This window comes from Erythranthe guttata, chromosome 4, assembly GCF_056151865.1.
Source record: "Erythranthe guttata isolate IM_541 chromosome 4, IM_541, whole genome shotgun sequence".
Classification (NCBI taxonomy): domain Eukaryota; kingdom Viridiplantae; phylum Streptophyta; class Magnoliopsida; order Lamiales; family Phrymaceae; genus Erythranthe; species Erythranthe guttata.
This window is the reverse complement of record NC_142536.1, coordinates 10,087,287-10,159,375: the sequence shown is the minus strand read 5'-3', so window position 1 is coordinate 10,159,375 and position 72,089 is coordinate 10,087,287. Positions and strand designations below refer to the sequence as shown.

General features: G+C 35.1%; 4 protein-coding genes across 5 annotated transcripts in view; 2 read left to right on the top strand and 2 right to left on the bottom strand.

The window, feature by feature from the left end:
* Positions 1-44,518: 44,518 nt before the first annotated feature.
* On the bottom strand, positions 44,519-47,136 carry LOC105954898 (alpha-1,3-arabinosyltransferase XAT2). The gene is made up of 3 exons (XM_088817492.1): positions 46,857-47,136; positions 46,672-46,743; positions 44,519-45,636 (listed from the first exon to the last, which is right to left on the bottom strand). The coding sequence occupies exons 1-3, from the start codon at positions 47,020-47,022 to the stop codon at positions 44,519-44,521; spliced, it is 1,356 nt and encodes a 451-aa protein (XP_088673618.1). The 5' UTR covers positions 47,023-47,136.
* A 6,469-nt stretch (positions 47,137-53,605) lies between these two features.
* On the top strand, positions 53,606-54,783 carry LOC105954897 (uncharacterized). The gene is made up of 3 exons (XM_012978581.2): positions 53,606-54,005; positions 54,129-54,261; positions 54,369-54,783. Exons 1-3 carry the CDS (start codon positions 53,606-53,608, stop codon positions 54,781-54,783), a joined length of 948 nt encoding a protein of 315 aa, XP_012834035.2.
* A 6,368-nt stretch (positions 54,784-61,151) lies between these two features.
* On the top strand, positions 61,152-61,829 carry LOC148771111 (uncharacterized). The gene has a single exon (XM_088817491.1). It carries the CDS (start codon positions 61,152-61,154, stop codon positions 61,827-61,829), a length of 678 nt encoding a protein of 225 aa, XP_088673617.1.
* Positions 61,830-66,200: 4,371 nt separating this feature from the next.
* LOC105954905 (alpha-1,3-arabinosyltransferase XAT3) overlaps positions 66,201-72,089 on the bottom strand; it is a 14,070-nt gene continuing 8,181 nt past the window's right edge. For both annotated transcript variants that reach the window (XM_088816832.1, XM_088816833.1), the window contains one exon: positions 66,201-67,632. In XM_088816832.1, coding sequence (XP_088672958.1) covers positions 66,446-67,632 — 1,187 coding nt within the window. In that variant the 3' untranslated portion in view covers positions 66,201-66,445. The remainder of the gene's footprint in view (positions 67,633-72,089) is intronic.

Sequence of the window (72,089 nt, the reverse complement as noted above, 5' to 3'; positions counted from 1 at the left end):
TCTTCTCAAACGCCCCCAGCCCTCTAAATTCAGTCAAGTTGAACGACACAGACTTCAGATCTTGGCGGCGGCGGTGGCAGCGGCGACGGAGGCGACAGCGGCGGTGGAGGACTCAACAATGGCTCTGAATCTGTATACATCCTTAATTGTCTCTTGGTGTCGCTTTTCCAGCCCAAGCTACGGCGACGGGAGATCGATCGGATCTGGCGAGAGAGAGAGAGAGAGAGAGAGAGAGAGAGAGAGAGAGAGAGAGAGAGAGGCGATAGTTGGTGGGTCTGAGATAGTTGGTGGGTCTGAGATGGTGGTTGCGAGACGTGAGGAAGAGAAAGAGAAGATTAGATGATAGGGTATTTATTGAATTGAAATTAAAGGGTAAAATTGGTATTTTAAGTTGTTGAGGGGTCTTACAAATTAAGATCAAAATTTTGGTTTTTGACTAAGGAGGAAAAAATCATTGGACCTCCTTATATATATTTTCAAAACTAGGGGGTTATCACTCATTTACCCTATTTTGTAATTTTGTTTTGGACTTTGGCTAAAGTTAATGCATACTGCTTGTGGAAATGAATTTTATATAATTTTTATTGTTTTGGTGAATGTTTTTTTTCTTTACTTTGGGCAATCTTAAGGTTAATGCATATTACTTGTGGAAATGATTATTTTTACCGTATGCAATTAATACTGAGATAATTAAAAAATGTTAAATCATACTATCTATAGGTTTTTATTTTTATTTCACTTTGTCATTGTAATGTAAATATACCATATTATCATTTGAATTAGATACTGGCTAAAGAGTATTTTTGGAAAGTATTTTAGAGTCCAATTATGGTTAGAATTAGCTTAATTAGAAGTTTCATTATTATAGCTTAGCTAAGAGTTTTTTTTCTTATGAAAAAAGAGTTTTTTTAGCCCTTATAAATAAGTTGGTAGTTAGACATATTTTGATGGATGAATTATGTATACAATATTGAGATTATTCTTGTTAGTTTTTCAACAACTCTTCGAACATATCGGAGAACTCCGTGCATTTACCACGACCTATCAATCAATCTTTCACAGTTGATTGTGGCGTATTCACATACCGAGATTCTTGTCTCTCTATAGGCAAAGGGTCGCGGTTCGACCCCTTTGATTCCTTTTTTTTTTGGATTTTTCGATCCTGCTTCCACATATGATATCGGGTCTCGTAACAAGTTCTTTGGGGTTCGTATCAAGAACACTCAAAAGTTAAACCATTACTACAACTAACTCCATTTGAAATCGAACTACAAGATTCAACTTCATGGCATTGGTTAGGAGCAATATAATTTCCGCGTAGCTCCTCACCATCTTCATCATTTTTAATAATGAAAGTTTACACTCGGTTAGCTCGACATGAAGTTGGATAATTGGATGGATTGTATCATCAACTGATACGATACTTATAGAACTTGTTACAAGACCCTACACCTTATGCGGATGCAAGATCTAAACATCCAAAAAACAAGGTGTCAAAGGGGTGGAACCGTGACCTGTTGCCTATAAAGAGACAAAAATCTTGGTATGTGAAGATGCCAAAATCAATTGTGAAATAGTAATTGATAAGTCGGGGTGGACGAACGAAATCCTCTGATATATTAGAAAAGTTAATAAATAATTATAGAGAATCATCTCAATATTTTCTTCAAAATGCGTCCCTATAAACATGAATCAAAATAACTAGTAAAAGAAGAGTTAACATTAAAAATAGAACCTAAAACCACAATTCGTATCCCCTCGATGTACTTCATTCCACCTCCACCAAATATCCATTGCTTATCAATACGATTTGCTAGCACAATTTGAACCACCTCAAATAGAACTTCGTCTTTGTACATCCAAATGGATAATGATACAAGCACTTGGCTGTGCACCTTGAATTCTACATCCACCTTAAGCCATTGTAGCTCGTAGGGACTAAAACTGATAGGATCATGACAAGGTCTAAGACGATGGATTGGAATAAGCGAAAGCGCATGATTTTCATGGTGTTGTTCGTGTTTAGAATGAAAACAATCAGAGAAAGTAAGGTTTTTGAAGAGTCCACTATGTGGGATTGGAAGAAAAGAAAGAGAATAATTCGTTGGACAAGCCGAATTCCATGCATTGCAAAATTCCCGTATGTTTCTGGCAGCATTACCATTCTGATCACAACTTCATCTGATGTCCTGATTCATAATGTTTTGGAAAGCCAACATTAAAGAACTACAACTTTGAGTTTTGGGCGGAAAGAGATTCAGAGTGGAACAGTGTCTACATAGAGCTTGTAGTTCGTGCACGTGGACAACCCAATGTCTGCGCGAGTTTAAAAATACACTACAACAAAAATATCTTATTAGGACACAAAAAATTGCCCTAATAGATATCATATTGAGGCATTTATACTTTTAGAGACAATTAAAATATATGTCGCGTATTTGTGTGTCGCAATAGCTCATGAGACACTTATTATATGCCCCAATAGAACTTTCTTCTCGAGATACTTTTATGTGTCCCTATAAGCTGATATTGAGGCACATACATATGCCTTCTAAAAATATCATCGGTGGTACAAGTAACCTTTTAGGGACACTTATTAAAAGTTGGAGACATTTATATATGTCTCTAAAAATCATACGAGAACACTTTTAAATGTCATTTTGACGTCTTCAGGGGACACTTGGTTTTATAATTTAATAAATTTAATTACACTTATAAGTATCTTAATTAATATAACAGATAAGAATAACTATCAATCCCAATTATCCTCTGCAACATTTACATTGAGAAATACATAGAAAAATGAATTATATACGACAGTTGAACATGAACATGATCAATCAATAATCATCAGAAATTCATCAACATTTGATCAGTAAATTCAACAAGTACTATTACAATCTTCTAAAACAAAAAAAATTAAGATCTAACCATGACTTTTGAAAATAAAACAAGAATAACTCCTTCTAAACTGCATCATGCAACAATGAAACTCATCTTTCGAAACGACCTGCATGTTACAAAGAATACAGTAATCAGGTACAAGTAAAAACATAGAACAAAAATTAAATTTGGGTTAAGAAAGAACACTTAACTGCTAAAAGCATGATGATGCTCTTGAGCTCGATAAGCAGAAAACGATAACAAGTTGTAGAAGACTAAGGGGAAACCATATAACTGATAAGGGCTAACCAACTGGTTTTCATTTACTAAAAATATCAAACAACTCAAGGAATATAATTGCTGAAATGTTATGTCAAAGCATCTCATATGATTACAAATACACTCAATATAATCAGAAGTGCAATTTAACGTACACACTCTAGATTTGTCTAAACAGCCACTTGGAGTTTGCTTTACTACAGAGAAACTTTTGAGCCCTTACCATATTTTGTAGGCCAATCTTTACACTATTTCAGACGACTAAATTTTGTTATTTATATATTTATATTACTAATTCAAACACCTCTAAATTGAAGGAATTAAAACTGAATTTAAATTACTGTAGAATAGAAAAGACATAGAGTGTACTACGAGGATTAATCCAAAGAATAACAATGAAATAGCAACAAGAATGGTGCCCTATCACCTCTATTGGAACTACTAGATCAAGCTAACATTATATCGTTTCACTAGCGTATCATTCATATGCCATATAGATACATACACCTTATGCAATCCAACAATGAAACTAGTAAATATATGATTGCAATTTGATGACCAATATCTAGTAAATACAAAGCCTATAAAGATTATTCCATAAAAAAAGGTTTGCAATGATCAATCAGATTTGCTATTGCTTTACAATCAATTCAAAATAAAGAAGTAATATACGTGTGTACAAACACTCATAATGGATGCACAATCCAGTTGTGTAAATTATCTTCTAAGAGGAGCAAAACCTGAAACTGATAGCATGATCTGATATGTATTTAGTCAAATTTCTCTTACAAATTTATGGCATTAGTGATAAAAACAATTGTCAAAAAATTTACCTAAGAAGTTGAAAATTAAAATTCATTAATCAATCAGGAGTGAAACTTATTTTTATCCCAGTATGTATTATCTCATTTTTCTTTGTACCATAGTTGTTTAGCAAATACAAAGACCAGAAGAAGCGAAAGGGCATTTGCCAATGCCACATATGAAAAGACCTTCAAGATCTTTGTGCAGAAGTCCAGAGCAATTAAAATTGAATAGTATACAACTTCCTAGTTTACAGTAAACTTAATATTTTGAATTTTTGTATCAGACAAACACAAATATGGTTTTAGTATTATAAAAGTAGGGGTTAGGGCTTGAATACAGTTGATTAGATGAGAACTTTTCATACAAATTAACAATATTAAAGAGAAGAAAGAAAGGAAATTACCTTCTTCTTATAATCGAGAATTCTTCGTTGCGTTTGTAGTGGGTTCTCAATTTGAACGTGCCCTAATGACGAAAGAGGGGAAAATAAAAACAAGTCTCAACGGGGAACTCTTCATCTTCTTCTTTGGTGTAGGACTCTTCTTTTCTTCTTCGCCGCAAAACTCTTCTTCTTCTTTGGCGGACCGGATATCTCTATTCTTCTTCGTCGAATGACTTCGATCTGCTGCGTTTGGAATAAAAATTTTGGGGCTTTTTACAGAGTTAATATTTAAAGGGTAAATTTAGTTTGGGTAAGAGAAAAAAAAAATATAAAAAATTAAATAAAGAACCGCCACACATTAATAGTCTTATATTTATCTTTGAGGCACAACAAAAACAAATGTCTCTAAATTTTAAATGCAAATGCCCCTACAAATTTAATAAATAGGATATATTATCCAATGTCCTAATAGATCAGATTTGAGACATATATAAAAAAATGTCCCTAACAAAGTATCGTAATATCCATATTTTGTTGTAGTGATATGATCATGAAATCGACTTGAAGTTTTATAGACTTATATTTTATTAAATTATGTTTTATTAGGGTTTACATTATTTTGATATTTTAGAGTCCTTTTATGGTTAGAATTAGCTTAATTCGATGTTTCGTTATTATCGTTTACATATAAGTCCTCTTTCTTCTGAAAAAAAAGTCTTTTAGCATTTATTAATAGGTTGCTAGTTTGGAATTTTATGGACAAATTTGAATAAAATATTGAACATATTGGAGGATTCCATGCATTCTTTAAGAATTTTTCGAACATATTGGAGGATTCCATGCGTTCACCCCGACTTATCAATCAATCTTTGACAATTGATTGTGGCGGCTTCATATGCTAAGGTTTTTGTCTCTCTATAGGCCACCGGTCGCGGTTCCACCCCTTTGATTCCTTGTTTTTTTTGTATATTTTGATATTCCTTCCGCATAAGGTATCGGGTCTAATACCAAGTTCTACGGTGTTTGTGTCGAGAACACTCCAAAGTTAAAACATTAGTACAACTAACTCCATATTAAATATAGGGTTAACTGACTTTGGACGTTTTTGTATTTTACCCTCTGAACGGAAAAAAGTTGCACGAGCATACTTGAACTCCATTTTTCTTAGCACCGATGTCCAAAATGTCCATTTTTGGCCAAAATTGACCGGAATTCAAATCACGTGCCTAACACGTGAATATAGCTGGGGTAAATTAGTATTTTCCTTTTATACTCAATTTTCTTCATATTTTTTTTAATAAATATAAATAAATCTTAAAAAGAAAAAAGAAGAAGTTTCTTCTTCCCGTCACCATCATCCCCAACCAAACTTTTTTCCTCACCACCAGCCCCAACCAAACTACTATTCATCCACTTCAGCCCTCAACCGCCGCTTGTCGCCTCTGCTTCACCTCCCTCCGCCGCTTTTCTTTCGTAAGTCCACCGCTTGCCCAACTCTGCTTCGCCGCCCTCCGCCGCCTGCCGCCTCTGCTTCACTGCACATCGAATTAAGGACTATAACTCGGAAGCACATCACACCAAAATTAAAAATCAAATTAATCAATCTTTTTTTCCCGGAAAAAGTACCAAATTGAGGACTGTATAGTTGATTAAGATTTGATTCCAAACTCAAATTCCTCGGCGGAATCAAACTCTGATTCAAAGTAGAAAAAAATGTTCTGGAGCTGAAATTGATGCACCGCCGCCGAAGGTTTCAATGGTGGAGGGTGTAGAAAAGATGAAACACATAATGAAGAAGATGAATTGTGTCTTGTATTTCATCAATGAGTGCTTGTACATTTATGTACACCCAAGAGAGACAATAAGATGAAGAAACTAATTACACCTAATCAAATCCCTAATTAAATCACTAATTAAGACTTGATTGAATCTAATCAAATCACTAATCAAATCACTAATTAAGACTTGATTGAATCTAATCAAATCACCTAATTAAGGCTAAACTATATAAAAAATGAATATATATGATATTCCTCTAACACCCCCCGTCAAGTTGGAAGTGGTATTGATATATCAAAAACACCCAATTTGCGAACTAATCGTCGATAAGCTTCACAACCAAGTGGTTTCGTAAAAATATCTGCCAGTTGATCACTTGAACGTACGTATGAGGGAGCAATGAGAACTGCCTGAATTTTTTCTTGAACAGAATGACAATCAATCTCAATGTGCTTGGTGCGTTCATGAAAGACAGGATTTTCTGCAATGTGTATAGCAGCTTGGCTATCACAATGAATTGGAATTGGTTGAGAGTGGTTGAAACCGAGTTCCGTTAGAACATATTTTAACCACTGTAACTCACACGTAAGTGCAGCGAGAGAACGATATTCGGCTTCGGCAGAAGAACGAGAAACGGTTGGTTGTTTCTTAGTTTTCCAAGAAATAGGACTAGAACCTAACATGGTGAAATAACCAGTGGTAGACTGACGAGTGGTAGGACAACCAGCCCAATCGGAGTCGGCATATCCTACTAGAGTGAGAGAACTAGATGCAGAAAGGAATAAACCTTTACCAACAGTACCTTTAAGATAACGAAGGATTCGATTGGCAGCATCAAGATGAGTATAATGCGGATTTTGCATGAATTGACTAAGAGTATTTACCGCATATTGAATTTCAAGTCGTGTTACAGTGAGATATAACAGACGCCCTATGAGACGTCGATAGATTGATGGATCGGGAAGAGGAGTCCCATCATGTGGATGTAAACGAAGATGTGGTTCCATTGGAAAATCAGACGGACGAGAACCAGTCATCCCAGAATCAGATAAGATGTCTAGAGTATACTTGCGTTGACATAAAAAAATGCCTTGTTTAGAACGAGATACTTCAATACCCAAAAAGTATCGAAGATTACCAAGATCTTTTATGGAAAAAAATTGGCAAGAAATGTTTTGATATCGGAAATAGCATCATCATTATTTCCTGTAATGATAATATCATCAGCGTAGACGAGTATAAAAATGGACGTTTTATTACGAATATATGTAAAAAGACTGTAGTTTGAAATTGATTGATGAAAGCCTCGACTAATAAGAGTGGTTGAGAATTTGGAGATTCATTTACGAGATGCTTGTTTAAGACCATAGATTGATTTATTTAATTTACATAAAAGAGTCTCCCCTTTGTGAGAGAAGCCAGGGGGAAGTTTCATATAGACCTCTTCATTAAGATCTCCTTCAAGAAATGCATTGTTAACATAAAAGTTGGTGGATGGACCAACTCTTAATGGCAGCAATTGAGAGTAGGAGACATACAGTAACTAGTTTTGCCACAGGTGCGAAGGTATCATGATAATCAATTCCTTCAATTTGATTGTAACCTTTGGCAACTAGACGAGCTTTAAATCGATCAATTGAACCATCTGACCGATATTTAATTTTGAAGACCCATTTACAACCAATGGGTGATTAGCCGAGTGGAATTTGACATAAGGACCACGTGTTATTTCCTTGGTCATTGCATCACGCCATTCAATTGATTTTATGGCTTGAGAATATGATCGCGGCTCTTGATTCTTAATGACATTTGTGAGAAAGGCTCGATGGGAATGACTTTAATTACGGAAAGAAATGTAATTTGCTAGTGGAAAATCAGTGGATAGTGAAATATGATTACAAATATAATCATTGAGACGCTTTGGTTGGTGACGGATGAGTTGAGGGTAATTACGAACAATTGTTGTAGAAGGTGAATCAGAATATGGTGTGCCATCGGAAATAGATGGAGAATTAGTTGAACCATCAAGTTGAGAAGGTGAGGAAGGAGATACGGAAATAGGGGGAGAATTGATTGAATCATCAAGTTGAGAGGGTAAGGAAGGACTTGGTGGCGAGTCATCCAAACTCGTAGTTTCATTATGATGAATAGAATCACCCGAAGGGGGGTCGATGAGTGGTGTAGGGTAGTCAAAAGTCCCATTATCATTGATCGGAGTAATTGAAATTGGATCTTGTAAAGATGAATTTGCAAGATCATGATATGGGAAAATTGACTCATGAAATATGACATCGCGTGAAACGTAAATTTGACGAGTTTTGAGGTCGTATATACGATATCCCTTTTGTCCATAAGGATAACCAACAAAGATGCCAGGTTTTGCTCGTTCATCAAATTTATGTTGAATATTTATATTTTTAGCAAAACATAAACACCAAAAAACTCGAAGAGAGGAATAAGATGGAAGATGTCCAACTAAGACTTGATGAGGAGATTTATATTGAAGGACTGGAGTTGGAAGTTTGTTAATGAGAAATGCAGCGGTTAGAATACATTCACCCCAAAAAGAAAGAGGCAAGTTTGCTTGAAATCGTAAAGCTCGAGCGACATCAAGGAGATGCCGATGTTTACGTTCTACAATGCCATTTTGTTGTGGGGTCGCAACGCAACTACGTTGATGAATGATTCCATTATCATGAAACCATTTTTGAATTTGTTTGGAAAGAAATTCAGAACCATTATCTGAACGTATGGTTTGAAGTTGAGGAAGAAAAATATCCCCATTTCCGGAATTGAAACGAGAGATTTTTGTGTTAAATTGACGACAAATTAGATTAAAAAAATGGGTTATCATGTTGAAAGTTTCGGATTTGTGTTTCATTAGATAAATCCAAGTGCATCTTGAATAATCATCAACAATAGTTAAGAAGAATCGTGATCCATTTTGTGAGGGTATAGAGAAAGGACCCCAAATATCAACATGAATCAATTCAAAACAATCAGAAGAACAAGATGTACGTTGAGGAAATGAAAGACGTGCCTGTTTAGCACATGGACAAACATCACAAACAAAATCCTTATTTGGAATAATATTTTGAGAATTCTTAACAATAAAATCAAAACGAGGCCTAGACGGATGACAAAGGCGAGAATGCCATAGATCAAATTTATTACATTGCTTAATAGAAAGGGCTGAATAAGAAACCAAATTGCAATCTAGATAGAAAAGACCATTGTGAGGATTACCCCGACCAATCGTCTTCTTCGTTGATTGGTAATGAAATATACATCCAGACGAAGAAAAAATTATATCACAATTTGTGGATTTTGTAAATTGTGAAATGGATGACAAATTGAACTTAAAAGATGGAATATAAAAACATTCGTGAGAATGAAAGTACCAAAACATTTGACAGTGCATATGTGAGTCACAGGCGCGTGAGAACCATCAGACAATCTAACATATATGTTTTTACGAATAGGAAAATATGAAGAAAAAAATGAGAGAGATGTACATATATGATTAGAAGCACCGGAGTCAATAATCCAACAAAATGACGAAAATGTGTGATTTTTACCTGCTAAGTGCACTGAGGGTCCACTAGTTTCTTCTTTGGCAAGATGTGTGAGAAGCTTGTTGTATTGTTCGTGCGTGAGTGAACTAGCCATAAGAGTGGAGTTGGATGGTGGTGGCACGGATTTCTTCACATGTTTGTCGGGAAAGCCATGAAGTTGATAGCATGTAGCAAGAGTATGACCATATTTGTTGCAATGGTCGCAAAATGGACGTTGACGTTTTCCCGAAGGACGAAATGGAGGTTTAGATGCTTGAAGTGCAGCGGCATCAACAGTAGGAGTTGTGAGAATATTGATCTCTTGCTGCTTTTCTTCTTGACGAACCAAATTATAGATACGTTGAATGGAAGGAAATGGTTCCATCAAGAGAATTTGGCTGCGAATAGCGGAAAAACGATCATGTAGTCCTTGAAGAAATTCCATGGATCGATCTTGATTTGGTTGGTCAATAATGCTTTTAGCATTACCACAAATGCAAGGAGTGATATGGATAATGGAACCTAGTTCATCCCATAGAGATTTGAGTTGCGTAAAATACAATGAAACAGGCATGTGGTTTGAGGGAAGAAATGGACTGTTTCAATTGATAAATTTTTGGAGCATTTGATTGAGAAAAACGATCCTTGAGATCGGTCCAAATTTGTGCTGCAGTTTCAGCATGCAAGATACTTGGACGGATCTCAGGTGAAACAGGATTAAGGATCCAACTTCCTACCAAATCGTTACAACGTTCCCAATTAGAAATGTCAGATATCTCTGTCGAAATTGGGAGTGACCCATCAACAAAACCAAGCTTATTTTTGGCACGAAGTGCCATTGTGACTGCACGACTCCATGATCCGTTATTATCTCCTGTCAATAAAGGTGTGGCAAGGATAGTAGAAAGACTATCGGAATGATGGATTGTGTATAAATCGGTTATGATGGGTGTGGGTGATGATGAACAAGACTTTGTAGGAAGAAGGTCGTCAGTAGGCATTTTGAAGAATGAGGAGAAAAAAATCAAAGATTCACTAATACCATGTAGAAAAGATGAAACATATAATGAAGAAGATGAATTTTGTCTTGTATTTCATCAATGAGTGCTTGTACATTTATATACACACAAGAGAGAAACAATAAAAGGCAGAAACTAATTACACCTAATCAAATCACCTAATTAAGGCTAAACTATATCAAAAATGAATATATATCATATTCCTCTAACATAAGGTTTATCCCTTGCTACAGTGTCATATTTCCACCAAATTGGTGGCTTCCACCGTTGCAATCCGCCGCCGCCGCCACCCATTGATTGATTGGGCAAATAATGAACCACCGGCCGGCGGTCAAACTTTGAGATCGGAGCACCGCGAAAAACCCCAATTTATTTGCCTTTTAATGGTGAAGGGGTGGATTGAATAGCAGATTTTCGAGATCTAACTAGAAGAAATGGGGGGATGGATTGAAATTGGTTCGGTGGTGGTGGTGCGGCGTACGGACCAGAAGTTGTGGTGGGTGGTTGTCTGATTTGTGTGTGGCGGTGTGTCTGTCTTGTTGGATGAATAATGGGTATTCAATATTCTTTGGCGGTGGTTATATGCAAGCCTATTTTTTTATTAGTTCAAGCCTATATAAAGGAGTTTATTAGTTCAAGCCCGTAAATTAATCTAATTTTATTACATCAAGACCAAAGAGGACAAATATACCCTTATCTACAAATAATACTCAAATACAATAAATCTTATTTTTTATTTGTTCAAGATTAAAAACGACTGCCGCCGCCAGACCGCCGCGACGCCGACCAGCGAGACTTCCACCGCACCGGCGATGACCAACGACCCACCCACCGCACCATTACCACCACCGCACCACCACCAACAAGTAAGTCCTTTTTACTAAACTTTTGTTTGTAAATTCGAAAAGATTAATCAAGCATCGATATCCTTTTTACTAAACTTTTGTTTGTAATTCGAAAACATTAATCGAGCATCGATTCTTAATAAATATGTATGAATGAACATTAATTTATTCTTATTTCTTGTTGGGTTGCAATGCTTTGGCCGATTTTGGAAAAAAAATTGAGATTGAAATTTGTTTTTTTTTTTTCGTTGGTTTCCCAAATTGGTTTACCGTACATGAAAATCGGTGTCATAATGCCGATTTTTGTTAACCAAATCGGCGACACAACGTCGACTTTACAAGTCAAAATCGGCGTTCTAATGTCGATTATTCAGTACAAAATCGGTTTTTCGGATACTGATATTTTTCGGATTTTCTTTTTTTAAATAATACCTTGTATATTTGGTTAATTGATATTTTTTAATTATTTGAAACGAAAATATTTATCACCATTCGGTGGCGTCTACCAACTCTTTTAACCCAATCGAGTAAAGCTTTCCGTGTCTCAAATATTTATTCGTTAGATAATTAATTTGAATAATCCTCCATCAATCCCTTAGGTTGCTGCACGAAAGTATGAGAAAACGGTCTTAAAAAAACACAGATAATAAAATCGGTACTTAAAAAACCGATTTTTGTAGTACAAGTTGGCATGACAATACCGATAATACAAAAACTAATCGGTGTTTTCATGCCGATGTGTACTACAAAAATCGGTTTTTGAGTACCGATTTTTATTAAAAAAATCGGAATGTGGTTACCAACTTTAGTAACAAAATTCGGTATTTGCAGACCGATTTTTGGTATGGTCGAATTTTTTTCCCAAAAAAAAAAAACGACCCAAAAGCAAAAATAAATGGTTAAAACATATTTCATTGTGTTCTCCACCCTCGTAAACCACCATATCATTGTTTCTGGTTCCATCGTGAATGTTTGGTATGTATTTGATAATTTTGGTGTGTAGGATTTCTTGGTGGATTTGTGAAAAATAAGAAGAAGGAGGAAATTTTTAAGTCGTGAAATAAGAAAGAGGGGTTTCTAGATCTATGTATTTTATTTGGTCTTGCATAAAGGAAATAATTTTTATTTTTTTATTTTTTAATGTTTTGTGTTTTTTATTTAAATTTAAATTTCATTAAGGGTAAATTAGTATTTTTATATTGGAGGTCTTGAACTAATAAAAAAATGGGCTTGCATATAACCGCCGTCATATTCTTTTTTTTCTTTTCTTCTTTCTTTCATTTTTTCTTTTTTAATTATTTATATTTATTAAAAAGAAAATGAAGAAAATAGGTGTAAAAGGAAAATAATAATTTACCCATGCTATATTCACGTGTTAGGCACGTGATTTGAGTTTCGGTCAATTTTGGCCAAAAATTGACATTTTGGACATCGGTGCTAAGAAAAATGGAGTTCAGGTATGCCCGTGCAACTTTTTTCCATTCAGGGGTAAAGCGCAAAAACGTCCAAAGTTTAGGGAATTTTTTGAAGTTAACATATAACTGCAAGATTCACCTTCATAGATTTGACAAGGAGCAATACCATCTTCGCGTATTGCATCACGATCTTCATCAACTTGAATAATAGAAGTTTGTGCTCCGGTTTGCTGGACATTATGTTGGATACTTGGTCGGATTATATCATCATTGATATGAACCCCGTAGAACTTGTTACAAGACCTAACATGTTATACGGAAGCAAGATCGAAACATCAAAAAAAAAAAGAAATCAAAGGGGTGGAAACCTCGACCCAATGCCGATAAAGAGACAAGAACCTTGTTATAAAGACGCCACCATCAATTGTGAAATATCCATTGATAAGCTGGGGTGAATGCAATGAATCTTCCAATATGTTCGAAAAGTTCTTAAAGAACTAGAGAGAATAATCTCTATATTTTATTCAAAATACGCCCTTGTAAACATGAATCAAATTAACTAGGCAAAGAAGAGTTAACATTAGAAATAGAACCAAGCACCCTAATCATTTTCCTCTCGATGTACTTCCTTTCAGCGCCACCAAATATTCACGGCTTATCAATACAATTTGCAGGCATAATTGGAACCACCTCGCAAAGAACTTCATCTTTGTAATTCCCAATAGAGAATGTTAGAAGTACTTGGCTGTGAACCATGAATTCTACATCCACCTTCTAAAATTGTAGCTCCTAAGGTTTAGAACTGATAGATCCAGAAAATCTCCAAGATGAAGAATTGGAAGAAGCGAAATCACATCTTGATGGAGGTGTTCGTCTTTGGAATGATAACAATAAGGAAAATTAAGTTGTTTGAAGAGTCCATGGTGTGGAATTGGAAGAAAACAAAGATAAGAATTCGTTGGCCAAACCAAATTACATGCATTCGAAAATATCATCTGACGTTCTGATTCAAAATGTTGTGGAAAGCCAACGGAAAGATCTACAACGTTCATGTTTTAGGTAGGTGCAAAGAGATTCGGAGTGGAAAAGTGTCTACATCCAGCTTGAAGTTCCTACACGTGCACAAGCAAATGTCGACACGAGCTTAAAAGGATGATCGTAAAGTCGGCTTGAAGTTTTATAGTTATATTTTATTTCTATTTGATTAAATTATGTTTTAATTTAGAATTTACATTATCTTGGTATTTTAGAGTCCTTTTATGGTAAGAATTATCTTAATTAGAAGTTTCTTTTTATAGTTTAGGTACAAGTCCTCTTCCTTGCGAAAAAAAAGTTTTATTAAGCTCTTATAAATAGGTTGCCAATCTGGCTTATTTTGATGGATGAATTTTGAATAAAATATTGATATTATTCTCTCCAATTCTTTAAGAACTCTTCGAACATATCGTAGGATTCCTTACGTTCACCCCGGCATATTAATCAATCTTTCACAATTGATTATAGCGTCTTCACATACCAATGTTCTTGTCTCTCTATAGGCAATGTGTCGTGGTTCCACCCCTTTAATTCTTTATTTTTTTGGATGCGTCAATCTTGCTTCAGCATAAGGTTTCGAGTCTCGTAACAAGTTCTACGGGGTTCCTATCAAGAACACTCCAAAGTAAAACCATTAAAACAATTAATTCCATTTGAAATTGAACTGCAAGATTCACATTCATGGCATTGGCTGGGAGCAATATCGTCTTCACGTATTGCATCACCATGTTCATCAACTTCAATAATGGAAGTTTGCATTCCGGTTAGCTTGACATTAAGTTGGATGCCTGGCTGGATTGTATCATTCTCTGATAAGAACCATGTAGAACTTGTTACGATATGCAAATCCTTATGAGAAAGCATGATCTAAACATCCAAAAAACAAGGAATTAAAGAGTTGGAACCGCGACCCGTTGCTTATAAAGAGACAAGAACCTTGGTATGTGTAGATGCCACAATTAATTCTGAAAGATCGATTGATAAGTCAAGGGTGAACGCACGGAATCCTCCGATATGTTGAAACAAATCTTAAAGAACTTGAGAGAATAATCTCAATATTTTATTGAAAATGCGTCCATGTAAACATGAATTAAATTAACTAGGAAACAAAGAGTTAACATTCGAAATAGAATCGAACACCAGAATCATTTTCTTCTCAATATCCATGGCTTATAATTAAAATTTGGAAGCACAATTGGATCCACCTCACAAAGAACCTCAGTTTTATACTTCCCAGTGGATAATGATAGTGGAGAATGATAGAAGTACTTGAATGCACACCTTGAATTCTCTATCGACCATAAACCATTGTGGCTTGTAGGGTGTAGAACTGATAGGATCCTGACAAGCTCTAACATGAAGAATTAGAAGAAGCGAAAGCGCATGAATTTGATCGAGTTGTTCATGTTTGCAATGACAAAAATCAGCGAAATTAAGTTTTTTGAAGATACCATGGTGTGGAATTGGAATTAAAAAAGAGAATAATTCGTTGGTCAAGCCTAATTAGACGTGTTCCAAAATTCTGGTATGTTTTTGGCAGCGTTACCATTCTGGTCATAAATCTCTTATCCGAGGTCCGGATTCAAAATGTTGTGGAATGCCAACAAAAAGAACTAGAACTTTCATGTTTTTTATTGAGAGACATTCAGAGTGGAACAATGTCTACATAGAGCTTGAAGTTCCAGCACGTGCACAACCAAATTACGTTTTATTTAGAATTTATATTATTTTGGTATTTTAGAGTTCTATTTTGGTTAGAATTAACTTAATTAGAATTTTCCTTATTATCGTTTAGGTAGGAGTCCTATACCTTGTGAAAAAAGAGTTTTTTTATCCCTTATAAATAGGTTGCCGATTTGGCTTATTTTGATGGATGAATTTTGAATAAAATTTTCAGATTATTTTCTCTAGTTCATTAAGAACTTTTCGAACATATCGGGTGATTCCGTGCGTTCACCCCGACTTATCAATCAGCCTTTCACAATTGATTGTGGCATCTTCACATACAGAGGTTCTTGTCTCTCTATATGCAACGGGTCGCGGTTCCACCCCTTTGATTCCTTGTTTTTTTGGAAGTTTCAACGGGGTTTCCTATAAAAAACACTCGAAAGTTGAAACATTAGTACAACTAACTACATATTAAATCGAACTGCAAAATTCACCTTCTTGACATTGGCTAGGAGCAATATCATCTTCGCTTATTGCATCACCGTCTTCATGAACTTCAATAATGAAACTTTGCACTCGATTAGCTCAATATTAAGTTGGATGCTTGGTTGGATTGTATTGTTAACTGACACGAACCCGTAGAACTTGTTACGAGTCCCAATATCTTATACCGAACCAAGATCGAAAAAATCCAAAAAAAAAGAATCAAAAGGGTGAAACCGCGACCCGTTGCATAAAAGGAGAGAAGAACCTTGGTATGTGAAGACGTCACAATCAATCATGAAAGTTCGATTGATAAGTCGGGGTGAATGCACGGAATCCTCCATGTGTTCAAAAAGTTCTTCAAGAATTAGAGAGAACAATCTCACTATTTTATTCAAAATGTGTTCTTGTAAACATAATGTCAATACACTATTTTGACAGAGTCCTTTTATGGTTAGAATAAGTTTAATTTGAAGTTTTGCTATTATAGTTTGGGTGTGAGTCCTCTTCCTTATAAATGATTTTTTTAGCACTTATAAATAGGTTGCTTATTTGGCCTATTTGGCGAATTTTGACTAAAATATTGTGATTATTTTCTCTAGTTCTTTGAGAACTCTTCGAACATATCGGAGAATACCTTGCGTTTACCCCGACTTGTCAATCAATACTTCACAATTCATTGTCGCGTCTTCACATACCAAGGTTCTTGTCTCTCTATAGGCAACAGGTCGCGGTTCCACCCCTTTGATTCCCTCTTTTTTTGTAGATGTTTCGATATTCCTTCTGCATATGGTATCAGGTCTCGTAATAAGTTCTACAAGGTTCGTATCAAGAACACTCCAAAGTTAAACCAATATTACAACTAACTCCATTTGAAATCGACCTGCATGATTCACCATCATGACATTGGATAGGAGCAATATCATCTACGCGCATCACCATCTTCATCAACTTGAATAATCGAAGTTCGTGCTCCGATTAGCTCAACATTAAGTTAGATACCTTGCTGGATTGTATCATCAACTGATACGATCCTCGTAGAACTTGTTACCAAAACCTAATACCTTATGCGGAAGCAAGATCGAAACATTCAAAATATAAGGAATCAAAAGGGTGGGACAGCAATTGTTGGCTATAAAGAGACAAGAACCTTGATATGTGAACACGCCACAATAAGTTGTGAAACATGGATTGAGAAGTTGGGGTGAACGCACGTAATCATCCGATATGTACGAAAAGTTAATAAAGAATTAGAGAGAATAATCTCAATATTTTCTTCAAAATGCGTCCATGTAAATGTAAACATGGAGGTGTTTTTAACTTTGGAATGATAATGATCAGAGCAAGTAGTTTTAAGACTCCATGGTGTGGTATTGGACAAAAAGAAAGAGAAGAATTTGTTGGACAAGCTGAATTCCATGCACAACGTTACCATTAGGGTCATAACTCTCGAATATGACGTCCTCTGAAGGTGAGTTAAAATGATGTGGAAATCCAAAAGAAAGATCTACCACTTTCATGTTTTGGAAGGAGAGAGATTTGGAGTGGAACATTGTCTACATCGATTTTGAAGTTCCTCCACGTACACAGCCAAATGTCTACACGAGTTTAAAAGGATGATCGTGAAATCGACTTGAAGTTTTAGAGTTATGTTTTATTTGTACTTTATTAAAATATGTTTTTATTTAGGATTTTAATTATTTTAGTACTTTAGAGTTTTTTTAATGGTTAGAATAACTTAGTTAGAAGTTTTCTTATTATAGTTAAGGTATTAGTCATTTTCCTTGTGAAAAAAGAGTATTTTTAGTCCTTATAAATAGGTTGTCAATTTGGCTTATATTATGATGGATGAATGTTGATTAAAATATTTATATTATTCTCTCTAGTTATTGAAGAACTCTTCTGAAATATCGGAGGATTCCGTGCATTCACCCCAACTTATCAATCAATGTTTCTCAATTGATTGTGGTGTCTTCACATACCAAGATTATTGTAGGCAACAGGTCGAGGGTCCACCCATTTCATACCTTGTTTTTATTGATGTTTCGACCTTGCTACTGCATAAGGTATCGTAACAAGTTCTACGGGGTTTGTATCAAGAACATTTCAATGTTAAACCATTACTACAACAAACTCCGTTTGAAATCGACTTGCAAGATTCACCTTCATGGCATTGGTTAGGAGCAATATCATCGTCGTGTATTGCATCACCATCTTCATCATCTTCAATAATGCAAATTTACGCTCCGGTTAGCTCGACATTCAGTTGGATACTTGGCTGGATTGTATCATCAACAGATACGAATGCCATAGAACTTGTTGCGAGACCCAATAACTTATGTTGAAGCAAGATCGAAACATCCTAAAAATTAGGAATCAAAGGAGTGGAACCGTGTTGCCTATAAAGAGAAAAGAACATTGGTATGTGAAGATGCCACAGTTAATCGTGAAAGATCGATTGATAAGTCGGTGTCAAAATACGGAATCTTCCGATATGTACGAAAAAATGTTATAGAACTAGAGAGAATAATCTCACTATTTCATTGAAAATTTGTCCTTGTAAACATGAACCAAAGTAACTAGGCAAATAGGAGTTAATATTATAAATAGAACCAAACACCACAATCATTTTCCCCTCAATGTACTTCCTTTCACCTCCACGAAATATCCATGGCTTATTAATACAATTTGCAAGCACACTTGAAACCACCTCACAAAGAACTTCATCTTTGTACTTCCCAATGGAGAATGATAAAGGTATTTGGTTGTGCAGCTTAAATTCTCCATCCACCTTAAATCGTTGTAGCTCGAAGGATCTAGAACTGATAGGATCCTGACAAGCTCCAAGATGAAGAATTGGAGGAAGCGAAAGCGCATGATTTTGATGGAGGTGTTTATTCTTGGAATGACAACAGTTAGAGAAATTAAGTTTTTTTAAGAGTCCATTGTGTGGTATTGGGAGAAAAGAAATTGAAGAACTCGTTTGACAAGCTGAATTCCATGCACAATGTTACCATTCGGGTCATAACTCCCTTATCTGACGTCCTTTTCTAGTGAGTCAAAATGATGTGGCTATACAACGGAAAGATTACAACTTTCATGTTTTGGGAGGAGAGAGATTTGGAGTGGAACAGTGTCTACATCGAGCTTGAAGTTCCTGCAAGTGCACAACCAAATGTCTAGGGAGTATAAAGGATGATCGCGAAAGCGACTTGAAGTTTTAGAGTTATATTTCATTTACATTTTATTAAATTATGTTTTTATTTAGGATATATATTTTTTTTAATTCTAGAGTCCGTTTATGGTTAGAATTAGCTTATTTCGAAGTTTCTTTAGGTTGGAGTCATTTTCATTGTGAGAAAGGAGTATTTATAGCTCTTATAAATAGATTGCCAAGTTGGCTTGTTTTGATGGGCGAATTTTAAATAAAATATTGAGATTATTCTCTAGTTCTTTAAGAAGTCTTCGAACATATCGGAGGATTACGTGCGTTCACCCCGACTTATTAATCTTTCATATTTGATTGTGTCCTCTTCACATACCAAAATTCTTGTCTCTCTATAGGCAACAGGTCGCGGTTCCATCCCTTCAATTCCTTGTGTTTTGGATATTTCGATCTTACTTCCACATATGGTATTAGGTCTTGTAACAAGTTATACGAGGTTCTTATCACTTGGTATTAGAGCCAACATCCAAAACATGTTTCGCCTATCATTATTCTTTCTCATTGAGTCAGTCTCATTTGTGTCTTCATAATTTTCGTGTGTCTTTTGTCGATTCTTCTAGTATCTTTTTATCTTCTCTTCCGTTGTGTTCTTTCGAGACCATAAACCCAAAAAAAAAATAAAGAACAAAGAACAAAAAAAGAACAAATCGAATTTTTGTTCTTTCTTTATAAGTTCCTTAGAGTCTAGGTTAATGTTTGTCAGTGTCACAAAAAAAAATCAAATTTGCAGGACAAATTGAGGGGAAATATTTCTTTTTGGTGTTTTAAGATAATTGAAAAGGATCAAGCAGCATATGATTTCGGGGCAATGGAAAAAGATTTCCAGGTCTATTAACAATAGGACTTGAGGGACTCCTGGATCGAATGGAATAACTTGAACCCCAACTAAAGGAAACAAACAAAGGTCCACATGTTCGGAGTCACACATACGACATGGTGTTCACGAACCTGTTTTACCTCAACGTGATAAAAAGGTTTATGATGATGGAAGTTTTACTGTGATCACTATCACATCAAAGAAGGAGAGTATGGGACGAGGGACCGGATTGAATATATCAAGGCCAGTATATTTTTGTCAAGAAAGAGAGGCAGTAGATCAAAACTTCAGCTCAATCAAGTTGACAATACCATCTTCCCAAGGTAAGGGTGATCATGAGGTGTACATTCAATGGGAAAGAAATGTTGAGCTTATATTCGGTTGTCGTAACTATTTCGAAAAGAAAAAGGTGAAGCTCGTCGTCAAAGCATTCGTCGACTATGCAATTATTTGGTGGGACCAATTTATCTTAACCATGCGCCGTCAATTGATGATTGGTAATCCATGAAAGCAATTATGAGAAGAAGGTTTGTTCCTCCACATTATTGTAGGGAATCAAAGATACGGAACTTGCGGCAAGTTACAAAACATAGAAGAAAATAGTTTGCCGAGTTGTAAATCGCAGATGAGTTCTTCAACGAGCCAAACGAGAGAACAATTACGAAGTCCCAAAAGAGAGCAATTCAAACCGAGCTTCAACTCAAGATGAAAGGATGAGGTATGTCAATTTTACAGTCTTAAAACTTATGATACTTTGGTGTTTGGATTTTGGTCATATTTCTTCAAAGTGTTTTAACAAGCCATTCATAAAAATTTGTTGTTGGACTTATGAGGAATTGAAGAGAAAGGTTGATTCTTTACCATCACCTGAAAATGATGATACTCGTAAAGCTTTTGAGGACGAGAACACTCTAGCAAATTTGGGAACTCTTGATACGATAGTTGAGGAAGAGGTAAATGAGAGTCATGAGCTCGAGTCCAAGGGAGGAGAAAATTGCAAACCTGCGCAGCTAATTGGAGAAAAAGAAGGTTCGGATTTGAGGGCGAATCCTTTTGAAGATATGGAGGATGATATGATCAAGCCATGCATCGAAGTTACTATCGAACTCAAATTGTGCATGTTGATGAAGATGGTGATAAAATACATGAAGATGATCTTGTTCATGTCCAGTGCCATGATGATGAATCTTGAAGTTCAATTGTGGATGGAGTTGCTTGTACTAATGTGACTTTTTATACTTCGGTGGGACAGTTGAGTGCATTAACTTTAGAATATTTAGACCATATGAGGTACAATAGCTTAAGGTTGATCATGAAAGAGGGTTTATATATGCTCCTTTTGATGGTGCAATTCGAGGACGAATACTTTTAAAGAGCGGGAGTACGATTGTGAAATCGAGCTTGAAGTACATGCACGTGTACAACCAAATGTCCACGCGAGTTTAAAAGGATGGTAGTGAAATCCAATTGAAATATTAAATTTCTATTTTATTAAATTACGTTTTTATTTAGGATTTACATTATTTTGGTGTATTAGAGTCCTTTTATGGTTATAATTAGCTTAATGTTTCCTTACTATAATTTAGGTAAGAGTCATTTTCCTTCTGAAAAATAAGTCTTTTTAGCCCTTATAAATAAATAGGTTACCAATTGACTTATTTTGATGGAAGAATTTTGAATAAAATATTGAGATTAATTATTCTCTCTAGTTTTTTAATAACTCTTCGAACATATCAGATGAGTCCGTGCGTTCAGCCCGACTTATTAATCAATATTTCACAATTGATTGTGGCGTCTTAACATACCAAGGTTATTGTCTCTCTATAGGCAACGGGCCGAGGTTTCACTCGTTTGATTCTTTTTTTTTTATTTGCATGTTTGGATATTGCTTCCGCCTAAGGTATATTCAGTCTTGTCAAATCCATAAATCCAAACAAGTTCAAGGTATTTTTTATTATAGATTTGAAATCCCTCCTGCAAATCCTTCCATCCAAATGCACCTTAAGAGAGCTCAACATAGCCCTAGTCATACTTTCGATTAATCTATTTATTGTTGTCAACTAGAAGGATTTTCCCCAACACCAAGACAAACACCAAGTAAGCTTGCACAACCTTCATCCTTTGAGATATTTGACCGGTAGTTGTGTTGATCCTTGAGATATTGTACTTGTTTGACTTACAATGAAGGCGAAAAATGTTTTCACAATCCGATGCCTCGTTCATCGCATATTTGAGAGATCTACAACATGTGTAAAAGGAAAGATTTGTTGACAAAATTTTCAATATATACATCTAATGAATTATATTTGCTTACATTTTGTGGGTACAAACACTTAAAACTAATAAGAAAATAATTTCTTACTTATAGATTTTGAGGTTATATAAAATTGCATAAAACATGAAGAACTTAATTACCATTTCATAATTCTTGTGGAATAATTAATCCAATTATGAGAATACATGCTATACACAAATCCATATAGAATCTCAATCTAATATTATGATTAGCATAGGTTAAATATTTATTTCAATTAAATCACATAATTCATTTCATCGTATAATTAAAATTATTTAATCATTGAACTAAAAGGGGAATTTTAGAAATAATAAATATAAACATAAAAATATTATAATGCATATAAATTATATTTGTAATTAAGGTACGTGGCCACTACAATTTAACTCGTGAAATGCAATATATGTAAGGAAATGTGTATATTCATAATTTTATAAAAATAATCATCGATAATGCATACAATCACACTTATGAAAATGAAGGGTGTTACAATCTACTCTTTAAAATATTGTGAGCTCAAATTTTGAGAAATTTATCATCATAGGCCTTCGAAGGCAGGGCCGGCCCATAGATATTGCGGGGGAAACATTTGCTCCGTGCCCCCAATTTGAAAGGGTCCCAATAAATAAATTGTATAAGATATATATTTCAAAAATAAAATATTGTATGTTGTCGTGTAGTGCAGTACTACTACTGTAGTTCTCTAGGATTAAAAAAAAAAAAAGAAAAAAATGTTGTAGAATATAATACAAGGTGTATATAAATATATATATTAAAAGTAAATAGCTAGGCTTACGAGTTTACAAGAACATATAATTCTTGCATGATACATACACAAAGTGCATGTTATAATTAAAAGCCATCATCACTATAAGAGAAATTGAAGTGTGAGAATAATGAAAATTGAGGCTACAGTATATCAAATGTAATTGACGAAGAAAGATAATATATTTCATTAACAAAAGCCATCTATTTATACAACAAATTTTGTACTGCATACTCATCAAAACAAGATAGAAATTATCTCATGTATTGACACGTATTACTAGAAGATTAGTCATCAATACAAAACTTAGTGCGGAAGTCTACTTCTGATATATCACAACAAAAAAAAAGTTATCACCTTTAATTTTCATGGGCCCAATATTACAAAATCCTAACAATCATTACGAAAAAAGAAAAAACGAATTTTTATGTCACCTATGATAGAAACGGTGAGAGACAAACAACTTAAACAATTCAAAATCGTATCTTATTTTTTGCTTTAGTACTTATAGGGTGTTTGGCTAAGCTTATTTTAAACAGCTGATAAGCTCTTACGTCTGATAAGATGTTTTAAGAGCTGATAAGCTGTTACATCTTATTTTTAAGATTAATTTTTAGAGTGTTTGGATAATGGGCTTATTTCCTATTTTTACTCATTAAAAGATCTTAAATAAAAATGTGGGGTAGAGGTACTTATTTAAAAAGATCTTATTTGCTCTCCAACAGCTTATTTTTAAAAAAATTAAGATATTTTTCTAAAAATTTACCAAACACTTTGGAAGAGCTTATAAGCTCTAAAACATCTTATAAACACTTTGATATATTACTTTTATTTTGATAGTTTAATAAACACTTCTAAAATAAAAATATATTAATGATGGAAGAGTTCTATTAAATTTTATCTTCAACGGGAAAAAAAATCAATAATATTGTCGAGAATTTTTTTTTTCTTTTCAAAGTTTGCTTTGGGCTCTCAAATTTGTTGACCGGCCCTGCTTGAAGTCATGTTACCAAAATATGAATTTGTTACCCTCAACAATTGAATAAGTAACATTTTGATTACGAGTTGACATGTAACTAGAAAAATATCTTCCAAGTGTTTCTTCGCCAGAAAGTTAGTTTCCTATCAAAGAAAAAATATTTCTTAGTAAAATGTGAAACATGGTTCTTTAATTTTAGAAATATTTTCCCAAAAACAAAAAAAAAAAAATCAGATATGACCAAGGTTACATTTGGAGAATCATAATTGAGTCATTGAGACTTTAAATTTCCGGAAAATAATCTCGATTCTAAAATAGACGCTCGAATCTCGGATAAATAATATTTCCATGCATTTTTTAAAACATGCAAGAATCATAATGCTTTAAGGATGTGAATTCATGGGTTTCAGGAGCGCACCACCAATAATGCTCAAAATTTGACACGGTATACTCATCATCAAATTGCATTAGTATTTTAATCAGTTAACATATATTCACATAAATTTTATAAAATAAAAAAATGCAAGTTATAAATCTTAAATACACAAACATGGCTGAAATAGTAAATATTTAGCCTTCAAACTTCGAACCGAAAACTTTTCTATGTTATTTGGAAATAATGAAATCAATTTTAGTCAAAATTGGAAAACATGCACATTATTGAAGTAAAATCGTTGTCAATACTCAAATCCTTCATAGGAATAACAAACAAAATTTAATGTCTTTCATTAATAAATTTCAAAACACTGTGTTAGAACCCTAATTAGGAGTTCATATCAGAAGAGGGAAATCGAAGAAGGGAGAAGAAGGAGAAGAAAATCTTATTGAAAAAGTGGGAAAAAAGTATTTTACAACGGTAACAAATTCAGCTTTAAATAGCTGTTACAATAACTACCTAAAAGTGCTAAAAGAAAGGAAAACTAATAAAAACGTGATAGATAAAACACGTTTTATTAAGAACAGAAATACAAAATGATAAATACTATACAGAAATTACTACACAGCTTAATACAACAGCTACATATCCAATATCCCCCCCTCAAGATGGACTTGAGCAAGCATAAATGTTGAGAAAAGCCATCTTGGACAACAAATGTGAGAAAGCAGGAAGAGGCAATGCTTTGGTGAAAAGATCTGCAAGTTGATCACAGCTTTTAACAGGCATGAGCCTGAACTTCTTCTGTTTAACCTGCTGCCTAACAAAATGACAATCAATTTCTATGTGCTTAGTTCTTTCATGAAAAGTGGGATTAGAGGCAATATGAACAGCAGCCAAATTGTCACAAAAAAGCAAAGTAGATGGGGGAACAGCCTGAAAATCACATAGCAGCTGGAGAACCCAAACCAGTTCACTAGCTGTGGTAGCTAGAGCTCAGTATTCTGCCTCTACAGAAGATCTTGAAACAGTGACCTGCTTTTTGGATTTCCAAGAGATGAAAGAATCACCCAAAAAAATACAAAATCCAGTAGTAGACTTCCTTGTATCAAGACAAGATCCCCAATCAGCATCTGAAAAACCTTTGATTATAAGATCTGAAGTAGATGAATAAAATAAACCTTGACCTGGAGCTGCTTTAATATATCTTAAAAGATGATGAACAGCTTGCATATGTGAAGTACGAGGAGCAGAAACAAATTGACTAAGTTTATGAACAGTATAAGCAATGTCTGGCCTAGTAATGGTAAGATACAGCAGCCTGCCAATGAGCCTTCTATAAGCTGAAGAATCTGCCAGTAAATCACCATTTTCAGAAGCAAGTTTCAATTTAGGATCCATGGGTAAGGTAACTGGCTTACAATCTGTATATTTAGTATCAGCAAGAAGAGTGAGAGCATACTGCCTCTGAGAAATAAAAATACCAGAATGAGACCTAGCAATTTCAATACCCAAAAAATATTTCATAGGACCAAGATCTTTGAGCTTAAACTTAGAACTCAAAACTTGCTTGAAACCTGAAATATTTGCAGAACTAGGACCAGCAATGACCATGTCATCAACATAAAGTAACAAGACAATAAAAGAAGAGCCAGAACCTCTAGTAAACAGAGAATAATCATTTTGAGATTGAACAAAACCAAGAGCCAAAATAACCTCAGTAAACTTAGCATTCCATTGCCTGGAAGCTTGCTTAAGCCCATACAAAGACTTATGTAACTTACAGACTAAAGAAGAAGAAGAACCTGGAGATGTAGAAGTCTGAGAATACCCCAAAGGCAAATCCATATAAACTTCTTCATGCAAATCTCCATTGAGGAAAGCATTATTAACATCCAGTTGATGCAGTTCCCAACCATGAACAGCAGCTAAAGCAAGCAAAACCTTAACAGAAACAAGCTTAACAACAGGTGAAAAAGTATCAATATAATCCACACCTTCTAGTTGAGTAAAACCTCGAGCTACCAACCTAGCTTTATACCTGTCAATAGAACCATCTTTCTTTCTCTTGAGCTTATATACCCATTTACAATTTATAGTATGTTTATCAGGAGGCAAAGGAACAACAGACCAAGTGTGATTGGCCTCAAGAGCATCAAGCTCTTCTTTCATAGCATCAACCCATTGAGGATGTTGAACAGCTTGTTTGTAAGTATGAGGTTCAGAATCATGAGCAAGATTAAGAACAAAATGTTTATAATCACTAGATAACTTGTCATAAGACAATACAGAAGCAATAGGATAAAGAGACTTATGCAACCCAAAACAAGCATAATCAGTCAAGTAGGAAGGAGGCTTAATCTGCCTACCAGACCTTCTAGGCTGAGAAGGAGAAGAAGAAGATATAGGATCTACATAAGGCTCAGTGGGAACAACAGACAAAGGAATAGAATGAGAAAGAGGCACAATGGGCTGAGACTCAAACACAGAGTCAATGGAAGAATGAGGAATGGAGACAAAAGGAAACTGATCCTCATGAAATATCACATCTCTAGAAAAAAACACTTCTCTACTATTAATATCCAAGAGTTTATAACCTTTAACACCAGTAGGATACCCAATAAAAACACAAGGCCTTGCTCTAGGTTGAAACTTATCTCTGGCAGCAGCCAAGGTGGAAGCAAAAGACAGACAACCAAAAACCTTAAGAGTAGCATAATCAAAAGGAGAGTGAGGATAAAGAATACTGTAAGGAGAAACATTGTGTAAGATTTTAGAAGGAATTCGATTAATAAGATAAACAGCAGTACTAACACAATCACTCCAGTACTCAACAGGAATTTTGGACTCAAAAAACAAAGAACGAGCCACATTTAAAATGTGTTGATGTTTTCTCTCAACAATAGCATTCTGTTGAGGAGTTTGCACACAAGAAAACTGATGTAAAATGCCCAGATGAGCAAACAAATGATTAAAAGACAACTCTGGAGCATTATCAGAACGAAACACTTTAATGGTCTTACCAAATTGAGTCTGAACCATAGAAATAAAACGAGGAATCACAACTAAAGCATCAGACTTAGAATGAACCAAATGAACCCATGTATACCTGGAACAATCATCTACTATAGTAATGAAATATTTAAAACCATTATAAGAAGGAACTTTATAAGGACCCCAAATGTCACAATGAATGAGATCAAAAACATGATCAGCAACATGATTATGAGAAGGAAAAGAAAGTCTCTTTTGTTTAGCAACAGGACAAACATGACAACAGCTGTCTTTAGGAGGAGCAAAACCAGAAGAAACAGGAAGAAAGGATTTTAAAAACATCAATTTCTTGAAAGGAACATGACCTAGCCTCTTATGCCAAACATTGGCAGAAACTTGATTACAAACAAACACAGAATTACAAGAAGATATGGAAGGAGGTGGCAGAAAAGGAGATGAATCCAAAACATAAAGTTCATCAACTTTCCTACCCCTGCCAATCATCTTGAAGAACTTGTCCTGTATGACAAAAGTAAGGGCAGAGAAGCCAATAAAAAACTGATTATTTTGAAGAAAAGCACTCACAGAAATAAGATTAAACTTGAACTGAGGAACATAAAAAACCCCAGTAAGGAATATTTCCTTAGACAAACGAACATCACCCACAAAAGACACAATTAACACAGAAGAATCAGGCAAAAGAACCCTGAAATTACTAACATACCTGATATTAATAAACAACTGTTTATCATGACAAATATGTTTAGAAGCACCTGAATCTAAAATCCAATCAACAGATGACAAAGAAGGAACACCAGATAAAGCACAAATACCTGTCACACAAGAAACCGTAGCTGTATCAGCTCCATGAGCAGATTGTGGCTGAATAGAAGCAGCAGATTGTTGCTGTTGAGCAGCCATGTGGGAAGAAAACATAGACATGAACTGCTGACACTGAGAAGGAGTCATTGACTGAAGATAACCATCCACTTGTTGAGAGCTTACACCTGCATCTGAAGAATGAGAATCCAAAGAAGAATCAAAACCAGAAACCTGATTAGCATGAGAAGAAAAACGAGATTTCTGTGGCTTATAAGATGGAGGATATCCATGAAGTTTGTAACACTTCTCCACAGTGTGACCCTGCATATTGCAATGTGTGCAGAAACTACGTTCTCTCTTCTTTAAAACAGGATTGTAGAACTGGTTATTAATGGACCGCTTAAACCCCTCATTCTTGACAGAAAAAACAGATCCAGAAGAGTCAACATGTGAAGAGACAACTGATCTCTGACGCTCTTCTTGAGAAATGAATGCAAACACCTTAGAAATAGGAGGAAGCGGATCCATGAGCAAGATTTGACCACGAGTGGAAGCTAGACTGTCATTCAACCCCATAAGAAAACTCATGACATACTCTTGATTATAATGAGCCTGTAACTTTTCAAAACCACCACAATCACATTTTCCACAAGAACAACACGGCCTATAATTCGCCAACTCATCCCAAATTGCCTTGACCTTAGTGAAATATACATTCACTGACTGACTGCCTTGGGCAAGATTCGCCAAATCACGACGCAATTGAAATATGCGAGGACCATTTGTCTGTGAAAACATAGTTTTTAGATCATCCCAAATTTCTTTTGACGAATTCGAGTACATAATGCTACCTTGAATGTCCTTGGAAACCGAATTGATAATCCAAGACATGACAATATTATTATTCCGAATCCAAGCATTACGCATAATCAACTCATCAGCAGGAGGCTCCGAAATCGTGCCATCAATGAACCCAATTTTGTTCTTCACCGTTAATGAGATAGTCATGGCTCGCGACCACGAAGCATAATTGTCTCCAGTTAAGAGCTGCGAGACCAGAATCAAATTCGGACCATCCGACGGATGGAGAAACATCGGATGTGAAACATCATCCAACGGAGAACGAGCTGGTGGCGCCATGAATTAGAAACACCAGAAACAGCAATCGATACGATAGATGAACAATCGAAATGATAATCGCGCGGAAACGAGAAAAAAACAGATCAGAAGATCGAATCAATTGAAAACTGATACCATGTTAGAACCCTAATTAGGAGTTCATATCAGAAGAGGGAAATCGAAGAAGGGAGAAGAAGGAGAAGAAAATCTTATTGAAAAAGTGGGAAAAAAATATTTTACAACGGTAACAAATTCAGCTTTAAATAGCTGTTACAATAACTACCTAAAAGTGCTAAAAGAAAGGAAAACTAATAAAAACATGATAGATAAAACACGTTTTATTAAGAACAGAAATACAAAATGATAAATGCTATACAGAAATTACTACACAGCTTAATACAACAGCTACATATCCAATACACTGTAAATTTTATGAAACACCAATGTTTGTAGAAGAAATCCACACCCTTTTAAATTTATCAATTGAAAAATAATTTCGACAACCAATAGACATATAGAATCAGTCTTAAGTTATGAGCATGCAAAGTCTAAGTTATTAGCATGCAAATAAATAATTAAAGGGGTAATGGCAAATAGGCCCATGACAAGGGCACTTAATTAAAATAGGGACATCCAATTTTTTTGTCTTTCAAATAAATCCACCCCATTCAAACTTATTTGCAAATAAGGAAAATCCCTTTATATATACCAAAATTACCCCCAATTCATTGAAACCCAATTCAACTTCAATTTCATGATTTACACCCCAATTTAGCCCAATTTCATCAACTCCAAAATCTCTTATTTTTGTCTCCGGCGTTGACTTTTTTTTTTTTCTTTTTCTTTTTTTTTTTTTTTTCCTAAAAAAATTTTCCGGCCGGTCAACGGCTGTTGACCGACGGGTCTCCGGTGTTGACTTTTTTTTTTTTTTTTTTCTTAAAAAAAATATTTTAATTAATTTTACTGTCTTGGCTGCTAAATTACTGTCTCCGGCAGCTATTTAACTATCGGAGACAGTAATTTAACTGTAATTGACTGTTTTTTTTTTTTCTTCAAAAATATTTTAATTAATATTACTGTATTCGTTGCTAAATTACTGTCTCCAGCAGTTATTTAACTGTCGGAGACAGTAATTTAACTGTTAATTGACTTTTTTATTCTTAAAAAAAATATTTTTAATTAATATTACTGTATTCGTTGCTAAATTACTGTCTCCAACAGTTATTTAACTGTCGGAGACAGTAATTTAACTGTTAATTGACTTTTTTATTCTTAAAAAAAATATTTTTAATTAATATTACTGTATTCGTTGCTAAATTACTGTCTCCAGCAGTTATTTAACTGTCGGAGACAGTAACTTAACTGTTAATTGACTTTTTTTTTTTTTTTAATTTTTTTCCTTACAAAAAATTTATTTTAATTAATATTACTGTCTTGGATGTTAAATTACTGTCTCCAACAGTAATCTAACTGTCTTAGACAATAATATTAATAATATTACTGTTCGGAAAAATAATATTCATAATATTACTGTCCCAAACAGTAATATTACTGTCTGAGACAGTAATTTAGTAGTCAAGACAGTAATATTAATTAAAATATTTTTTTTCTAAGAAAAAACAATTCCAAAAAAAAAAAAAAAAAAAAAAAGTCAACGCCGGAATCTGGCCGGAATCTGGCCGAAAAAAAAACAGTTCAGAAAAAAAATTATTTTCTGAAAAAAAAAAGTTTTGGGGGTTAATGTGATATATTTGTTTAAATCCGGGTCAATGTGTAGTATTAAGGAAGTTAGAGCATAATGGGTGGAATTGTTAAGAATTATATTATTGAGGGTATTTTAGACTAAATACATGAGGATGGGCTTAATTGAGAGACTGTTTTTTTTGTGGACTAAAATAGATTTAAGTCCCATGTGATGGGCCTTTTTGCCATTTACCCATAATTAAATATTATTATTACACATAATAGGTCAAATATTAGGCATGTCATTTAAATGTTAGCACAAAATGTATAAAACTTACCAAAAGAACATAATATTCGTATCACCACATTTCAGTTCACAAATTTCGAGATTGGGTCGTAGAATCATACATTATCCTACCGTCAATAACTTCAAATTATTCAATTAGAAAATTAAAGTACCAGACAGTTGAAACAAGTTCCTTAACCGAAAAATATAGAGCAACGGATTTATGAAAAGTTTCAAGACATAAAACTGTTTTTTAATAGAAAACAACATATTTTCTTAACTTCTTCAAATTTTGAAATATGCTTTTTGATTAACAAAATGAATTACTAAAATTGAGAGGTATTATCAAAATTGTCTACATATTAACATTATAGAAACTACTTCCAACCATATTCGAGAAACATTCTCTATGAAAATTTTCCTTTTTGTGACAGTTTAATTCAAAAGTATCGAGTTTCATACGAAGTATAATAATTTACTTAGAAATCTTAACCAGACACATGGTATTCATAGTTCAAAAATAACTTCACATAGTTTCAATACTAAAATTTTTTTGTTAATACCATTAGTACATTTAGCACATTTAATTCTATAAACACATAGTTTGGTCCAAACAAATTTTGGATAATTAAATTGAATCAATCAAATACATATCCAGGGGTTCACCGGAATAATTTACTGACAACAATTTTCTATATAATATATGAAGACAAGATACACAATTGAAGAATATACATTTCTAACTTTTACCTACAATTCTTTCAGTTCAGTTTACTTTTCTTTTATGATTCAATTTCTCAAAATCCTTTTTTTTATATTATTATTATTATTATTATTATTATTATTATTATTATTATTATTATTATTATTATTATTATTATTATTATTATTATTATTATTATTATTATTATTATTATTATTATTATTATTATTATTATTATTATTATTATTATTATTATTATTATTATTATTATTATTATTATTATGCCCATTTATTCATATATATTTTAATAATTAATACCATCTATCATTTTTTTAAGAATTCAGATTTCAAATAACTCCAAAAAATCAGGTAATACTTTCATATGTTCTTAATTAATGCATTTGACCGGTTTCATAACTCCATCCACGAAATTCAGTTTTTATATTTTTATTTCCATATATTTCATAAATTTTACTCCCTCCATTCCATAATATTTGTCGTTTTGGAGAATTTTTTATGTTCCATATTATCTGTCACTTTAAATTTTCAACACTTTATTAATTACTTAATTTCCAACTTATACTCTTATTAACTTTTTCCAATACTTGTATTTCAACTAATTTCTCTCTCTTATTAATTATACGTCAAGGTCATTTTAGTCTAAAAGCATACATTTTCCTAAAATCAAGACACATTTAATAAAATTCTTAATCTTTGTGCAAAGCTAAAAAATGATAATTAAAACGAAACGAAGGGAGTAACAATTAATGCCCTCTTTATCATTTTTTTAGTACTCCCTTCGTCCCAATTTAAATGTCGTTTTGGGTTGTTTTGCACATATTAAGAAAATCAATAAATGCGCATAGATTATAGTAAAAGAACATATAAAATTACAAAAATATCCTTGACATTAATTGATTCTCAACTAATTAGGAGTGATTAAGGGTAAAATTGAAAATAATGCAATTAATGTTTCATTGAAAATCTAAAATGACAAATAATTTGGGACAAAAAAAATTCCCTAGAAAGACATATAATATGGGAAAGAGGGAGTATTTCGGATTTTAAAAGGACACCACAAAATCATGTATTCTTTTTTTTTTTTTTTTTTTTGTCTTAAAAGGAGGATTAGTTACTTGTTCCACAATTCCCCTCTTGATGTGTCGAACCCATGACCAAATAGTCCTACGTGCAAGGTGGTTACCAACAGACTACCTTGTCTTGACAAAATCATGTATAACTTTCACACATTTCTAATCATGTATTTCTAATTAAAGCACCATGTGCATTAATAAATATTAATCTATATAATATACTAAAGATGAATTCAACCCTTAATTGCTTGAGATTTGGGTAATTTATTTGTAACACGTCCCCAATTTCATCTCACGTGGTCATATCATTGGTTTAAATAAATTATCAATAAACATGTCATCACGTGGTCATAATCGAGCTTATTTTAGGAAAAAGGAAAAAAAAGAATTACTGTCTCAGACAGTAATTTAGTAGCCAAGACAGTAATATTAATTAAAATATTTTTTTTCTAAGAAAAAAAAATTCAAAAAAAAAAAAAAAAAAAAAAAAGTCAACGCCGGAATCTGACCGGAAAAAAAAACATTTCAGAAATAAAATTATTTTCTGAAAAAAAAATTTGGGGGTTAATGTGATATATTTGTTTAAATCCGGGGTCAATGTGTAATATTAAGGAAGTTAGAGCATAATGGGTGGAATTGATAAGAATTATATTATGGAGGGTATTTTAGACTAAAGACGTGGGGATGGGTTTAATTGAGAGACTGTTTTTTTTTTGTGAACCAAAATACATTTAAGTCCCATGTGATGGGCCTTTTTGCCATTTGCCCGAAAATCAAATGTGTTTTTTGGTGAATTTGCTGATCAAATTCAAAAAAATATGACAATACACATACGAATCTTACAAAGAATAAACAGCACATGATTTGATACCTAATACTATTAAAAATCAATTATATTCCTTTATTAAATGAAAATCAAATAAATATATATTTTCTTCATGAAATAGTGTGACGGTGAAATACCTAGATGCGGTAACATGTTGTGAAGAACATAATTCTTTAAAAACATATTTTTATTTTAAATTTTAGTTATAATAATAATTTCTAAATAAAATATTAAGACTCAATTAATAATTCAATTTTTTTAGGATTAAAATTAGCATTATAATTATGATTAGAACTAATATTTGATAGGGGGCCGGTATTCCATGCATAGATACTATAGTAAACGGGGTGGTTTGATTCCACCAAAAGAACGGGCTCAGTATAATGTGCTTATCATCCAAGTAAAGAAGTTAATTTTTCACGGATCCGAACAACAGAAAATGTTTTCATTCATGCATTTGCACGAAAGGGTAATTTTGTAAATTTCAGTATTTGAGTAAATTACGTGTTTAATTGAGTATTTTTACGTGTTCATTTGCCGCCGAATGGTGAGGTGTGATGTTTATTTGTATATATGTATATAAGTACGTAAAACCTATTTTAAATCCTCGTTATTCATTCGGATTTCTTACTGGGCTTAAATGCTCATATAGATACTTCTTAATTGCAGGTAGTAGACTAATCCCTCGTCGGAATGGACCGAGTAGTGGATCGGAGTCTTGCCAGGTGTTTTTTATGCTCGTATGAGGGATCTATAAATTAAGCTAGTTTAGTTTTGGTGATTTAATTCTAAGGACAACTCCGTATTTCCATTCTTATAGACTATCGTATTTCTTCATTAGAGGAAATGAACTCTTATTTCGGTACGAGCCTCATTTTGAATCATTAGTTGGTCCGTTTATTCTAGTAGTTATTATTCTTGCTCAATCCCTTTATTTCACCAAATATTTTTCCAAAACTCTGATTTTCATTCGAACATGTTTTAAATAGAAAAACGTCTTTCTCGACAAAGTGTAGCACTCGAAAATCACTCCTTCACAAAAATACAATTTCCAATTTTTATGAAACAAGACTTCAGAAAAAGAATAATTAGTACCGATCATTGTTTCACCGTTTTAAAAGGGACTTGTAAACCTATAAATGAAAAGGTTTAAAAGTTCAACCAAAACTAAAGGATCTTTTGCTTCCGCTATACTAAATTCCATAAATCGGATTCGATTTATCGCCCTATAAGAAGGGGGATGCTACACCATTTGCATGAAAAAAATGCAAATTTTATTAATAATGATGCTACAAATCACAATGAAACTGGATTAATATTCTAGTGGAAATTGTTCCTATTAGCATGACTAATATAGATTTTTCCTATAGATAGTGATGGTAGACATTTTTTTGTTTCAAGTTTATATGTTCGAAATTACATAATAAAAAGAAGGGTTAAATACACTTTGCACCCCTGAAATATAGTCTATGTAACACTTACCCTCTTGAAGTATCATTTGTACCGCTTACCCTCCTTCAATGGGGTAAGTATTACAAATGATACTTTATGGGGTAAGTGTAACATGGAGTATACTTTAGGGGTGTAAATCGTATTTAACCCTAAAGAGATATGTGATAGGCAATAGGTTGTATATTCATAAAGTATAGATAAAATATTTTATTTTTTGCAAGTTATTTAACATTAAAAGTACTTCAAGTAAAATTTATTGTGTCGTAGTTAATGATTGGAAGAATCTTGGTACTATATTAGAAGCTAGTGAGACATCTAGTGAACATATTAATAACATGAATGATTGGATGAATTTAGAAGCAAGATTACGAAATAATAAGACAGTTGATCATACTATACAAAACAATATAAAGAGAGAAAAGAAACATTATAAACAAGTATTAAAGATAATTATTGCAGTTGTTAAAACTTTAGCTATGTTGTAAATAATATGGGAAAATGGATCTTCCTATTCTAACACATGAGAAGTTGTAACCTCCATATACCAGTATAGATTCTCAATTTCCACTACACCATTATCCCCACACTTTGTAGTGGTTGTAACTCATATGTAACTCATTTGTAACTTCCGATGGATTAAACCTATATAGATGAGAATTTTCCCTCCCTAAACACACAATTATTCCTCTATGCTTGTCTCTCTTGTTATCCATTTGTGTTCACTCCTTCTCCTCTCTATATTATTGTTATTTAGGTTCTTATGTATTTCAACAATCGCAAACCAAAGAACTAGATTAAATAGGTTATTTTACAAAGTTGAATATAGTTTGCCTTTTCGTGGGACAAATGAAAATTTATGATGACAATAATGGAATTTTTTAAGTCTAATTAAAATGATTCTTGCGGAATTTGATCCTATATGCAAGAACAATGTACTATGGGGAAACACATACTCATTATATCTCCGGCATAATATACAAAACAAATTGGTGCATATTTTAGCTTGCGAAATACCAATTAATATTATTAATATAATTAAAATAGCTAAGTATTCTTCTATTATACTTTGTGCTCCAGATACTAGCCATCGAGAACAAATGTCTCTTATTTTAAGAAGTGTGAATATATCTACTACTCAAGAATATTTTGTAGATTTTTTAAAAATAGATGATACAACGGGAAAATGTATTTTTGATTACTTTTAAATATACTAAAAGATCATGGACTTGATAACGTGAGAGGACAAAGATATGGCAATGGTGTGAACATGAAATGGAGCGAACAAGGTGTACAAAATCGATTGTTAAATATAATTCCTAGAACATTTTACACTCCTTGTGGTAGTTATAGTCTTAATCAGTGTTCTAAAAATCGGCCGAGGCGGCCGATTAATCCGTCTCCGAGGCGGAGGTGGTCCAAAACCTTTACGATTTTAGTGTAAAGGTTTGAAAAATCTGTTTTTTGCCTGTGAGGCGGTCCGAGGTGGTCAAACCTTTAAGGCGGGTCAAAGTTCGATGGCAAAAATCGGCCAAAAATCATTTTTTTTTTTTAATACTAAATAAAAGTTGGGATTTTAATTAAAAAAATATGAGTTTATGCTTTATTTTGTTTATGTTAACTGTTATTGTTAAAGAACTAATGATTTATGCCACGAATGTTCAAGAATAAAGGTAAATTCAAAATCATTGCCTTTTTATTTATATTTTGTAAGGATATTTATGTATTATGATCTTATAATTATTAAACTTTTATTATGTTATTAGGATATATACATGATGGAGATATAACTATGTTTAAATATCTTTTTATATATATTTTGAGTATTTATAAGTAATATCTAAAATTATATCATATTAAATTTTAAAAACCGATTTATTTCCGATTAATCACCGCCGCACTGATTAATCGTGAGTCGGTCCCTGACCGCCTCCGACCCGATTACCGCTTTTACAACATTGGTCTTAATATAGTAATATGTGACATGACTTATTCTTGTCATAGATTGTCATAGAGCGATATCTTTCTTTGGAGTCATACACCATACTGTTTTTTCCAGTTCTACAAAGATGTGAAAATATTGAAGGACTATATAAAGTTAACACTTAATCCATTGTCACAAACACGATGGGTAAGTCGCATTGAAAGTATAAGAGCCATTCAAACTCATCCAATCGAAATAAGAGATACTTTAATTGAATTCGGAGAAACTAGTTTAGATCCTTAAATAAAGAGTGAAGCTAGATGCTTGGCCACTTATGAGATTGAGAATTTTGAAATTTTACTTGGCATGAATATTTGGTTTGAGTTACTATATGCCGTTAATTATTTCAGCAAATATTTACAATCTAAAGATATGCACATTAATTATGCCATAGAACAATTAGAAGGTCTTGTTTCATTTTTAGAGGATTTTGAGAAAATTGGTTTGAATGTGCTATTAATGTTACTACAAGAATTTCTTTGAAAATGGAAATTGAACGGAAAACGTGTGATTCATAGAAAAACACCAATTGACGAGACCCAAAATAATCATACTATATTATCACCCGAGGGTCGTTTAGAATAGAGTATTTCTTACATATTGTAGATCAAGTTATTTCTTCAATTAACGTTAGACTCGACCAATTTAAACTTTATCAAAATACTTTTCGACTTTTATTAAGTATAAATACTTTGAAGTCTTTCGACGATAACACTTTAAAAGAAAGTTGTATTAGTTTTGAAAGTTTCTTGAAAAATAACCCAATGTCCGATATCAATGGTTTTGATTTATATTACAAATTAAAAGTGTTAAGAAAAGTCATACTTATTGAGATAGAGAAATCCATTGATATACTTAATTATATAAAAATAATTGATTCTCATCCCAATACGTATATTCATCTTAGAATAGTATTGACTATATCTATAGCCGTTGCTTCGGCCGAAAGAAATTTCAAAACTAAAATTAATAAAAACATATTTAGTTTCAACTATGTCACGGAAAAAATAAGTGGATTGACTATTTAACTATTGAAAATGATCCGTTAAAAAAACTAGATTGTGAAGATTTTATTAATACATTTTCATCTATTAAAGCATGAAAAATATGTTGTTTTTTTTTTTTTTTTTGTAATAATTTAAAGGGGCCCCTGTTTTCCGCATAGGGCCTCCAGTAACCAAGAGCCGGCTATGATATACGGTAGAGCTTATTGCATTTACTACCCCTGTGAAATTCGCAACTGCGCAATTCCCCCCTGTCATAAAAAAATTAGCAAATATCCCCTGTGCTTATTAGTCAAAGGCGAAAACCCCCCTTGGAGCTGATCGTGTGTTTCACTCGCTCCTTCTGCGATTTTTTCTTCTTTTTCTACCCATGAAATGACAAAAGTACCCCAGGGATTTTTTGACATAAGAAAAGCCCAGTCCTTAAATTGACAATTTTTAAAGTTAAAGGACTAAATTGAATTTGTGAAAACATTGCAAAAATTTGAGGGATTAAATTACAATTTTACAAAACTTAATTACAATCTTCATTCTAACCCTATCCCGCCGCCAACAGCACTCCCCCTCCCCAACCCCACATTCATCTTTGTTGATGAAAAACTAGGAATCAAATTTAAGCAACAACCATTTATCAAAGTCGGCTACAAAACCAGCAGTCAAATCAATTCGGATGATGGTGCAATGACGGAGATGGGTTGTTACTTGTTAGGCATCAGGTTGGAGCAGAGGCGGCGTGGATAGTGAATTGGATGGCGGTGGAGGATTTGGTTTTACACCTGTAATGGTGGTGGTAGCGCGGCCGCGGCGGAGCAGAGGTGGTGGTGATATGGTGAGGTCTCCCCTGTTCTGCTAACGGGAAGAAGATGATATGCCATTTTCTTTTTCTTTTTTATATTTGACATATATTTTGCATTTTTTTTTGTTTAAAATTGAACTATTTTTCGATTTTCTATTTTTTGAATTTATTTATATTTAATATCTACTTTTTTCATTTTGAAAATAAAATATTTTATAAATAATTTAATTGTTTTCATAATTGCTGGGTGTGGCACGTGGCAGTGAATTAAAATTAAAATTATTTTTGTATTTTGTAAAAACCTGAGGCTTAACCTAGTCGGGGTATTTTTGTCTTTTAACAACTGGTCAACGGTCAAAAGTTAAATGGGTCGAGTATGCATCCTAAAAATAAATATAGGGGGGTATTTGCTAATTTTTTTATGACAGGGGGGAATTGAGCAGTTGCGAATTACACAGGGGGGTAGTAAATGCAATAAACTCATATAAGGTACTACGCACCATATCAAACATATTGAGATCTAAGAACATGTCATTAGACAACATTTTTTAGTGACTTGTCTTTCACTTTTAGCAACACATATTGAGTATTGTTAAAAGATATTTTTCTTGTAGTGCTTACAGGTAACTCATGCAAATTTATTGTTAAATAAGTTCACTAGCTCAAGACCTCAAACCAACAATTAGAAGGAATAAGACAACCTCTAGATAATGGAACGAACAACTATTATTTAATTATGTTTTTGAATACAACTCGAGAGTAGCTTTGTTCTTGTTACACACATACACCTCTATTTATTGTGAATAATAAAATTCTCTAGCATCTGTCTAGAAAGCTACAGAGGTAAACCGAAGAGACACCTAAAATACTGTGCAATACTTTAGTTCATATTTAATCTTCAAAAAAATCAGATTTAATGACTTTTAATACTCCCGTTAAAGCGATTTTTTTGAAGATAAACCAAGCTTAGCTCGTAACTTCTTGAATGGTCCTTTTGATAGAGATTTGGTGAAGATATCGGCAATATTTTCACTGTTGCGAACTTCAAGTGCCGAGATAATCTCATCAAGAACCTTTTTTCGAATAAAGTGATGCTCCAACTCAATATGTTTGGTTCTTGCATGTCATACTGGATTTGTTGCAAGTTTTATGGAACTATGATTATCTTCGTATAGTGGTGTTGGTCTGAAAATATGGCAGTGATGTCTTCCACAAGTCTTCGAAGCCAAACGCATTCGTGAGCAGCCAAGATGAAGCCTTGTACTCTGCCTCGGTCGTCGAAAGTGAAACACTATCTTGTTTTCTGCTGCATTCTGCTGCACCATGAAACACTTGTTGGACCACAAAGGAATATATACCCGAATGTAGACCTATGATCGTCGAAATCACCTCCCAAGGCCGCATCCGTACATCCAGTCAAGAAAAAAATGGCTCCTCTCTTATAAAGCAACCCTATATCGATTGTATTGTAAACATATTTAAGTATTCTCTTTGTTGCTTCCAAATGTGGCTTCCTTGGAGATTGCACGAATCTATTTACGAGCCCCACGGTGAATGCTAATGTCTAGCCTTATAATGATAGTAAAGAAGACTTCCCACGAGAGCGCGATAAGGCTGGGCATCGGATAAAAGAGAACCTTCTTCTCATTTCATCTTGACATTAATGTCAAGTGGAGTTGAACATTTCTTGTTACGGGTGGACAAAAATATGCCAATAAGTTTCTTTACATAATTTTCTTGAGTCAGGAATATACCTTCTTTAAAATTTTCCACCTCCAGACCAAGAAAATGATTTAGCTCCCCCAAGTTTTTCATATCAAAACGGATTGATAGTTGTTTTCATAATTTGCGACTTCATGTTCATCATTTCCTGTTACAATCATGTCATCTACATATAAAAGAACAACTATATGTAGATTCACGTTCTTTTTGACAAATAAACTTTGATCGGAATTGGAAGCAAAATATCCACAAAATTGAAGGAACTTGGCAATTTTTCCGTACCAAGCTCGCGGAGCTTGTTTTAATCCGTAAAGAGCTTTATGAAGCTTGCAAACAAAATTTGGATGTGATAAAGAGACATACCCGGTAGGTTGCTCCATATATATATATATCCTTATCAAGTTCTCCATATAAAAACACATTTTTTACATGAAGTTTCCAGCGCTTCCAACATGTTTGCTGCTAAAGCGATAACAACTCGAACCGAAGTCATTTTTCCTACCGGGCTAAATGTTTCTTCGTAATCTTCTCCATACTTTTGTGAAAAACCTCGAGCAACAAGTCTCGCTTTAAATCTGTGAATGGCATCATTTGCCTTTCTTTTAATTTTGTACACACATTTACAAGAAATGGGGTGTACTCCCTTCGGCTTTGGAACAAGACTTCATGTCTGATTTTTCTTTAATGTTCTCATCTCCTCGTCCATTGCAAGCTTTCATTCTTTGATATCTTTGGCTTGTTCGAAACATGAAGGCTCTTCGTCATCAAGTGGTCCTGCAAAAAAACATGAATATTTGCTCACAAAACTTTCATCTCGATAGCGGGCTGGTTTAAGGAAATTTCTTCGAAGGCCTTTGATTAAAAGCCGACTCTTGTGTGTTTCCTTCTTGTTGGGCATATATTCTATTAATGACTGAGCTCCCCCTTTCACTTTGCTCATTCAATGATTGTTGAGCATTCTGGATAGAAATGGGAGCATGAGATGCCAATGGCAAATTTGCAATTTCTTGGTGCAATGTTGCGCAGCTTGGCTCTCTATCTTCATAAAGGGTAGATAACTCGTCAAAAATGACATCCATGGAGACAACAAAGTTATGACTGTGAGGATCCATGCACTTCCAGCCCTTTTTTCGTTCGCCGTACCCCACGAAATGCACTTTCTGGCCTTTGCGTCAAACTTGGTTCGTTGCGACTCCGGCACATGTACATAACAAATTGAGGCAAATACTTTCAATTTTTTCACATTTGGCTTGTAACCAGACAGCAGCTCATATGGAGATTTCATATTTGTTGGACTCATCAGCAGCATTCAGTTTATTACATAGGCTGCACAAACCATTCCTTCAGCGCACAGAGATCTAGGCAAATTTTTGGCATGTAACCTGTTTTTGCAAGTCTCTACTAGATGTCTTATTTTTCGCTCCGCTACTCCATTTTGTTGCGGAGTTTCAGCACAAGTAAGTTATCTCTCAATGCCATTTTGACGGCAAAAAATGAAAAACTCACCAGACGTGAATTCTCCCCCATTATCCAACCACAACGGCTTAAGTTTAACTCCAAACTCTCCTTCAACGGTTTCTTTAAACTCAAGATATTTATTCATAAGTTTTGAATTATTTTTATCAAAATAAACCCACGTAAATCTTGTAAAATCGTCAGCAAAAACTAAAAAGCAACATGTAGACAAAATCGGAATATGAAGCTGTTTTAGTTGGGCCCATTAAAACAAATAGATCATCAACTCTATTACCGGTGTGAAGAATATCAGCTTTTAGCACCTTGATATTACGAAGAAATTTTACGTCCTCTGGTCCAAACAAGACATAGTTCCCACAATCCACAATGTTGGGTACTGATAAGAGGTTTTTCTTCACCCTGGGGGCATGAAACACACTGTTTAATATGATAGATTCATCTTCTTTGCCTCCTCGAATGATTACGACACCTCCATTTTGCACTGGGTGAACCGAATTATCTGCCGTAACAATAGCTTCGTTACCATTACAATGGCGGAATTTAGTGAACTTGGAATCATCTCCTGTAACATGGTGGCCACAAGCTGAGTCTACTATCCTGTCTTTTCAAAAATTGATTGAAGCCAATGCATTGACAGGTATCTTCTCAGCAAAAAGCAACTAGTCCAATCCTCTTCGTTTTTCTGTGAATAATCTTTTTTTCTCGGATTCAACTATGTTACTTTGATTCAACTTAGCATGACAATATTTCCTTATGTGCCCCGTTTTACCGCATAGGTGACATTTGATTCAACTTTTATTATTTCCAGAAGAGGTATCTCTTTTGTTCGTAAACTGGCATGGCTCGTTCTTCTGCTCCCTCCCTTTAAAATTCCTTTTATTGTGAGTGAATTGAGTTGTCCATTCTTCACCATTTATCGAGAGACCAGCCATTTGCTTAGCCAATGTCTCTTGCGAAGACAAGAGATTTTCGAGCTCCTCCACGGATGGTTGTTGAGTCCACCCTTGAGTTGATGTTATGAACGGAATAAATTCCGACCTCCATCCACGAATAATGCATCGTCTTTGTCGAGCTTCAGAGATTGCTTCCTTTGGATTGAGAAGCGATATCTCCAAACCCAAGTTTTTAATTATTAAGAAATAATCAGCAATGGGGAGATTACCTTGTGTGGTGTTTGCAACTCATTGTCCAAAAAACTGTAGTCTAGCCTCGTTTTTCTTGTTGAATAATCGGTTCAGAGTCTCCCATATCTCCTTTGCCGGTTTGCAACAAATTATGTGCTCAAATAGACCATGTGAGATAGATCTTTTCAAGACGAATTCTGCCTTGGCATTCAACTGCCTCCATTTGCTTAATGTTGCGGCATTCTCTTGCGTGTTTGCTTGAGCACTTGTGTTGTTTCCGCTGATAACATCCCAAAGATCTTCTCCGACGAGATACGACTCCATACATGTCTTCCACACCTTGTAGTTGAACTCGTTTAACAATTCTATACCAAGTCCTCCGGTGCGACCGCTTGATTCCATTTCTAAAGTACCGTTTATTCCTTCACCAAGGGATCTTACGATTCGAACAACCAGAGCCCTTATGGCTCTGATACCATGTAAAATTACAGTAGTGAAATAAGTTCACTAGCCCAAGATCTCAAACCAACAATTAGAAGGAATAAAACAATCTCTAGATAATGGAAGGAGCAACTATTATTTAATTATGTTTTTGGATACAACTGGAGGGTAGCTTCGTTCTTGTTACACACTTACACACACATACACATCTACTTATTGTGAATAATAGAAGTCTCTAGCATCTGTCTAGAAAGCTACATAGGTAAAATGAAGAGACACCTAAAACACTGTGCAATAGTTTAATTAATATTTAATCTTTAAAAAATCAGATTTAATGACTTTTGATACAGATATTATCGACGAAGACATACGCACGAGTTAACATGTCAATGGCGTAAAAGCTTGAGAGCCTTAACCAGTGTGCCTTTTAGCCTAAGCAAATCAATTGTAACATTCTGTTTTTGCAAATATATTGACCAAATGTCATTCCATCTCTTGTAAGAATTGGGATTATTCACAATCGGATGATCATTCGAATATTGTTGGCTCAAAGAACTCTCTCCCGCTGTTATTTTGTATTCCAAGTACCTCAAGTTCATACCCGCAGTAGGGTTTCCAAAATCAAGCCTAGCAAATCGGTCAACGGGTCCGAACGAGACGACCTGAATCAACACTGCATTGTCCGGTAAGAAAACCATGTTGGTTAGCCCCGCACCGTGCACTCCCATCAAAACGTCGAACGAATTCACCTTCATCGCGAAACTACCGACGTCAGTCGACACTCTAGCGTCTTCCAAGACAGCCTCGTACCCCAACTCTATTGCCAGTCTTGAAACGTCGTTTTCGTTTGTTATCGCACGTGTTCTTGTCCGGGATACAATCATTAGACGAGGCCGCCTATTTCTTGATATGATTGCCGTTTCTCTTTCGAGAGAGTAGGCTTCTCGAATGAGTTGCCTGAAGTTGCTCATTGGAAGCCCCGTTGGAGAATTTGACGACAATGAAGGGTGTAGGACAAGTTCTTTGTGGAATTTGAGGCCAACGACTATGTTTTTGAAGCAATGGACTTGCGAGATTTCTTTGTCAATGTCTAATATTCGGTTTGAGGTTAGCTTGTCCAAAATTTGTCTGAATTTAGTCGTCAACCATGGTTCGTAATCACTTGCGAGAAAATGGACTTCCTTTCGAAAACGATAAGACGTTGAGTATAGCGGGAATAAGAGATCGGCAAAATCGTGGAAGTAGTTTCCGGTGAATCCTCCGAGTGAGAAGAGGATTGCTGGATGGGTGTGGTTTTGAGTACATTTTGGGATAAAATTGTGTCCTAACAATTTGATTGTCCATTTCTTGACACGAGAAGTGTACTTCCTAGGATAAGGCTCTATGGTCCAAGAATTGATTGAATTGTTATTATTTAACATGGTTTCGACATAGTAGTTTTTTAGGACATATATTGTGGAGGAATTAGCTTCAACTCTTATATCCCCTATTACAAGTATGATGTCTTCTTACAAAGTCCCTATTACAATTATCAAAATCTTTTTGATGGAATCTCTGAAAATGTCATTTTTGTCATTTAACATGTGACACATGCAAGCATATTATTTACTTGGGGGTAAATTATAATATATATATATATATATATATATATATATATATATATATATATATATATATATATATATATATATATATATATATATATATATATATATATATATATATATATATATATATAGATATATATTTATTATATTTATATATAAATTATATAAAAAATAATTAAATATATCTTGTGACATTAAAAGTTTTTATTTATTTTATAATTTTTTTGTTTACATTTTTACATTTTTTTATTCTATAAAATTGATTTTATGTTACAAATATTTCATTATTATTAAAAAAAACTAATAACTCGAACAGGCTTCCCGCATAATTCTTCGGCAACATACATGAGATGGTTTTCATAGTTTGGCATCTATGGGTGGATTTTCGTTATTAGACTACTACCTCAGGAGAGTTCTCGTAATTTGCCTATCATATAATTATCGTGTTTTATAGTGAAACCTTGTTTTATTTTATTTTCAGAAAACATTATATTTATTTCATGAGCATACAATTAAAACAAACATTAATTTTGTTACACTAAACCCAAAAATACTCAATAACTCCATTTTATCTCTGAAATCATAGCTAATTTAAACATACCCAGGGGCCGACCCTGCAGTAAAAAAGTTGGCCTTTTTCTTAATGATTTTTTTATATTTATTTTTAAATTATAGTATATTTCGCCCCTCCTAAAAAAACTTATAGTATATGATCTTAAGCTTAAAAATTTCAATATTGATAATATATTTTAGATTACTTATTGTTAATTAAAATAATTTCAAATACTTAATTTTTATTGTTGGTATTTACAAAATATCCAAAAAACATAATTTCAGGGGTGCTGCCCCTGAACCCATATAAATTCATAGTTCATTTTTTTCCCCATATCTCCCCCCAATTGATATGACGTTGGATTCGCCCCTGAACATACCTGATCTATCATCAAGCACAAGCATATTTTGAGCAGCCTTGATGGACAACTGAAAATTGACAGGATCAACAACTGCAAATATAGACCAAAATAAACATTAATAATAGTAAAATAAATAAAGAAAAGTGTTGTATTTCAAAATTCAGGAAAAATATAATCAGAGCCAAACATGCATTAAGACTTACTCATTGACACGGAGCGAAAATGAGGCTTGAGAGTTGAGGTAACAGCGAATGCAACAATGAGGCACAAAAAGAATGCACAACAACCGAATCTCTTACGTTCGTAACGACTAAAACTTTTCTCAAAGATGGGATCGTAATACATCTTTTCTGGCAATTTGCAAATCATGTTTTTAATTAGAATATTATAAGCTAAATTTATAACTGATTAAAGAATAAAAAAAAACAGAGAGAGGAAGTAGGATGTGATTAATTAGTGGTTTACTATTATTATCATCAGAGTTTGAAGTGATTAGCAGTTGAAAATATTAATCACAATGCTTTTATAATTGATGACAATCTTTTAGGTGGCAGTGGTTGTTGATTTTGTTCTATTAATTAATTAATGATTTGAAAGAATTATTTCAACTAGCCATTAACAAAATTGGCTAGTAAAGTAATATCAAATGATAGACTTTTGGTAGCATGATTCACATGCCCATTTCTTTGCTAGTTTTATATTTTTCTTCACCAAGTATCAAACTTTTATTGAATATAATATAAATATCTTATGTTATTCATTGTAGCAATGTTAAATTCACTTAGATTCCTCAACTATAGGTTATGGAATAATTATCCATTTCAAGTATCAAATGTAACAATTACCTTCCTTTAGTTTTTCAATTTTCTAAAAACTTTTAGATATTACATACTCGTTAAAAAAGTGTGAAATACACTACAACGTAAATAAATTTTATACATAACTATAATCTTCATGCAGTGTTTTCGTATTGGATTATTAACTACTTATTTTTCTTAGTCAATTTTATTTCCTTTAGATTACAAATTATAATTCTTTCAAATATTTATTTTAATATTATTTATTAATTATAAAACATTGGGTGATTCTTCGAATTCTTACTCGATAAATTATATATAGCAGAGAGGATTCATGTCGTAACTCTAATTGTTACTAAAACAAGTTATTGAGTAAAAACTTGAATAACAAGTAGCGGAGCCAGCATAGGGCCAGAGACAACCATGGCCCCTCCAACAATTCTCAAATCCCTATGCTTTATGCAAAGATTTAAAATAAAAGTCGTGTAGAAGTAACATTATAGACCCACCCTATAAAAGTTTTAATGCATTCGGCCTCTGTGAACTTAAAGTCCTGGTTCCGCTACTACAAATAAACCATATTATTTTATGTTAATTAAAAAATGAAACCAAATAATGAAAAAGATAAAAATAGTTGATGGTGAAATCTAAAAATATTTGGAATGCACTGTATCTATATATGTATAACAATATTTAGGGGTCATTACAAATAAGTCCATCAATGGGTACGTATTCATAAAGAGATCCAGACAAAAAATCCATTTACAAATAATTCATCACATGGTTCAAATTTTGTAAAAGACTAAAATAGCCCCTCATACTTTAATATGCTCCAATTTCATACTTAATTAAATTTAACCTCAATTTGACACCAAATTTCACAAATTATTCAATTTTGACCCAATTTTTTTTTTCAAAAAAAAAAATTCAAAAATTTTTTTTGCCGCCGGATTCCGGCGTTGACTTTTCAATTTTTTTTTTCTTCCGGATTTTTTCGCCGGTCTCCGGCGTTGACTTTTTCGATTTCTTTTTTTATTTTATTTTTTATTTTTCTCTTTCTGTAATATTTTTTTTCGTTTAAACAGCAATATTGATGTGATTGACAGTAATATTAACTATATTACTGTTAAACATAGTAAAATTAACTAAACTACAGTTTAACACTGTAATATTGCTATATTAATCTCTATCACAGTAATATTAACACAACAAAACTCATTATTATTGTGTAATAGAGTAATATTACTATGTTGACCGTTCAACAAATGTAAACATAATAAAAAGCCAAAAGAATTAATATTACTGTGAGTGACAGTAATATTACTATAACAACAGTAATATTACCGTCAACCACTGTAATGTTACAGTAATATACAGTAATATTATTACGTTACTACGTGAATAACTCAAACAAACAAAAAAATCCAAACAAAATAATAATATTGATGTGGTTGACATCAATATTACTATAATAACAGTAATATTACGGTCAGCCACAGTAATATTATTGTGTTTAAAGTAATATTACAATAATAGACATTAATATTATTACGTTACTCCGTGAATAACTCAAACAAAACAAAAAACCCAAAACAATAATAATAATGATGTTGTTGACAGTAATATTATTGTGTTTACAGTTATTTTACTGTCAACGACTGTAATATAATTACGTTGACTTGTCAACAAATCAAACAAAATAAAAAAATAACAAAAAATAAAAAATAATAATATTACGTTAATTTACTGTCAACGGCAGAACAATTACATAAATGTATTGTCAACGGCAGTACAATTACGTTAATTAACTGTCATTAACAGTATAATTACGTTAATTTACTGTCAGTGACAGCACAATTACGGTCGACGTTTAGCGGCGGACGTTAAAAAAAATTAAAAAAACACTAAAAAAAATCAACGTCGGAGACCGGCGGTCAACGCCTGAATCCGGCAGCGGAAAAAAACAGACCAGGAAAAAAAAAAAAAAAAAAAAAAGGTCAACGCCGGAAACCGACGAAAAAATCCGAAAGAGAAAAAAAAAAAGTCAAATTTGAATTTTTGTGGTCAAAATTGGATTTTTGTAGACAAAATTGATAAATTGAGGTTACAATTAAGAATTGGGTATAAATGGTTGGGGATAATATTATCATATACATGAATGTTTCCTTTATTTATAAATATTAAAGCGATGGACTTATTGGTGAAAGAGATATAGCCCCTACACCTAAAATAATAAATATGTTTAATTGGAGACTTACGTACAAAAACCTCCAATATTTATCATGCTACGCGTTCCGAAATTTTACAATGACTAGAAAGTAGAAACATATTATTTATCAAACTATATATTGATGATCAAAATAGAAATTCTTAAAAATGAATCTACATTTCGGTCAACGGGATTAAGTGGTACAACTTAGTTGCATTCTGTTGAAGATTATGCAAAGATAAAAAAATAGATTTTATTCTCTTCTATAGAAGATTGTATATAGATCATCAATTGATTGCCAAATCAATAATCCAATTTAACTAAGTTTTTTGCATTACACGGAAACACGTCGTATATATTATATTTGAGATGAAGTGGTTGACAACTTGTCCTGACTGACTTCAACTGCTTAAAATCATCTTTTTTTTTTTTACCCAATTAATACTTATCTCTAGTGTGGAAATCGGAATGAAATTTCTGAATTCTTCCAATTCCGATTCGAAAATATTCAGATTTGGAACCGTATTTTTCATCTCAATTTTTTATTTTCTCGAATGTGTTTGGTAAATAATCGGAATTGTATACATAAGTACCTGAAATCTGATTTTCGATTCGATTTTAGTTCCGCATATTTCGATTGGTTTTTGAAATATATAATATAATATTATGATATATTTTGTGATTCCATAATATAACTTATATTATATTTTATAGAAAAAAACACAAATACGAAAGAGTCAAGTAAATTAAAACCTTAAAAAATATTAATTGGTATAAAAAACTCTCTGTTGCATTTTTACTTATCAGAAAATCTATGTTTCAATTTGTTGTTCCTACATGTGATTTTATTTTATGCATTTTGTCGAACTCTCTTTTGGATTTTCTTGCATTTTCCTTCAAACTTTCCAAAAAGATAGAAAAATATAGTGAAAATTCTCATTATATACGAATTTGGAGCAAAAGATCATAATATAGTGAAAATTCCCATTATTTCCATTACATCCAAAATCCCGCTGATTCCGAGGCATTTCTAAATCGGAAAGAATTTTTTCAGTCCGATTTTTTTTTGGAATGAAAATTGGAATCCATTTTTCTACTTCCGAACAAAATTGGAATGTTTCCGGAAAGGCCATTTTCGATTCATTTCGTCCCATTTCCACCCATAGTCATTTCATTTATTCCATAATTTCCAGTAAATAGAAGACAATGAAAATGGGCGAATGATTAGTGAAGAATCCAAGATTTTTATCAAAGGCGTTCGAAACTGAATACGGTAAGAATATATATACGTAGTAAAAATAATGGGCTAAAAGTTAACACCAATTTTTTTGTTCTTATAATAGTATACACATAAAATATTACAAATTTCTAGAAATTTCGAAAATCATAAAATCATTTGTAAAATTTAGAAGAGTTTTGGAAAAAAGAAAAATAGAAATATTTTGAGAAAATTTTCTGAAAATGTTAAAAAGAGTGGTATGTAAAACTTAAATACTTCTAAAGTACTGTTTTGAATAATGTACCACTCGCTACAGTACAAATGAATTTCTACTGTCCAAGCTACAATTCACAGTATTCATATTTAATGCCTTAGGATTATTTTAGAGACCCTCTCATTTCAAAAATATATATAACTAACTACCATGTTGTTTATATCCTAGTGCAAACTCCCTCCATTTGGATAATAATTTGACATATCCCTCTAGCCCATCCTGAAGTACCCAGAATACCCTTTTAAATCAATTTTAAATCCTAGCCCAAATATCGGTATTTATCTTCCTCTCTCAATTTCCAGATCCAAATCCCGCCCCCAAGGTCTCTAACCGGCGATTTTGCTTTTGGGAATCATAACTCTCTCTCCGGTGGTCGGAATTCGATGGTTCAACTATCGTTGGATTCTCGTCGAGCTCTTTCTTTTGGTGGGTATTTTATTCAGTTTGGAGTGCTAGATCTGTTTCTGCATTTTTTTAGTTCGGCGTATTTCGACGACGGTGTTCATATACAAGAGGTGTAATTTGTTTTTTCGTCAGTCGGAATTTGACGGGCTACTCACCGTCGGATTTCTCTCGTCGGGATCTATATTTTGATGTCAATTTCATTCAGTTTTATATTTGCAGATCAATTTCTATATTTTTATGTTTTATTTTATTTTTATATTTTCATTTTTATATTTTCAGATTTATTTCTCTCGATCTCTTAGTGTTTGTTGTTTTTTGAGGATGTTTCTTTATTTTTTGTTCATTTGCACTAAAATATTTTCTTTGCTTTGATTTTGCAATTGCAGCTTAATGAAGGCCATTGATCCTTTCCTTGAATGTGTCAAAATTTTTGTTTGAAGTTACATCTGCTTTGTTCAACAGACTGTATACATTATTGTACATTACTATATATTACTATAGTAACATGTAGTTACATATGCATATGTTTGTTATCTTTTATTTGTATTTTATTGGTTTTGATGAGATTTATAATATAAATATTGAAATTTGTAAATTTTTGTTGTTGGGGTTTATGAATTTCTTTTGTATAAGCCAGTATTCATGTGTGTATATAAGTGATCGACTAAAAACATGGGCTAAAAAAAAGAACATAGCTACGCATTACTATAGTGACTACAGTTACATGTAGTTATTTTCAGTACAGTAAACATATTGATTTGAAAATTAAAAAAAAATTAAATCAAAAAAATTAAAAAAATTTAATTTAAATATATATATATATATATATATATATATATATATATATATATATATATATATATATATATATATATATATATATATATATATATATATATATATATATATATATATATATATATATATATATATATATATATAACAAACGGGTATATTAAAAAAAACTAATAATAAATAAATCAGCGAAAATGATAAATGCAGGACCAGAAATGTTGAATGCAGTTTGGCTGAAAATTTCATATAAGGGTAGTATAGTACTTTCACTTCTCTAGGGGGTATGTCAAAGGATGATTTGGGCTTGGATTTATTCCTAGTTTATGTGGTGGCTAGGGGGTTATGTAAAATAACTCCGAATACATTTAATTATATACTTAAGTAAATATATAGGGATCATTTGTTTCAAGGGGAAAATGGTTAGACACCCCTTATATAGGTGTGGATCTTAATTTCTAGATGATTATAGGTTTAAGTCCTTTAACCCAAAAAAATAATATAAATAAATTAATATAATTAGTACATAAAAATAAACAACTACCTGGTGAACGTCTCCCGAATTTCTGTTTTCTATGTGGAATTGTGGGACATAGTGAGACCAGGTGCCATCTTCGCTACGAGGATGCGTTCGTCGACCCAAGTGACAACCTTCCACATGGCGTTTGGCTACGAGCTACGTGGGATAATGAGAAAGGAAATCCTAGGCTCCCCTTGCAGGCCTCAAACCCTTGTTGAAAATCGTAATTCATATTTTCAATAATGAAGTTGGAACATCATTCAAAGGTGAAGGCTTGACTTGTAGAAGTTAAGAAGGTTTCTTGTAATTTGTTAAGTCTTTTACATTTCCTAAGAACTTGGGACTTGGAATGGAGTGTCTCTTTGTATCCATTCCTAGCCTATAAATTGTACCCAAGATGAGATTTGTAAGCAAGTAAGAAAGCAATAATAACAACTAAAAACTAAAAATTTCCAGCACTAAAAACCTCTCTTGTTCTTAAGTAATTCCATTGTTCTTCACTTAGTAAAAATCTCTACACCAATTCTTGGTGTTCTTTCTTAACACCACACTTCCGCATATTAAAAAATCCCAACAAATTTGGCATCAGAGCCAGCTTTCTTGGCTGGTCTCTCCACCCTTATCCGACAACCCAAACCTCTTTCAATCACCGAAATATATTTTCATCATGTTTGCACTTACCCCCAACCAAGTACCCATCTTCGACGGAGAACACTACGACTATTGGAGTAGTCAAATGCAAACTTTGTATATCTCTTTGGATCTTTGGGATATCTTGGAGAATACGTATGCCGAGCCACCAGAAGAAGCTACGAGTGAATCGTGGAGTGAAGCACAACAAAAAATTTACAAGGAGAATATTCAGAGAGATGCAAGTGCCTTGAGATATCTTCAACAAGGCGTGAGTAAAACCATTTTTCCAAGAATATTTGGAGCAAAAAAGGCAAAAGAAGCTTGGGATATTCTACAACAAAGTTTTAAAGGAGATGATAAAGTCACTTCTTTAAAACTCCAATCTCTTTGGAGAGATTTCGATAACATGGCAATAGAAGAAGGCGATGGAATGCAATCCTTTCTTTCCAAAGTTGCTGAAATCGTCAACCAAATTCGAAGCCTTGGTGACGTTATTGAAGAACGTAAAATTGTTTAAAAAATTCTAAGAAGTCTTCCGGCGAAGTTCGATCATGTTGTTGCGGCCATAGAAGAATCTAAAAATCTTTCCACCTATACCTTTAATGAATTGATGAGTTCTCTTCAAGTTCATGAGGAAAGGTTGAATAGGTCATCAAATCAGCCCGTGGATCAAGCTTTTCAGTCGAAACTTCATATTTCGGACAAGAAAAGTTCAAGATGGCAAGGTGGAAGAGGCGGCTTCAACAACAAAGGAAAAAGGCAAGGAAAATTCTTCAAAGGAGGAAAATAACAACAATCTGAAAATTCTTTTCGGGTTGTCGTATTTGTAAAAAATCGAACCATGAAACTAAAAATTGTTTCTTCAGATGCAAGAGTTGCAAGAATACGGACCACTCTTATTCTAAATGTCCAAGAAAAAATAAAGACGACAAAGACGAAGCAAACTTCTCCAAGCATGAAGAAGACCAACTCTTTTCTTGCATGAATGGGCAAAAAGAGTTCGAGAACGTGTGGTATGTCGATAGCGCATGTAGAAACCACATGTGTGGTGATCGTAGTATCTTTGTGGAGATAGATACTAATCACTATTCAAAAATAAAACTTGGAGACGGAAGCATTCTTGAAGCAAGAGGAAAAGGCGCAATTGATGTTAACAAAAATGGAGGCAATCAAAAGCTCATTAAAGATGTTCTTTTCGTTCCGAGCATCACTCAAAATTTATTGAGCGTCGGCCAACTCATGCAAAAAGGTTATCGGTTACTTTTTGACGATAACGCATAGTTGATAAGAAAACCAAAACTCATGTGATGACAATCCAAATGACATCAAACAAGGTATTTCCCTTTGTTATGTCGTTGGAAAGGGAAATGGCCTTCAAAGCTGAAAGTGTCGATAAATCCCATTTGTGGCATTTGAGATATGGTCATTTGCACAACAAGGGGCTGCAACTATTGAAGCAAAAGAGTATGGTTGTTGGCCTTCCATCAATTGAAAGAAAGGAGCAAGTTTGTGAAGGGTGCATTTTCGGCAAAATGCATAGGCTACCTTTTCCTAAAACTTCTTGGAGAGCCAAATTTCCACTAGAGCTGGTGCATTCGGACATTTGTGGTCCTACGAGGACTCCATCTCTCGGTAACAAAAGGTACTTCATTCTTTTTGTCGATGATTTTTCAAGAATCATGTGGATATATTTTTTGAGTGAAAAATCGGAAGCTTTTTCCATTTTTCTACAATTCAAAGCTCTTGTTGAAAATCAAAGTGGATTAAAAATCAAGTCTTTACGGACGGATCGTGGTGGTGAGTACGTTTCTCTACACACCATTCATGGAGTATTGCAAGAAAAACGGGATTCAAAGACAACTCACCGTTCGTAGAAGTCCACAACAAAATGGTGTAGCCGAAAGGAAGAATAGAACCATTGTCGAGATGGCGAGGAGTATGCTTCAAGGAAAAAGCTTGCAAAAACAATTTTGGGCTGAAGCTGTTCACACGGCTATCTACATACTCAACTGATCCCCGACAAAGGCGGTTCTAGATAAAACACCGTACGAAGCTTGGCATGAAAAGAAGCCAACGGTGGATCACTTGAAAGTTTTTGGCTGCATTGCCTACTCTCATATCTCAACTCCAAACCGAGACAAATACGATGAAAAAGGTGAAAAATTAATTCTTGTTGGCTACAGCGATGAGTCAGAGGGTTATCGTCTTTATAACCCCGAAACTAAAAAACTCATCGTGTCAAGAGATGTGATTTTTGATGAAATGGCCAAATGGAATAAGGAGGACAATTCTTCACCAAACTTGGTGTCAAATGATTCCTTAGAGTCACTTTTTGTACCGGAAGGGCAGCAACAAAATGGAAATGAAACTCCATTAACAAGTCCTCAAGGAACACCTCAAAGAACACCTGAAAGAAGTTCCTCAAGTTCTTCGAGTTCGGATTCCGAATCTCCTCCAAGAAAGGTACGATCATTGGAAGATATTTATGAGCACTGTGATATTGCTTTCTTTGGTTGTGAACCTCATAATTTTGAAGAAGCATCAAAAGAAGAAGTTTGGAGAAAAGCCATGGAAACCGAAATTGAAACAATTAAAAAAAATAAAACTTGGGAGCTTGTGGATTTGCCACAAGGCAAAGATGTAATCGGCTTAAAGTGGGTGTTCAAAACCAAAGTCAATGAAGATGGTTCTATCCAAAAACACAAGGCGAGATTAGTTGCAAAAGGCTATTCGCTGCAGCCCGGGATAGACTTCAATGAGACTTTTGCACCGGTAGCACGAATGGAGACAATTCGGTGTGTTCTTGCAATCGGAGCTCAATTGGGGCTGAATGTCTATCAATTGGATGTCAAATCCGCATTCCTTAATGGAGAGCTTAAAGAAGAAGTCTATGTTCATCAACCTCAAGGCTTTGAAGTTGCCGAAAAGGAGGAAAAAGTCTATCGTTTGAAGAAAGCTCTCTACGGATTAAAACAAGCACCACGAGCTTGGAATAGCAAAATCGATGGCTATTTTTGCAAGAATGGATTTCAAAAAAGTCCAAGTGAGCCCTCACTCTATGTAAAAAATGATGGTACTCAAGATTTTTTGATCATTTGTCTTTACGTTGATGATCTTATTTATCTTGGTACTAACGTGAAAATGGTGAAGGAATTCAAGAAAAATATGATGCAAGAATTTGAGATGTCCGATTTGGGACTCATGAAATATTTTCTTGGAATTCAAGTAAAACAATCCGAGGGAGAGATTTTTATCTCTCAAGAAAAATACGTTGATGATTTGTTAAAAAAGTTCAAGTTGGAAAATTGCAAACCCGTGGTAACACCTTTGGCGGTGAATGAGAAGTTGCGACAAGACGATGGCGCTGAAAAAATTGATTCAAAAATATATCAAAGTCTTGTTGGTTCGCTTATCTATCTCACAAACACAAGACCCGACATAGTGCACTCCGTTAGCTATGTTTCGCGGTACATGAGTGAGCCAAGCAAGCTTCATTTTGCAGCGGCAAAGAGGATCCTTCGATACCTTCAAGGAACAAAGAAGCAAGGGTTGAAGTACGAAAAAGAAGAAAACAATGCCTTGATCGGTTTCACGGACAGTGATTGGGCAGGTTGTTTGGATGATCGAAAAAGCACTTCGGGTTATGTTTTCTCTCTTGGTTCGAAGGTGATTGCATGGAGTTCAAAGAAGCAAAAGACGGTTGCTTTATCTTCAAGCGAAGCCGAGTATATTGCCGCGGCGGATGCCGCTTGTGAAGCCGTTTGGCTTAGGAGAATTCTTTCGGATTTGCAAGAAAAGCAAGTGCATGCTACGACTATCTTTTGTGATAACATGTCTACAATTGCAATGACTAAAAATCCAGTCTTTCATGCAAGATCCAAGCATATCGAGCTTCGACATCACTTCATACGTGATCTTGTTGAAGAAGAAGAAATCTCAATGAGATTCGTTAACACCAATGATCAAGCTGCTGATTTTCTTACCAAAGCCGTGACAATCGAGAAGTTTGAAAAGTTCAAGAAGAAGCTGAAAATTATGAATTAAGAGGGGGTGTTGAAAATCGTAATTCATATTTTCAATAATGAAGTTGGAACATCATTCAAAGGTGAAGACTTGACTTGTAGAAGTCAAGAAGGTTTCTTGTAATTTGTTAAGTCTTTTACATTTCCTAAGAACTTGGGACTTGGAATGGAGTGTCTCTTTGCATCCATTCCTAGCCTATAAATTGTACCCAAGATGAGATTTGTAAGCAAGTAAGAAAGCAATAATAACAACTAAAAACTAAAAATTTTCAGCACTAAAAACCTCTCTTGTTCTTAAGTAATTCCATTGTTCTTCACTTAGTAAAAATCTCTACACCAATTCTTGGTGTTCTTTCTTAACACCACACTTCCGCATATTAAAAAATCCCAACAACCCTACTATTCAGTCGAACAGTGAAGGTGGATCAAGAAACTCTGTGCGGGGGGCGAATATCTTTGGTTTCAATGCGCAACCAAACAACTACCAGATTCAACAGTGCACTCAAGTGGGGAAAGAGAATACGATGATTACACTAATGGATGAATCTAACTTGGTTACGACTGCGGTCCAACTTATCTCGACGAATGCGACAGGCATAACCCCAAGAAGGAAAGTGATGGTATCTAACAAAAATCGAAAGAAAAAACTTGAAGAATCCATGGAGGTAGAGAATCAGCGGGTCTGCAAGAAACAACACCTCACTCTTAGAGATGAGGAAACTAGCTCAACGGCGGAGACTGCGGGGCAGTCCCGCTGACAGCAATGAGTTGCCTGCTTTGGAATTGTCAAGGGTTGGGGGTGCCCTTGACAATTCATGTACTCGGAGACATTCTCCGAAAACATCACCCCGACCTCGTGTTCCTTTCCGAGAAGAAATCTACATCTCAACGAATTGAATACCTTAAAAGAAAGTGGAATCTTTTTGGCACATCGGTAGAGAAAGTTGGCAAGTCGGGTGGTCTTGCATTACTGTGGCGGAAAGAGATAGACGTCGATCTTCTCAGTTTCTCTTTTAACCACATAGACGTGATGGTATATGATAAGGACAAAGATTTGAAATGGCGGTTTACAGGCTTTTATGGGTTCGCGGATCAATCACAACGGTTTAAATCATGGAATCTTCTTCGAACTCTGCAGCATCAAAATAATTTGCCGTGGATGGTAGGAGGTGACTTCAACGAAATACTTGATAACGCTGAGAAGAAAAGAGGACCTCAAAAATCGCCGGCCAGTATTCGAGCTTTTCGGGATACCTTAGTTGATTGTGGGTTGGCTGATATTGGTTTCAATGGTGATCCGTTTACTTGGTCGAACAATCGAAACGAGCCTTACACTGTGCGGTGCCGGCTAGATAGAGTTTGTGCAAATTCAGAGTGGATTTCCATGTTTTCCGAGGCGCAAGTTTCACATCTCGATTACTCAGGCTCCGATCACTGTCCAATATTACTTTCCCATAATACTAATACGAGGAACACGACAAGAAGGCGACGACCATTTCGCTTTGAAGCATTATGGATTAGAAGAGAAGATTGTGAAGCAATTATTCAACAACAGTGGACGGGGAATAGTGAGCTTAACCCGGTTGAAGAAGTTCTGACCAAGACCAAAGAATGTCGGCTTTCTCTTCTCAGGTGGAGCAAAACCACCGTTAAACAGCCCCAGATGCGAATTGCAGAAATTAGAAAAAAGTTGAAAGTGCTTAAATCAGGACTTATATCAGAAGAGAACAAAGCGGAGGTGAAAGAGTTGCAAGCGGAATTAGAGAATCTCTATGTTGATACCGATATGTACTGGCGTCAAAGAAGCAAAGTTCAATGGGTTCACGAGGGGGATAGGAATACGAGTTTTTTCCATGCAAAGGCCACTACGAGGAAACGGATCAATACGGTTAAAAAAATTAAAGACAATTCAGGCTTCTGGAGAGATAAACCTGAGGAGATCGAAAAAGTGATTTCGGATTATTTCGAGGAAATCTTCAAGTCCACCGATCCAAGTGTTATTGAGATAGATGAGGTGTTGGAGTGCATTGAACCTCAGATTTCGGGTGATGCCGCCCAGAAGCTAACCCTCCCTTTTACCGAATCTGAGTTTGGTTCAGTGCACCCGACAAGGGGACTACGCCAAGGAGACCCACTCTCTCCTTACTTGTTCATATGTTGTGCGGAGGCATTGATTGCAATGGTGAACCGGGCGGTGGATAATGGAGAGGTGCATGGAATTCAAGTGGCTCCCTCGGCCTCCATTATATCGAATTTATGCTTCGCGGACGATACTCTCTTATTTTGCGAAGCCTCTCAATCGGAGTCCATGAAACTAAAACAAATCTTGAGCTTGTTTGCAAGAACTTCTGGCCAGGAGGTGAACCTTGAGAAGTCGACTATGACTTTCAGCCCGACAACGCCTCAAGCTACGAAAGAGGTTTTGAGCCAAATCTTGGGCTTCAAGGTGGTGGAGCGTCATGAAAAATACTTGGTAATGCCAATAAATATGGGTCGTACTCGGAAATAAATATTTAGCTATATTCGGGATCGAGTTTGGGCAAAAATTACCGGGTGGGGTGAAAAACAACTATCAAGAGCCGGAAAAGAGGTTTTAATAAAGGCTGTGCTCCAGGCAATTCCTACTTACGCGATGAGTTGCTTCCTACTTCCGCGTGGGCTCCTTGGTGAAATTGAATCGGCAATTCGACGATTTTGGTGGGGGTCAGGGACGAAGAGGAAATTGGCATGGTTAGCTTGGAAGCATTTGTGTCTGGGTAAAGAAGCGGGGGGGGGGGGGGGGGGGGGGGGGGCTTGGATTCCGCGACTTGCGTTCTTTCAATATGGCCTTGCTTGCCAAGCAAGCTTGGCGAATTGTTACTAAGCCGGAACTTTTACTGGCCAAGATTATGAAAGCGAGATATTTTCCCAATGGTTCATTCTTCACAGCAAACATGGGTTTTCGGCCATCGGCGACGTGGAGGAGTATTTTGGCAGCCCGACCTCATCTCCAAAGTGGCCTGAGAATTAGAATTGGAAACGGACAAGATACGGCAATTTGGGGTGACCCGTGGATTGTGGATGATTGCAATTTTAAGGTTCTCATGAAGCGACCTATTAACACGCCATTTCCGAATCGAGTTGCTGATATTGTTGACGCATTGACTAGGAAATGGAACGTGGCTCTAATCGATGAAGTCTTCTGGCCAATTGATAAACAGAGAATTCTTGCTATCCCGATTGGTACCATGCACGCACAAGATCGGTTCGTTTGGCATTTCTGTCCAAATGGCCAATTTTCGGTCAAATCATGTTACCGCAATATTCTTGCCCGACCAAGACAGCTGAACCAGAGGGAAGGAAACGCTAATCTCACAGGTTCTAGCGGTGAACCGAAGATGGATTGGAAAAAAATTGGAATTTACCTCTTCCGCCAAAAATTCGGATTTTCTTTAGAGAGCTTGCCTTGACATTATTCCAACGAACGTTGAGCTTTTCCGCAGGAAGATTCTTTCATCGCCTTTTTGTACTAGGTGCAACAAATGTGAAACGCTATCCCATATTATTCATGATTGTTGCGGAATGAAATAACTGTGGCAGTCGGCGCCGTTTGGTAACCTAAACCAATTTGAACAACCAAATTTCAGGATGTGGCTACAATATCTCATGCACTCGTTGGATAAGGATCTAGTACGGTGGGCGATTATTGTGATGTGGAAAATCTGGGATAATCGGAATAAATATCTGCACAATGAACCAATGATGAACTCTGAAGAAATCGTCAGGTGGAGTAAGTCGTACCTTGATGCATATAGCCATGCACAATTCCAACAGCCTTTGACCGCAAGGGAGGACCACCCATCAAAGTGGAAACTCCCATTCCCGGACCTCATCAAAATTAATGTTGATGCCGCTTTCCCTCCGGACCAAGATTACTACGTGACGTCTATGGTAGCTCGCGACCATAATGGCAAGTGCATTAGGTGGAGAAGAGAGTTGCATCCTGGGAGACCGCCACCAGCTGTTGGGGAAGCTCACGCAACCCTTCTTGCAATGCGTCTTGCGATTGAACTTGGGTGGCAGTCAATCATTATTGAGAGCGATTGTCTGCATATTACGGAGTCCCTTAAAGAAGGTGTGGCCACTTCAGCTCCTTGTGGTATTTTTATTGATGATTGTCTTACTGTTTTACCACTTTTTCAATGCTGCATTTTCTCGTTTGTCAAACGTACCGGTAACTGGTTGGCTAATGCCATTGCAAAAGCTACTGACCTTAATTGTAATGAAGGTTATCTCCTTCCCTTGAACTTGGCTATATTTGCCTAATAATAAAATTGGCTTCTTATCAAAAAAAAAAAAAAATAGTACATAAACATAAACACCCTTAATTTAAATAGAAAATATATCACATATATCACTCCCCCTCTCTCTACAATCTCACGTGTCTCTCTCCCCCTATATCTAATCTCTCATCTTTCTTTCCCTCTCTATCTCGTCTCTCCCCATCGCGTGTCTTTCTTCTTTTCTGTTTTCTTTTCCCGAGAAGCATCTTTTCGAAAAAAAAATCCGATCAATTTCTTTCTCTCTTCCCTTTCTCGATTCCAATGTTTGTTTTCTTTCCTTTTGAATTCTGACATAGCTGGAACCTTCAACAAACTCAAACCACATATTTTTCGTTTTGCTTTTTGGTTGTGAGACATGTTTCTTGTTCTTTGTTTGGAAAAATCGTTTGTTATTTTGGAGACCTTGTTTGTTATTTCTATTTAATTTCTTCTTCTCCCAATTGTTATGAAGGAAGGCAATTCAGAAGATTTACGTCCAATCTTGATGTTGGTTCTAAGGCAAGCGGCCCCCACCATCCTCGTTGAGGGCTTTGACTAATTGTGCTATGGGGATTAAGTATTTTTTTTCTTTTTGTTGTTTGCAATTTGCAATTTCATGTTGCACATTAGTCTTTATTTTGTTCCATTCTCTCAAATGTACAACTAGGGGATAAGTCGTTCTTTTCTATCTTTAGTTGTTTTCATTTTGGATTTTGCAATTTCATGTTACATATCGTTTTCTCTTTTTTGGAATTTTTTCTTCAGTTTGCTTGTACTAAAAGGCGAAATCTCTTACCCCCAGGGCCCCCATCCCTTGGCCCGACAAGTATTTGCTGGGGAATGTAAATCATGGTAACTCAACGGCCCGTGGCGAAGTCATAGGTAGTTTTATATTTGCAACTCAATAATGCAAATTCTGAATTTTTTTTTCAGTTTGCTGTTTGCATTTGGCGAAATCATTTATATTTTATTGTAAATCAAGGATGTGCATTTGCAGTGGGTGTGCGCGGGTCATAAACCCGCGGGGTCTAGCAAAATCCACCCTCGTCCCATCAACCAACGGTTCTTGATTTGAAGAAATCAACTTGTGGGTTTTCGAAGGGTTTAGAATAGACGGATCCATGGCGGGTTTATAGTAGGACCCAACCTTCACATGTCAAAACCCGTCATAATTTACTCATATTATTTTTTTAATAATTTATAAGTTTTATGCTAAACTATTTAGAAATTGAAATGAATAGCCAAACATAAAATCTTAAATTTAAACCAACGTGAATAACATCAATAATAAATATCAAGAGTAAATCAAAATTAATACGTTTTAACCATAAATCTATTAAAAGTAACTAAATCCAAAACTTTATAAGACAATATCTATAATAAAATAGAAAACTATATACAAAACGAGATGATATGGTCATTATATATATAAGTTTTGACATGTAAGAAATATTTTATTCATGTAGTATATATATATATATATATATATATATATATATATATATATATATATATATATATATATATATATATATATATATTCACCCTCAAATCATCTCATTTTACCAAATTATATGTAATATTATGATTTAATTTTAATTTTTTAAAAAACGACTTGCATTCCGTGTTTTACCTCTTTCGAGTTTGTAAAATATAATCAAGGCGGCAGCTATTTGGAAACCCACAAATTGCTTAAGAAACAAACTAACTAATTTTTCTTATTAAAAGATTATTATGACCTTAATTAAAAAAAAAAAAAAAAAAAAGAAAAAAGAAAAACAAGCACCAAATATATCAAATTCCTTTGTGCAAAACCACACCAACAAAACTCCTCTCTCCTGCATAACACCATTACACCAAAATTCTTTAATATATATATATATATATACCTTCAACTCCTTAAAAAACCCTCAAAACCCAATATCCTCAATCCCACCAAGCTTGCAAAAGAGGATATTATGGAGTCATAGGACATCAATATGGAGGATTATAGGGTCGAAGAACACAATAAGGTATAATATATTGTATTTTTTTTAAGCTTGGTGGTCGTTTTTCTCATTTTTACAAAAAAAAAAAAAAAAAAAAAAAAAAAAAAAAAAAAAAAAAAAAAACGCAGTCAAAATTTCGACGTGCACATATCTATTTTTGTTCATTGAGTGTCGATATTGTCTACCAAATATTGACATATTGAGTGTCGATTTTTTTCTCACAAAAATCGATTACCGAGTGTTAAAAAATTGTGAAAAAATCAACGATGTCTTTTTCTTACAAAAATCGACATTAGTTTGTCTAATTTGTATGTGTTACAACTTTTTAAATAAATTCCCGGTCTTTATTGCATATTATTGTACTAGCGCGTTAGTGGAATTAATGTGAGTATGTAACTAGCTTTGGATTATGGAAATGAATTCACCAACTATGACGAGTTTGCAACAAGGGACAGTTTAGTCATATGGGTGCGCCAAATTGGTAGGCAACTAGCAATTGTAATAATAGCGAAGTCTTCAAACACATGGAATAATAAACGTAGAAGAGCGTACGTGGTACTTGTATGCGAGCGTGCGGGTGAGTATCGTGGCTACCCGGTCAAGATGACGAAGAAAAAGGAAAAAGGCAAACAAACTCAAAGAAATGTCAGTGTTCGTTTGAGTTGAAGGGCACAAAATCAGGCATGGATGATGAAGAAGTTAGGTGGATGCTAGGAGTCGTATGTTGTTCTCACAACCACTCAAATTTTGAAAAGTTTCAAGGCCACTCATATGCTAAAAGATTAACAAGTGAAGAGATGGCAAGACTAGACGAGTGCATCGGTGAAACCAAAGGCATTGGATGATACGAACCATCTAGGTTGAGAGCTAGTGCCGAGTTGGATGGAAGAGTTAACTTTTCGGACCAGCTGATGTGAGCTAGAGCCAAGTGGATTGAAGCAACCATGCTTAACTTAATCAACGACAAGCTTGGAAATGAAGAATTGTTAAGTCATAGTTTGGTCCCAATCGATCTCAATTGGAGCGAACAGACCCAGCAGATCGCTAAGGCAAGCCTAGCTCATAAACTAGAGCCCGTCTAATCATCTAGCCGAGAAGACATGACTTGAAGTAGAAGATTATTATTTATTTTTGTATTTTAATAAAGACAATTTATTAATTATGGAGTCTATTTGAACTACATTTAGTTTTTTTTGCCTATCTTCTTATTATAGATAAGTTGTGAGTTGTTTTTCTTCTTAGATTAGGTCTCTACGAATCTTATAAATAGGCTGTTTTAGGGTAGTTATTGGCGGGACATTTTATGCATTAATTTTGAGGAATTTAAATTATCTTTCGCTGTTCTTCAACAACTTTTCGGGATATTTTCGAATTGGATTCTTGTGAATTATTCTTAGCGATATAGTATTGGTTTCTGATTCGTAATAATCACGGGGTCAATACTTTCACCTTAATAATATTGGTTTCTAGCTCTCTATAACCACGAGGTCAATATTCTAAATTCCACCAATTGAATCCTTACTTTTGGATGTTCCGTTCTTACTTCCACTCTGTATAAAAGAATTATACTCAGAATTGAAGAACATAATTCTAAGTTTCATATGAACATTCACAATTATCGAAGAAAACAAATTATTCAATTAAAGGTTGAAGGCTCCAAAAGAACAATTAAAAAAAAATAACAAGAAAGAATCCAAATTCTTCATTTTTTTCATATTACCCATACATCTCGTCGACCCACCGCAAAACATCGCCGCCTCTTTCTCCACTGATTGGGAAGATGGAGATCACCGCCCTAAAGGATGAATGAGCCGCGGGGCTGATGTCGTGGATGACGAGAAGGCAGACGAATGCGGTCCATCAGAACGGTGAAGATGGGGAAGGTGGTGGAGTGGGAGGTCTCATCCTCGACAAAGGAACCGATATTTGGGGGAAGAGATCGATAATGGAGAGGAAGAGAGGGCAAAGCGGCTACCTGTTGGAAGATGAGAGAGGGGAGAAATCTGGAGAAAAGGAAAAGATTGAGATTGTGGATTGTATAGGGTTAGGTGAAGGGTATTATAGTAAATTAAATTATTTATGGTAATTTAAGAATATTTTGGATTTATCTTAAGAAGGAAAAAAAAAAAAAAAAAAAAAAAATTGGGCCTCTCTTAATAGGACAATATATATGAGGAGTGTTTGTCAAATAATCCCTTTTAAATATTGTCCCTAATTAACAATAATTATATCCCAATTTCAATAATTTTGGGATAAAATCGTGACTGATTTTGTTTTTAGTACCTAGAAAACTAAGCGTACGGTATAGAGCAACTTTAGATTATATTAAATCGTAGCATTTAGTTATCGATTTCAATATTTATAGCGGGTTTGAGTTAGATCCAATCTTCTCAACCGAATATATTATTAAATTATAATATATCGAATTAATATGAGATAATAATGGCAATCGAACAACAACTTCGTAAATAGATCAAATTAAACCTAAAGTAACTCATGCAATTTTCCTAATACAAATGATACAAATACAGAATGGAAATCCGAAAAACAGAGAGAACCAATGAAAAAAAAACTGCAAAATAATGGCCATAAATAATGTGACAGTTGACCAAGACATATATGAGTCAACCAATCAACGGCGTACGAGCTTTAGAGCCTTAACCAATGTGCCTTTGAGCCGACGCAAATCAATAGTAACATTCTGTTTATTCAAATAAATTGACCAAATATCATCCCATCCCTTTTCTTTGTAAGAATTCGGATCGTTCAAAATTGGATGATCATTAGGGTATTGTTTGCTCAATGAGCTCTCTTCAACTGTTATTTTGTATTCCAAGTACTTTAAATTCATACCATGACAAGGGTTCTCGAAATCACGCCTAGCAAATCCATCGACGGGTCCAAACGGAACGACTTGTATCAAGACAGCATTGTCCGGTAAGAAAACCATGTTCGTTAGCCCTGCACCGTGTATTCCCATCAATACATCGAACGAATTCACCGTTCTCGCCAATTCCGACATGTTGGTCGAAACTCCTGCATCGGCCAAGAGAACCTCGTACCCCAACTTTCTTGCCAATCTCGATATTTTCCCTTCGTTTAGTATACTTCTTGTTTTTCTCCGAGAGAGGATTATGAGACGGGCACGCTTTTTCTTGTAATAATTGTCCCTTTTTCTTGATGTGATTGTCGTTTCTCTTTCGAGTGAGTAAATTTGCCGAATGAGTTGTCGGAAATTGTGCATCGAAGGGCCCATCGGAGAATTTGGCAATAACGGGTCGAGGGCGAGTTCTTTGTGGAATTTGAGGCCAACGACTACGTTATTGAAGCAATGGACTTGTGAGATTTCTCCGTCGATGTCTACTATTTGGTTGTGCACGGTTAAGTTTTCTAGAATTTGTCTGTATTTACTAGTCCACCACGGCTTGTAATCACTTGCGAGAAAATGGACATCCTTTCGAAAACGGTAAGATGTTGAGTATAACGGAAATAAGAGATCGGCGAAATCGTGGAAGTAGTTTCCGGTGAATCCTCCGATTGAAAAGAGGATTGCTGGATGGGTGTAATTTTGAGTACATTTTGGGATATAATTGTGTCCTGATAATTTGATTATCCATTTCTTGACATGGGAAGTGCCCTTTCTAGGATAAGGCTCTATGGTCCAAGAATTGATTGAATTGTTATTATTTGACATGGTTTCAACATAGTACTTTTTTAGGACATATATTGTGGAGGAATTGGCTTCAATCCTTATATCCCCTTCAATCTCACAATAATTTGAACTTGTGCACATTGCCTCCATTTTCTCTCTCTTAATTGCTGCATTCAATGACAATACAAGTGCAAAATTCTGTTAATTTCAGATGGAATTTTTTTATAATAATTTTAGTAATTTATAGATAAATATTAGTTAATATTAAAAAATGCATACATATAAACGGGAAATTCTATGCTACACCTGGTGAATATAACCAGACACCCTAATTAATAAGATTCTCATTACGGGTTCAGTTATGGCCCAATGAGTTTTAGAAATATAATTATAAAATAAATAAAAAAGGACACATGTCAAGAAAAGAGCCACTCGGTGAAAATCACCGGGTGTAGCATCGTATTCCCCCATATAAACTATATCTATATACTTCTTTACATATTAACATAAAATCAAAAAAACATTAAATATATTCAAGTAGATAAGTAATTACTATAGGTAATTCTAAATTCAAGTCTTACCGTGTCAAAGCCTAAATATTTTGTGTATACTACTAATATGACGTGATATTTAGATCAGCAATTTTTCTAAATTATAATATTTTTTTCGATAGTTCCAAAAGTCATTTCTTTTTGGTTATTTTTTTTAATTTGTGTGGTTAAAATGACAGTTGATAATACATAAAGGTCTAAAGTGAAACTGCTATGTCTACTTAACTATTAATTAATGGGATTTTGCCTACCGGTGTTCATCAGCTCGGTAAACCGATTGAATCGAATTGAACAGGAAATTCTTTACTTGTTGATTTGGTCCGTAGGTCTTCGTTCTCCTCAAGCCAGCTTCGTCCGTACTCCGGTGAATAAACCTGCAACGCCGGGGGGGGTTCCCGGCGGGAAAGCTCCGACGATCAAGTCAGTGATCGGAATAAAGGAAAAATGTGTGAATGTAATAGTAATTAGTGGATATATTTTTCGTGTGTGTGTGTGTGTTGATTCTCTTATTTATAGATGAGGAAAGCTTGGCCTCCAAGGCTTTCCTTTTTTAGGGTTTCTCTTTTCCCCCAAGTCATATATTTTGGGCCCGTATTGTCCTGGGCTCGCCTTACCCCGTTTTGGTATTGGGCTGGCGAGTTAAAGTACTCCCTCGTGGTTCCGAGGTTCGCACCATACGGCGACCTCGCTCATAATACCGAGCTAAGTCGTCATGGCTTCTTCGTTGTGGGCCTGTCATGTTGGGCTTATCCTAATGGGCTTATGCTCATTTGTTAATTGTCAAACAAGCCCGTATCAACTACTCCCCCCTACTCCTTATTTATAAAACAAGTCGGCTTTTCTTTACCTCGTTTTATAAATACGGAGTATGAGGCATCAGTTCGCACTTCGATTTAGATTTACGTCGGCGTATGCAGCCCCCCTTCCTTTACCTTTCATCAATTGCTCTGACATCCCGCGTGGTCGGTTCAAGTTCCCTAGGTCATCATGAGAAGACTTCCATCAACGCTTTTCGCGCTAGGTTCGAGGTAATCTGCATTAAATCCTGTCCGTTCGGGTGGGCGGTTATGATTGGTTTCTTCTCTTTCCTAGGTCATTACTAGGGGAGTCCAATCGACACTTCTTGCGCCGAATTCGAGGCGACCTACTTTGAATCTCACCCGTTCGAATAGACGGTTACGATCAAAGTTTCCATTTTTCCTTCCCCTATAAGTATCTGACCTCTACGAATTTCCAGAATTTTTTCCTCTTCTTCACCTCTGCGCTCTCCCCATCTTTATTTACCTCCGGCGACTTTGCTTTTCCGAGAACCAAGTTCTTTCCCTCCCGTGCTTGTTTTCTCCTTCGACAAAGGTACTCCCCTCTTCACCTTACTTTTTACAATTCTTAGCCTATGTCTTCCAATTCTCCCGACCCTTTTGGTCAAAGAATGCCTTCCAGGGAGGGAGATGAACACCCTACCCTTACTCTCTCTTCTTCATCGGAGGAAGGGCCCTATTTTTCCCCTTCGGGTAAATTACTGAAAAAACCGAAGAGAAAAAGAAGAGATGACGTTTTGTCTTCCGCGAGGAGCGGCTCTCCTTCATTGTCTGAGGGACGCGATTCAGACGACCAGTGGGGACCCAGTACTTTAAGCGAGGTAGACTTAGATAATTTAGTTCGCGATATAGGCCTTCCTACCGACGTAGAACTATTACTGCCCTCGCGAGATCAGCGTCCCTTAAACCCACCTCCGGGTTTCAGCACCTGGTTCTCAGAACAGTTTTATTTCGGCCTTACTTTCCCCATCTCACCTTGGTTTTCGGAGATTGCGCAGTTGTGCAATGTGTCCCTTAATCAATTTCATCCCCATGCCATAGTCGTCATGACCGGGTTTCGCATGCTTTGCACCTGGTCGGGTGTGATCCCTACTCCAGCTCGATTTCGGAGTGTGATGGTCTTGAAAAATTCCAGTCCTTTTCATATTTCTATCTCGGCTCGCCCGGGTTTCAAAATATTAATGCCACCCAACAAAACTGATGGGTGGCAGGGTCATTACTTCTTCGCGAAAAACCCTGCTGATACCCCTTACCTGTGTCCTTGGTTCGCCACTTTACCCGACAAGCGGAGGGGGAAACCCCTAGCGATAGACGAGTGGCTCTTGAAAATGATTGTTCACTTTCAACCAAGCTATGGCATGCCTGAGACTCTTACCAGTTTTCCACCAATACTTCGCCACTTCTGCTTCCATGACAACGGCACTCATCCCTTGACTCAAGAGGATTTAGGTGGGTTTAAGCATGATACTAGTTTTCTGCTATAGTTCGTCACTCGTTTTGGGTTGTGGCTTTTTACTTGGCTGTATTTTATGCTTGCCGAGGTATTGCGTACTCGCTGACCACACTTTTCTTGATCCCATTAACAGATTTAAGGATGAAGAGAATGTTCCGAGGTGACAAGCCGGCGACTCGCCCGTCCGAATCGGAGCCGGAATTTCAGGCGTCTGAGTTTCAGCGCCCCGTGGTTGCTGATTCCGAGAAAAAGTCCCCTGAAGAGGGAGCCCTAAGGCAAAGGCCTTCTAAGAAAAATGTTGGGACTTCGCGTCCCCGAGGTGGGCCGCGTGTGGAGGAGCCCGAACTCCCTCGGCAATCTTCGGCCATAGTTGCCGTTCCTCCCCCACCACCTTCCTCGACCGAAGAACAGGTGGAAAAAGAGCCCACCGCGAAGAAGAGAAGGGCTGATGTGGCCCTTGGGTTGATTGGGTCGACTCCGGGGCAGACCGGGTCAGCTCCGGGGCAAGTTGGGTCGTCTTTGCCTCCGAATTTTGCACTTCATCTCTGCCAAAATGCAGAGAACGCCATCGCCGCCTGCCGAGCCATGGCGCTTCCCCGAGACGTTGCTCACTTTGGACAAATGAGCAAAGGTGATCGGCTCGAGTTGCTGTTACATAACATAACGCAGGTTGGTTTTATCTCGCACATATGAGTTAGTTTTTTCATCTTTTAGCCGTATTCTGTCTTATTTAAGCCTTCTATGTGTGTGTAGCAATTTGCGATCGCCTTCTCGGGCCCTTTGGGGTGGGATGACGTCCCTCGTGAGGCATATGATAACCAGAAAAAGGAGGTCGGTCAACTTCGCAAGGAGATCCGAAGCTTGAAGGAGAGTCTGGCAGTATCTGAGTCGGCGAAAGAGGGGTTGTTTGCCGAGGTGGGGAAATTACGAGAGAGGGAGAAGGTCTTGCAAGCAGAGAAGGATTCCTTGGCTTCTCACAACGAGACTTTAGAGGAAAAAGCCAAAAACCTTTCTAACGAGCTATTCGCGGCCGGGGTGCAGGCGTCCACCAATTTTACCGAGGGAGTGAAGGAAGGCCACAGGCTGTTCCCAGGTTCCTCCGAGGGTTTGCGCTTCATGGAGGCGTTTGTTCGCCGTTTCTTTGACCGGTTATGGCGCTCGACAACGTTCACTCGACAAGCGTCTGGCCTAGCTCGTTTTTTCTTTTCGGAAGCGGTGAAGGCTGTCCGCAAGCGGTTAACTGGCGCTGGCATTGAGTTTCCCTTGGCTGAAAACGAGCTTGCCGAGGACTTACCTGACGATGTGATTCCAGGTTTCGAAGGGGACGTGAACGAAGACCCTGACTTAGAGTGGTGGAGGCAAGTACATCGGGAGCTTGTCGAAGACTTCTCTCGCCAAGGGAGCTCTTCGGTGATCATTACTGACTTAGTTGGGGACGTTGAAACTATTGATGCGATGGCAGGTCTCAACAAAGCGCCGTCGGGCTTCGTCTCGTCTCCTCCCCCGCCTACCGGGAATCAAGGCGAAGCCGGGGTGGAATCTCCCAAAAACACTTAATCGTTTTTCATTTGTCCCTGTACTTGAATTTTTGTACTTTATTCCTTGTATCATGTACTTGCATTTTCCTTCTATATTTTGAACAATTTACTTCGTTTTGTCAATGTTTTCAATGTATTAAAGTGCTTTACTTGTCTCCATCTCGTTTATTTCGTGCGCCAGGGCTGCTTTTACTTTAGTGCCGTATGTTCGAGAATGATTAGTCACTTTGACAGAGTGTTTTCCGAACCTGAGTTAACTCGATC

Bases quoted from the DNA above. Each gene is read 5' to 3' on its own strand.
- LOC105954898 (XM_088817492.1), bottom strand. From the start codon at position 47,022: ATGATTTGCAAATTGCCAGAAAAGATGTATTACGATCCCATCTTTGAG. The intron at 46,744-46,856 runs GTAAGTCTTAAT...CTATATTTGCAG, and splicing joins TTTTCGCTCCGTGTCAATGA to TTGTTGATCCTGTCAATTTT. The intron at 45,637-46,671 runs GTATGTTCAGGG...CTTTGTAAGAAG, and splicing joins TGTGCTTGATGATAGATCAG to ACATCATACTTGTAATAGGG.
- LOC148771111 (XM_088817491.1), top strand. From the start codon at position 61,152: ATGTGGCTACAATATCTCATGCACTCGTTGGATAAGGATCTAGTACGG.
- LOC105954897 (XM_012978581.2), top strand. From the start codon at position 53,606: ATGCAAACTTTGTATATCTCTTTGGATCTTTGGGATATCTTGGAGAAT. The intron at 54,006-54,128 runs GTAAAATTGTTT...GTTCTCTTCAAG, and splicing joins TGGTGACGTTATTGAAGAAC to TTCATGAGGAAAGGTTGAAT. The intron at 54,262-54,368 runs GCAAGGAAAATT...TTGTTTCTTCAG, and splicing joins TTCAACAACAAAGGAAAAAG to ATGCAAGAGTTGCAAGAATA.